This window comes from Thamnophis sirtalis, unplaced genomic scaffold (genome assembly GCF_051295495.1).
Source record: "Thamnophis sirtalis isolate CommonGarterSnake01/CBP01778 unplaced genomic scaffold, rThaSir2_p1.2 scaffold_4, whole genome shotgun sequence".
NCBI lineage: Eukaryota > Metazoa > Chordata > Lepidosauria > Squamata > Natricidae > Thamnophis > Thamnophis sirtalis.
Genome location: NW_028261384.1, coordinates 50,458,309 through 50,523,669, shown reverse-complemented (window position 1 = coordinate 50,523,669; position 65,361 = coordinate 50,458,309). Strand labels below are relative to the sequence as shown.

Genomic DNA, 65,361 nt, shown 5'->3' with positions numbered 1-65,361 from the left:
GTGTGTGCATTCTGTTACTCACTTTCTTCTTAGTGGCTTTCCTACTTAAAAACTGTTTTCTTTTATTCATTGCTCAAGCAATTTCCAGACCTATACTTAGTGGAGAAAACTTCAGGCCACCATGCTGGTGGTGGGGCCCAGAAAATATTACTGAATCAGGTATATCTATAGTTTATAATCTATTATAGGAATGTGAGTTTTGATACTCTGGTAGCTACTTTGGTTTCCTCCTTCCAAAGTCTAGACAGGAAATTCTGCCAAGTTCATTGCTAGTGTGAAGTTACTTCAACAACAGGTATACCTATGGCCTAGAAAGTAAGGGTTATAGCATAGAAGTGACCTTTCTCTGTACCATTCCCCTATGCTGTTGATTCTTTTGTGATTTAGTTGTTTCAGTTGGATATCTTTATCATGAGAATATTTATACTATAAAAAGTTCCAACAAGATACTTGAAATATTTTCCAAGGTATAATTTTACCAAATCCAGCACCTTTCAATTATCATAACTGAAGTATAGGATTGCATCAATGGTTGTGGCTTTAGGTAAAAATAAACTCATATTTGGGCATCAATAATATTACTGGTAATATCTATAAACCTGATATTACTAAAGAGAATATTCATCAAACATAATATGAACAAGTATAAAATGCATAACTCTTGTTATTGCTAATATGTAGATGCTTTAAGTTGCCTAATATGTATTCCTTATGTTTGATAGAATGATTCCAAAATTTTGGCAGGGATATTGAATTTTATACCACTGACTAGGTACTCAATAAAAAGTTATGTTTAGTACATTGACTCAAACAACTTGAGTAAGATTGTTTGAGATGATTTTTTTAAAGAGAGTCAAAATATTATTGATGCTGGTGGGACTGGGGTGTACAGCCATAATTGGAAACCATTGGGATCTCTAAGGGAGAGACTGAAGTAAATATTATCGCATTTCAAATTATTGCTTAAAAGAAAAGTGTGAAAAGAGAGAGGGAGGGAAGAAGGGAGGGAGAGCACCTTTGGGAGAATCATGATACGAGTGACTGAAAATCTGCATACAGATTTTCTATGTGTGTGTGTCTGAGAGAGGGGAAGGATGGTGATGGAGATCAAATAAGAATAAATAACTAGAGAAGACAAAGTTTTTTTTTAGTGACAGCATATTATTATTCAAACAAAAATAACATAAAATAAATGAGAACCTCAAGGTTTTTTTCATAAGAAGAAAAACATCATTTGTTTTGTAACATTAATTTTAACTAAACCAATAATATTATAAGCCCAATATTTCAGGAGATTTTATATGTCAACAATTTTTTCCACTTTCATCCTTCCCTATCTCTAAATTATTAACTACAGTCCAGGTGAAAATTTAAGAAGTTCTAGTTTTATAGGGAACATTATATTAACCAGTCTTTAAAAACTTTCACAATAAGTGTGCATAATGTAATGACCCCAGATTTTGCTTTAACTGGTTATATTGACAAAGAATGGAAAGCAGTATAAATACTTGAAGAAATAAACATTAATCTGTGTGTTATGTTCAGAAGTTGAAAAAGTGGAAAAAACCCTTGCAGTTCTGGATAATACATATATATAATTTAAGTGTGTATCAGTGAAAATATTTTTGTCATCTTTCATAACTTCAAAGATGTGATATTTGTTATGTCTTTAATGGCAACTCCAACTAAGATGGAGTCTAACACATATAAAGAACATTTGCAAGAATTGGGTATGGTCTGTCTAGAGAAAAGAAGAGCTGGAGGTGACATGATAGCAATATTCCAGTATTTGAGGGACTGTCACAAAGAAGAGGGGGTCAACTTATTTTCCAAAACACCAGAAGGCAAGACAAGAAACAATGGTTGGAAACTTATCAAAGAGAAAAGCAACCTGAAATTAAGGAAAAATTTAGTACAGTGTTTTCCCGAAAATATGACATGTCCTGATAATAAGGCCATGCCACATTATTCTGGTGGGCAAAAATCTAAGCCCTCCCTCACAAATAAGCCCCCTAGACAACCTTCACCTCCGACCAGGCAGAGCACTGTTCACCAACCTAGATGTATCCCAAAGGTGCCAAGCTGCGGAAACCGTGTGTCTGTGTGCAAAGGTGATCGCATTGTTTTGCGCCTTCGGGATACCCTAGGTTGGTGAGCGGCGCTGTTCCCAGCTGAGGAGAGGGGTTGCCGGGTGGCTGCTCTCTTGCAAGCAGGCTCCCAAAGAGCCGGGCATAGCCTAAGGGGCAAACGGCTGTGTTGTGCTATTGCAGCAGCCCTGCACAGAAGCCATGAAGCGACCATGCTCATGAGCAGCCACCCAGCAAACCCCCTTTCCAGCTGGGTGCAGCACCATTCACTGACCTAGGCATGTGTGAGCCAAGCTGTGTGAGCACCTGTTCACCGCTGCCTGTCTCTCGCAGCTTGGCGCCTTCGAAATGCTAGTGAATGGTGCTCTGGACAGCTGGAGAGGGAGGGTTGCATGAGCGGCTGTTCCATCAGCAATGCCCTGGCCCAGCTCTCCCTGCAGAGCCGAGAATCTCCATTCCCACCGCTGCCAGCATCCCAGCATAGCTTTTTTGGCGGCATCCAAACCATCCAGAGCACCATTCACTGGTATTTCGATGGCACTGTGAGAGCTGGGTGGCGGCAAACAGGCGCTCCCAAGGCTTGGAGATATCCCTGGGCCAGTGAATGGCACTGTGCCTGGCTGGAAATGAGGTTTCCTGGGTGCCTGCTCGTGAGTGTGGTCGCTTCATGGCTTCTGTGTTGCACTGCTGCGACAGTGCAACACAGCCATTCACCCCTGAGGCCTTACCTGGCTCTTTGGAAGCCCGGTCTCAAGAGAGCAGCTGCCCGGGAGCAGGAGGAGCCATGTCGCGATGTTACAACGTGCTGTCTCTATATTCTGAGACCGCCATTGACACTTTTGCCGTTGGGGGGGGTCCATTGAGACCTAAACCATCCCATAGAGACGGTGTCAGGAAGACAAAGCCTTGCTGGTCTCAGGGATATCGCAAAATCCCTGATAGACCCAAGGAAAGTGCTTCAAGCCCATGGTAAACAGGCAGCCCCTACGCTGATGAAATCAGGATGCTCCGGAAGGAAGTGAAAAGAGAAAGTGAGTCCATCTGGTGAGGTATTTTTTCTATTTTCCTAAAGACTGCCTAAAGAAATGTTTCTTTAAAGCCAAATTAGATCCTTAGACAAAAGAACTGAGCGGCGAAAATAATCCTAATGGGATCGCTGCGGAGAGTTTTTTTCCTTTGTCATTGTAACTGTTTTTTGTGGATTGAAATGCTCATAATGTTCTTCATGTCTCCTCTTAAAGTGAACGAATTTATTTTTTTCCTCTGCTTCTTGTTGCTTCATTTTTGACTTCTGGATTAAAACCTTCCTTTTTATTTTAACAATTCTTCCTACTACTTGTTATTAAATCACACTAAAAGAAATCTAAAGAACTTTGTTTTCTACAGAAGGTGAAAATTAATTGCCACTCGGAGTTTTTTGAAAAAGGATCTCTTTTTTTATTTGACTCCACTAACTTTGCAGCTGAAGGGTTTGCAATTTGTTTACAGAAACTGATAAAGAACCAAGGGCACGAACTGTTTTCACAGGTGCCTCTGAGAATTATTTTGGCAGGGAAAGAAAGAAAGAAAGAAAGAAAGAAAGAAAGAAAGAAAGAAAGAAAGAAAGAAAGAAAAAGAAAGAACCCTTCCCCTTTGAAGAGCATAAAAGAACTTGTGTTCAAGTCAACCTAAAATAAAAAATGAAAGAGTCCTGGAAGGCTAGAGTGGCAGTGGCTATTAGTTTTTTTCTTTCCTCCTTCTTTTTTGGAAACATGGATCAATATTCAGATGAGGAAACTTTAAAATTCCAAAATATCTTGGCTGGAATTCAAAATCTATTGGAAGGATATGGGAGAATTGAGAAGAAGTTGGAAAGACTAATCTTCCTCACAGCAAAAGATGATGGGGTTGGAGCCCCCAAAATTAAAGGGGAGAATGAAGATAGAGGATAAAGATAAGACAATAGATGAATTTATTAATGGAGCAAATGTGGGTGAAAATGAAAAGAATGGAATATGAATAAGGGAATTCAATGAATTGGAGCTCTACCCCAGATTCCAGGACACAGAAGAGAAAAAAATACTAATGATGATAGACATAAGAATTTTTTTCAGAAGCAAGATTTACAAACAAAGACAACTTAACTTTAGTACCAATTGGTGGGCAAGGAGATTATCTGAGAGACCCTTCAAGCAACAAAGTGTGGAGAGGACCCTATAAAAACCTTATAAAGAAGATAAAAAGAAGATTGACTCCACAATTGGCAAGAGAGATAAGACTGTTTTGTTACTGGAAAGATACAGGTTGACAATGAAAGTTGGTAATAATAAATTAGTTTTTTTATTATTGGTGATTAATAAGTAGGAATTTTGTAACTTCTAGATTGTTTTAGATTGTTATTAAATGTTTACTCGCTAACAATTAATTAACCATAAATAATAATAATGAAATGATAATGGATACAGCGTAATGATATATACATATATTGACAATTTAGTAAAAGAAATTTGGATATAAATTGTAAATTGTGATTTGGGAAAAAGACCTATAAATTTTATTAAGAAATTTTCATTTAGATCTTGTTATAAAGGTGTAAGGGTTTCTTTTAGTGGGGGCCCTGATGAGAGAAGATGGGGCATAAATAGTAAATAATTTTTAGCAAATTAAAATAACAACAAGGAAATGTTAATGGACATTGTGTAACAATATATACATGCTATGGTATTGGCTAAAGTAACTTGGATATAAATTTTAGTCAGTGAGTTGGAAAAAAAGGGGGAAGGCTTAGAAACTTTATTAATTGACTTTTACTTAAAGGATGCTATAAAGGTGTAATGTTATTGGAGGATTTTTTGAAATAGCTAATGAATGCCATTATGTGGTTGTGTCTTTAAGTATGAATGATTTGAGGTAAAAGCATGTTCAAATTGGTATCCTGGAGCACCGGGGAACTACCAGAGGACTGGAAAAGAGCGGATGTGGTTCCCATCTTCAAAAAAGGAAAAAAAAACAGATCCAGGAAACTATTGACCTATCAGCCTGACCTCAATACCAGGAAAGATTCTGGAAAAGATAATCAAGCAATGAATTAGCGAACACCTAGAAGCAAACAAAGTAATAGCCAAAAGCCAACATGGGTTTGTCAAAAACAGATCATGCCAGACTAATCTTATTACATTCTTTGATAATGTGACAAAATTAGTGGACTAGAGGAATGCCATCAATATACTTTACTTGGACTTCAGTAAGGCATTTGATAAGGTACACCATAACCTACTACTAGATAAAGTAGAAGAATGTGGGTTAGACAGCATCACCAGCAGATGGATTTGTAACTGGCTGACCGACCGCACTCAACGTGTAGTCCTCAATGGAACTGCATCTTCATGGAGGGAAGTATGCAATGGAGTACCCCAAGGCTCTGTTTTAGGCCCAGTACTCTTCAACATCTTCATCAATGATTTGAATGTGGGAATAAATGGGGAACTCATTAAATTTGCAGGTGACACCAAGCTGGCAGGAATAGCCAACACTCCAGAAGATAGGCTTAAGATACAGAAGGATCTTGACAAACTTGAACATTGGGCACTATCTAATAAAATGAAATTCAATGGTGAAAAGAGTAAGGTTCTACATTTAGGCAAGAAAAATGAAATGCACAGGTACAGTATAGTTGGTACCTTGCTCAACAATAGTAACTGTGAAAGGGATTTTCGAGTCCTAGTGAACAACCATTTAAATATGAGCCAGCAGTGTGCAGCAGCTGCCCAAAAAGCCAACACAGTTCTAGGCTACATAAACAGAGGGATAGAATCAAGATCACGTGAAGTGTTAATACCACTTTATAATGCCTTGGTAAGGCCACACTTGGAATATTGGATTCAGTTTTGGTCACCATGATGTAGAAAATATGTGGAGACTCTAGAAAGAGTGCAGAGAAGAGCAACAAAGATGATTAGGGGTCTAGAGACTAAAACATATGAAGAACGGTTGCAGGAACTGGGTATGCCTAGTTTAATAGAAAGAAGGACATGATAGCAGTGTTCCAATATCTCAGGGGTTGCCACAAAGAAGAGGGAGTCAAACTATTTCCCAAGGCACCTGAGGGTAGAACTAGAAGCAATGGGTAGAAACTAATCAAGGAGAGAAGCAACTTAGAACTGAGGAGAAATTTGCTGACAGTTAGAACAATTAATCAGTGGAACAGCTTGCCTCCAGAAGTTGTGAATTCCCCAACACTGGAAGTCTTTAAGAAGATGTTGGATAGCCATTTGTCTGAAATGGTATAGGATTTCCTGCCTGTGATCCCTCTCACAGTTACTACTATTGAGCAAGGTACCACCTATACTCTACCTGTGCATTTCATTTTTCTTGCCTAAATGTAGAACCTTACTCTTTTCACCATTGAATATTAGATAGTGCCCAATGTTCAAGTTTGTCAAGATCCTTCTGTATCTTAAGCCTATCTTCTGGAGTGTTGGCTATTCTTGCCAGCTTGGTGTCACCTGCAAATTTGATGAGTTCCCCATTTATTGCCTCATCCAAATCATTGATGAAGATGTTGAAGAGTACTAAAACAGAGCCTTGGGGTACTCCACTGCATACTTCCCTCCATGTAGATGCAGTTTCATTGAGGACTACATGTTGAGTGTGGTTGGTTAGCCAGTTACAAATCCATCTGGTGGTGATGCTGTCTAACCCACATTATCTAGTAGTAGGTTATGGTCTACCTTGTCAAATGCCTTACTGAAGTCCAAGTAAACTATATCAACAGAATTCCTCTGGTCCACTAATTTTGTCACTTTGTCAAAGAATACAATAAGATTAGTATGGCATGATCTGTTTTTGACCATGTTGGCTTTTAGCTATTACTTTGTTTACTTCTAGTCCTAGTCCTAATTCGTTGCTTGATTATCTTTTCCATAATCTTTCCTGGTATTGAGGTCAGGCTGATAAGTCTATAGTTTCCTGGATCTATTTTTTCCCTTTTTTGAAGATGGGAACCACATCAGCTCTTTTCCAGTCCTCTGGCAGTTCCCTGATGCTCCAGGATCTCTGAAAGATATAATTCAGTGGTCCTTCAGAGCCCTGGGGTGTAATCCATCCGGTCCTGGTGATTTGAACTCATCTAGGGTAGACAGGTGCTCACTTACCATTTTCTTCCCTAGTTCAATTTGTGTTCCTAATCTGATTTTGTGGTGATGTTTTTGATAGGTTGGACTGTTTTATTACTTTGTGTAAAGACAGATGCAAAAAATGAGTTAAATAGTTCTGCTTTCTCCCTGTTGCTTGTCACCTTCTTGCCACTTTCTCCCAGCAATGGACTAATGGTTTCCTTAACTTTTTTCTCGTTTTAACATGTTGGAAGAAGCTTTTTTGTTATTTTTTACTTTTGTGGCAAGCCTTTCTTCATTGTGAGCCTTAACTTTCCTCACTTCATCTTTACAGGCTCGGATTATTTGTTGATATTCTGCCTTAGTTATGTCCCCCTCTTTCCACTTTTTATACTTACCTTTTTTGTCTTTCAATTTGTCAGAGAGTTCTTTATGCAGCCATGCTGGTTTCTTTTGGGAGCTGTTATTTTGCTTCTTCATTGGTATTATGCCAGACTGGGCTTTTGTAATCTCATTTTTCAAAATTTCCCAAGCTTCTTGAGTTGTTTTCCCCTTGAGGATTCTCATCCATGGAATTCTTCCCCAGCTCTCTCTAAGTTTATTGAAATTAGCTCTCTTAAAGTCCAAGACTCTAGTTTGACTTTGTTCTATTACTTGTGTTTGCATAATGTTGAATTCCAATATTGCATGGTCACTTGCCCATAGGGTTCCTGTGGCTTCAACACCTTCTATCATTTCCTCTCTATGAATGAGAATTAAATCCAATATGGCCGATCCTCTTGTTCCCTTCTCTACTTTTTGGGAAACAAAGTTGTCTGCTAGGTTTTTTAGAAACCTGTTGGATCTTCTATTTGATGCAGAGTTTGTTTCCCAGTTGATGTCAGGGTAGTTAAAATCCCCCATTATTATTGAGGTGTGCTCCCTACATACCTTAATTAGCTGACTCATGTGTTCATGTGATTCATCCTGCTTCTTTCACTGTGGAAGTTGATTTGTTTTTGACTCTGTGATAAAAGAAAAGTAATTTATTAAAGGTCCATAAGGACTGCATCTTATCATTATGTCTCTGAAGACAGATGTTATAAACTTATCTTCTTTATTATATCCCAATCATTAAAATATCCCTATACACATGTAATAAATGCTCATATGTGCACTATGCTAGTCTGATTATATTCATTTCTTATATAAACACAGCTGATGCAATCAGAATAAAACATACATTTGCCTGTTTTCTGTATCAGGGCAATTGCTGAAGACTCCTTGAAATCACATGTTGGTAGGCTTTATGCTATTTGGTGGGTAAGGCCACAACAAATGATGGTTGAATCAAAGCTAAAATATGAATGGCCATCTCTCTCTCTCCCTCCCTCCCTCCCTCCCTCCCTCCCTCTCTCTTTTCCCCATTCTCCTTCCATACTACTATTGTAGAATTCTGAATTAATCATTTTCAGGATTAGACCAAGATCTCATTTAGATTTTTATCTTGCCTTTATTATTTTATAAGTAACTCAAGGTGATGAATATACTTAATACTTTCTCTTTTTTCCCCACAACAACCACCTTTTGGTAGTTGGGTAGAGACAGAGCGACTGACCCAAAGTCACCCAGATGGCTTTAAGGCTATAACTTGCTCACTTCTGCTCTTTTGATACTAATTAGTCATTAGATACTAATTTATATTGATCAAAACTATATATAGTTACCATAATAATTCCTCAAGCAAGAATAGGCAGAAAAAGACAAAGGCATGACTAACATTCTTTTCCATACTATAGACTTAATCAGAAGTAAATGCTAGAAAGTAGAACTATAGAACCTTAGGTACAAGTAACTCATAAAGCTTGAAGGAAATACAATAATACCGAATGATCTAGATAAGCTGCTTATATCAATCATGTGTTATGTTGGATGAAATAAAAACTCTATTTGCTTTAGAGAAAAAAATGACATTTAAAATTCATCCTCAAACTCATCTTACACTGTATTTAATTGGGACATGAAGATGTGATTCTCCTTCTAATGGAACAACATTCACAGAATTGTGCACTCTTTGAAATATTCACCTTTTGGGCTTCCTTTAGAGGACTTTGTTGATTATAACTAATGGAGGAGCTTCAAAATAACTTGGCCTGGATACATACTGTAATTGGATGTGACTTTGGGAAACTCCAAATCAAGTAAATATATTGAAGATTTAGTACATTCTGTCCTGTGGCTTTAAATTCAATCCACTTTATAGGGTGTTCCATTTTCTTAAAATATGCTCTCAGAAAGTATCTTAAACAGAGGCAAAACACTCAAAACCCAAATGCATAGTATGTTCACACACACACACACACACACACACACACACACACACACACGAACTACCACTGAATTTAATGGAGCTTACTCTACAGCAGGGATGACAAACTCAAGACCCAGGGGGCAGATCTGGCCCACAGGATGCTTGGATCTTGCCCATGGGGCTGCCTTGGAAACAGCAAAGGACCTGGGCCTCTTCAAGGGAAAACGAAGAGGGTTGCAGGAGGCCATCACAGGCAAAAACAGAGCTTAGGTGCCCATTTTTGCTGGCAGAGCTCTCGGGCCACCACAGGTGCCCCCAACACAAATGACGTTGAGCTTGCCACGCCCACCTTGCTCATGTCCATCCCAGCCCCATAAGGTCAAACACAACCCTGATGCAACCCTAAATGAAATTGAGTCTGACACCCCGTTCTACACTAAGAATACACACACGATTGCATTCTATATGGCAAAGTAAAAACAAAATCTATACCAAAAGCTCTACATATTATCCTGATTGCATGCAAAATATATGTGCACTTAGCAGCAATTTAAATTTGCATTTTCTGATATCCCTGCTGAGACCATCAAAGATGAAACAGTAGGTTTGAGCATAATTCTCTGCAGAATCTACTCAAAATGCTTTAGCTACATATACAGTTCTTGCAATTATTTTTATGAACGCTCCTTTACCAATTGCCAACTTAAGCATTTTTAAGTGGAAGAGGGAGGTAATCTCTTTAACTATTTTGAACTTTATTCTTAATCAGCACATAAAAATCTAATGTGCCTTCTCCCACACCCCAAATATATATCTGCCATTTTGTATAAAGCATGTCAAATGACCAGAATACTATAAAGATAAAATCATGGAAAATACAGTGATTAGCATGCTTTTCATAGGACAATGCATTGTCAAATAATTGAACAAATTCCCATGAGATGAGACTCATGGCCAATTAGAAAAGGCATATTTTGCAATTAAAATGGGACATCTCAATTTATAACTTGAAATAGTTTGGAACTGTAACACAGGAGGCACAGAGCAGCTGTCAAGTAAGAATCGTGCTTCCTTATGAAGGTACCTCTCAGAATACCAGTTATACTTCCAGTATTTCTATACTTTTGCCTAGTAGGAGATTTTAAAATGATTCTTCATTGGCAATATAAATCAGAAAAATTCATAACAGTATAGACAACCCAGGGTTAGTTTAACATGTAAAAACAGATTTTATTTGCTCAAAAGTTTTTCCAATGCATTTGCATAAGGATTTTTATGAGTTTGTGCTATATAACAATAATGGATTTTGTGAAGTGCTAGCTCTTCTCATTCTGAAATGGACTTGCCATAGTGCCTTTTCATAGGACAATAGGCTGGATCTAGATGGATGAGCTTGTAGTTGGTCTGTCAGATTTAGGGTTATCTGCCTCGTCATCTCCATAAGGAGCCCTTCCGCCATCAACAAACAAAGGATTCAATCAGCACTCTATTTCAAGTATCATACTAAATGGGATACTTCATGAACCAACAGTTACTATTGTATTTCTACTCTTACTATTACATCCATTTCGGCCTAAAGACTGGTGGCAATGACATTGGGGGAAAACATAGTATCTGTCTGCAACTCTTTAAAGCAACTAGATCAATTTTTGAAATTCCATATTACAGATAAAAGGGGACAGTAAGATAGGGGCGGTAGGCATCCTGGTACATTTATGCACATCCCCTTTATGGATCTCTTAGGAATGAGGTCAGGTCAACAATTTGAGATTGAAGCTGTGGGTTTGAGGCTGTAACAATGGAGTCGGGTAGAGCATTCCAGGTGTTGATCACTATTGCTGAAGACGTAATTTCTGCAATCGAGTTTGGAGCAGTTTACCTTGAGTTTCTATCGATTGTTTGCACATTTTTTTAGCAGTAGCAGTAGACTTATATACCGCTTCATAGGGCTTTCAGCCCTCTCTAAGCGGTTTACAGAGAGTCAGCATATTGCCCCCAACAATCTGGGTCCTCATTTTACCCACCTCGGAAGGATGGAAGGCTGAGTCAACCCTGAGCCGGTGGGATTTGAACCGCTGAACTGCTGATCTAGCAGTAGCTTGCAGTGCTGCATTTAACCACTGCGCCACCTTGGCTCATGTATTATTGTGGTTGAAGTTGAAGAAATAATTAATAAGTAAGACGTTGTAGCAGACAATTTTGTGTAGTATGTTTAGATCGGACCGCGGCACAGTTCCAGATTGACCAAGCCCAGAATTTGAAGTCTGGTGGCACAAGGGATTCTATTGTGAGTAAAGGAGTGGAGTACTCTTCTTGTGAAATACCTCAATCGTGTTAATGTCCAATATACAGTGTAAATTCCAGACGGATGAGCTGTATTCGAGAATTGGTCTGGCAAAGATTTTGTATGCCCCAGTTAGCAATACAATGCTACCGGAGAAAAAGCTTTGCAAGATTAGGTTAACAACTCTTAATGCTTTTTTGGCAATGCTTTACAGTGAGCTCAGGGGCTTAGATCATTTGAGATGAGTACTCCTAGGTCCTTGACAAAGTGAGAGTCATCTATGAGAGTGTTTCCACCGAACTTGTATTTGATGTTCTTATATTATTTGACAATGTGTATGATAGATTATTTATTAGTTGATCTTTGGAGTTGCCAATTGCACGACCATTCTGACACATAGTCAAGGTTACCTTGTAGGGTAGCAACATTGTCAGTGGTGTTAAATAATTTTATGTCATCAGTGAGAAGGACACAGTTGCTTTTAGTATGTCAATGATATAAAGCAGAAAGAGTGTGGATCCTAAAACCCTGCCTTGGAGGACACCGCTGTTAACAGGTGCCAGATTAGATTGGGCCCTTCCTATTTTGACTATTTGTTGTCTGTTTGACAGGAATACGGCTATGCACTTGTGCAGGGATCTGGAGATACTGTAAGAACTTAGTTTCAACAGTAGTTTGTCGTGCACCACCGAATCAAAGGCTTTACAAAAGTCTATATAAATTGCATCCATTGCTTTACCCTGGTCAAGGTGTGTGGTCCAAATGTTTCCACAGTGTAGGAATTGCAGATTACAGGACAAATTTTTCCTAAAACTTATTAGATAACAGGTTGTTTGTCTCTAAGTGGAGGGTGATGGATTGGTTTATAATTGATTCCATAACTTTACAGATGACGCACAGTGAGATTGGTCTGTAATTTTCTACTAAACTAGTATCTCCCTTTTTAAAGATAGATATAAATGTAGCTAATGACAGTAGGTCAGGCAAGGAGCCAGTTCTGAAGGATACCTCTTAGATTGTGCACTTCTGTTCAGCTAGGGCAATGGCAAGCTTTTTTAAAAAGCAGGCACATAATCCATCAGGGCCAATAGATAGAGATGGCTTTAGTTATGTAGTCCTGTTTCAACATTATCTACTGTAAAATCAATATGTAGTAAATGGTTACAATTAGTTATGGTACGACTAGGAAATGAGAAGACAACAGCCATTGCTGTTGACAATGACTGAGTTGAAGAACATATTGAAGAGGTTGGCTTTAGCAGTTTCATTGTTACAGTCTTCTCCATTAGGTCCTTTTAGGTATGGGATAGTTTTTGAGCCTTTATGTTTGACATTTATGAAATTATAGACGGCTCAGGAGGAGTTCAAGTTTAGCAGCTCTTCCTCCTGTTTGCACTGGTGATTAGTACATTCAGACTTTAAATGGGGGCATAAGGCTTTGTAGCAGTTTTTAAAGTTGGCTACATAGCCAATTTTGTTTTCTTGCCACAGAGGTTTTTTTTTTAAAATTGTAACTTTCTTATTGTTATGGGTAATTTGTGGGGGGGTGGCTTTAGGGGTTATTTTAGGTACATATAGATTAATGACTTGATTGACTTTGAGCAAAAAAGTGTTTTGATGTTGTACAATCTGTGAACAGAAGGTGCCAATCAAGAGATGCGAGATCGGCAGCTATGAGATCATAATTGGATTTTTGAAAGTTCTAATTTGGAGTCCCCTCATTATGACCCTCTTTGCAAGGACACAAGTTGAGACAAAAATCAATCATGCTGTGATCACTGTTGGGAAAAGGGTCTTTAACTTGTAGGTCATAAATTGAATTTAAGCTATTACAGAAGATTAAATCTAAGCAATTGTTGAGCCTAGTGTTGCTCGTTACCAACTGCTCCAGGCCTAGAATTGTAACAGCATTTAACAGCATTTAGCATGTATAGGTTCAGTTGTACATTTGTTTAGGATCCAATTAATAAGTGGCAAATTGAGGTCACCAAAAAAATAAGGAGGTGCGGGCAGGAATCTGCCCATTTAATGGTGCAGTTAGCTTGTTCTTATGACCAAAGTTGTAATTGGGGGCTCTATAACATAGTAAGAAATGAACTGTGGTATTTAGGGACAGTTCACAGACAATGGTCTCAGGAAGAGCAAGCTCTTGTGTAACATTTATCTGTGGCTGGACTATTGCCTTCAGAAATACTGAATATGATCCTTGGGCACAAAAAGTATTTGTCTCACACTTGAAAAGTATGAATAGATTTCACATGACCTGATTTTTATCTACAGTACAAATATTTACTGTATTTTTTGGAGTATAAGAAGCATCTCCCCCCCACTCTAAAAGAGGGTGAAAATTTGGAGGCGTCTTATATACTGAATGTAGCCCCACCCACATACCGGCCCCAACACTTTGGCCTCTGCCTCCCAGCAATTTACCTCTTTGCAGCAAACGTGGGCTTGCGGAGGCTTCAATAGACTATAGCAGTGATCCCCAACCCCCGGTCCGCGGACCGGTGCCGGGCCGTGGAGTACCTGGCACTGGGCCGCGCAGCGGCCGGGGGCCATGATCGCTCTTTTAAATCCGCTCCTCTTAAATGCATTTCTCTCCCCCCCTTTGGTCCCACCCTCGGCTCTCTCTCCCTCCCTCCCTCGCCGTCTCCTCCCTTCTCTCTCCCCCCCTCCCGCACCGATCCATCGCCAGGGAAAGAGAGAGTGAGAGAGGAGAGAGGGAGAGAGGGAGGGAGTCAAGAAAACTGTTCCGGCCGCTGCTGAAATCACTCAGTAACTTTTGCGCTTGGATCTGCTTTTTCAAACCTCCCCCAATCATCATCGCCTTCCTTCCCGCCCTGCCGCGCTTGGTCTGGCTCTTTTCTTTTTTTGCTCTCTCCTCGGCTTTTCCTGCTTTCTCCCTGCAATTTTGTCACCCAGATGCATGCTGTGGTTCGCGAGTGCGGCTCGGTTTTATGTGTCCGCTTCTCTCCCTTTCTCTCCACACACCCCCCACCTCCATTTAATTATTTTTTTTTAAAAGAAAGAAAACCGTAGTTCTGCCAATTGCAAAAAAAAAAAAAAGTGTGTGTGTGCGTGCATATCTGTCGGCGGGTGTGTGTTTGTGTGGTGTGTGTGTGTGTGTGTGTGTATGCGCGCGCGGAGAGAGACTGGTTGGAAAGGAAGGACAGGACTGGCGGTGTGTGTTTCTGCAGCCCCTCCGGTGGAGGCTGCACTAGCCGTCAGATCTGGTGTTTTTTTTTCCCCTCTCCTTTTTCCGGCAGGTCGTTTTAATCCTTGCTAATTACTTTCTGTTCTTCGCTTGCCAGCTTCCTTCCCACCCTCCTTCCTCCTCCTCCCCCCCCCCGCCGGGTGCGCCTCCCCGCTTTTACTCCCAAACAGTTATATATTTATATATATATATATATTCTCTCTCTCCACGGCATTCGCGCGCGCACGCTCTGTTCTTTGCCCGCCGAATGTGGTGAGGAGGGGGAGGGCGGGCAGAAAGGTTGGTCCGGGTTGAGGGTTCAGGATGGTCTTTGAGGAACATAAGTCTGTCCGGGTGGGGGGGGGGCATATTAAAGCACTTTATATTTATGTAATTGTATTTTATTTTGTAAGGCATGTTTAAATACAATAAAATAAAAGTTGTTTAATCAAAACAATCTGATATATAAACAATCAATGTATCGTCGCGAACAACGCCCTCCCACCCCTGCGCGCACTCAGCGGGCCACGGTAAAATTATCAAAGGCTGACTGGTCCGCGGCGATAAAAAGGTTGGGGACCACTGGACTATAGCAATCCCTGAAGCCTGAAGCAGTTGATTATTGGGAGAAATTGAAAGTGAAACTTGCTGTTTGCTCCACGAGGCAAATTGCTGAGAGGCAGAGGCAGATTATTTTTCTTGTGCTAATCATTTTCTTGTTTGCTGCAAGGAGGTAAGTCAACAACTTGTTTGCTGCAAGGAGGTAAATCAACAACTATAAATGCATATAGAATGTTCAAATTATTAGACTTATTTTTTCCACCTCCTTTTTCCTGTAACTGCACGTGCATGTGCATGAGTGACCTCAAGGTGGCTATGCCCAGTCAGACACATGTCCCCCCACCTAGCCACACCCACAGAACCGATAGTAAAAAAAATTGAAATCCACCCCTGCAGCACAAATATCTTTTTCTTCTGTTTTTCAGATACAAAACATTGAATATTCATCAGAATATGTGATTGCTAGGTGTTCCTACCAGAGCAAATGTCCTAGTTTTTCCACCTGGGATATACCATATTTTTCAGACTATAAGACTCTCTGGACTATAAGACACACATTAGCTTTAGAGGAGGAAAACAAGGAAAAAAAACTGCCTCTGCATCCCAGCATCCATCTGGTATTCATCTGGCTAGCGTCCTTGTAGCAAAAAAAACCCAAACAGCCTTGTCAGCTTCATCATGTTATTGCCGCCCTAACACATGGCTTGTCAGGGCTTCGCTCCATTGTTCCGACCAGCGGTCAACTGAACTGAGCTGCCACTGCTGCCAGGAAACACTGGTGACCGCTGCCAAGCACCTGATTGGCGATTTGATTTACCTCCCAGAATACCATACCACCTATCAGCTATTCTAGGTGGCAGAAATCACAGCCACCCATTCTTTGCCGCCACCACAGCCTGTTTTCCCCAGCCCATTTGCTGCAATCTGTTTGCTGCTAATTGCCAGTCCCTGCTGCCTAGAACAGCTGATTGGCACTGTATCAATCCCCCTCCCCCCATCGTAATATTTGCTCTATAAGACGCACAGACATTTCCACTCACTTTTTTGGGGGGGGGTGCATCTTATAGTCTGAAAAATACGGTACCTCTGGTTTGTATGAAGTAAATGGTAATCTGGCACTCAAAGGTTGCAATCAATTTGTCCCTCAAAAAGAGCCAGCCTTTTAAAAATGTTTACTTAATATGTGCCAATTTTCTTTCATCTCTTCCCCACCTGTTCCTGCTGAAAGTGTTTGCTAAAGCAGGTCTCTTTGTTTCATAAATCAAGGGGTAAAAAGGTGGTATAGAAGCATTTGCTGCTAAATAACCATTGGGCAACTTTTTCCCCCTAAGGTGGACAACTCCCAATGAAAATGTTGCCCTACTGAAAGTCAGCAAATGTAGAATATTAAATCTTAGCCTCTTAGGCATCTAATGCTGTATTAATTCTCAACCTATAAAAGAGCAATATAATCCTTCTCCTCCTCTTCCTTGGCTAGGTTCACATGTCACACTAAACTAGATTAAAAAGGAAGACAATTTGTTGTACCATAGCATATTACGGGATTAATAAAGCTTTTGTTTGGATTCATTAGGAATGAACTCAGTTGTTGAAATGATGATGATCAACTGTTGATTCCCAAAGGACTGGTTGTGATTTGGGCTGCTGAGATCTGACAATGTATTGAATGTTAGCAAAGCAAGTATTGGATTGTGTGTATCAATTGTTATTTCTGTATTCACTATTTTACCACAGATAAATGCCTGTTTGTATTTACTTTCCAAGGAATGTCATCCTCTTTCTGGAGCAGGCCTATCTAGAATAAAGACTTGTGCTTGGCTTTGATTTTAAATTTTGTATTAATGCTTATCATTTGCCTAATATTCCTGGTTCTCTAATGTTTTTGTAGATACATGGCCTCCCTCCAGAGCTTTTGCTCTCTGACCCTTACAATCAAGACATGGCTATTTTTAAACAAGTGCTAGACATAGAATAGGAAAGTTCTATGTTTGTTATTCACAGTATTAGGAGTGTAAGTCTGAAGTGTACTCTATATATATCACATAACATTTCAAAGGCTTCTTCCAGGCCCAATTTGGCAGTCTTACATGCATTCTGCTGAGGTAGATTTCATAAGATCCTATAAGAAGCACATTTGTTCTAATAATTCTGAGTCTTATCAAAATATCTGAAGATGTCACGGCACATTCTGAAAATTATAAAGAATGAGATAGTAATATCTCATTCTGGTCCTATATTTGGCCCTATTTACCTTCTTTCTTGATGATAGGCAACTTACTATAAGGTAGCAACATTGTGTGCTAGTATGGCAATAAATAATGAAAAGTTGCTAGCAGAAGAGATGATCTAAAATAAATAATTCATTTGTTTCCAGCAGCACATCAATCTTTTTCTACAGAGTACAACATAGTACTAGGTTTCTATTTCCAGTCCCCATAATATTCAGATCAAAATTATTCTGTCCACACTCAACAAACTGGCCAATTTGTTGTTTATCAGTTCTTGCAAAGTGGCAGTAGTTTGTCAATAGACAGGATATCAGAAACTAAATCTCTTTCATTAAGACAATCTGCATAGTCTTACTGTCTTCTTCCATTTACTTCTCTTCCATGGACAAGAAGAACATTTGCTTGGTCTTCCAGGGTCTTGAACATTCTTTCTGGATCTTTAAAAATCATAGTGATAGAGTAATCCCTATTATACACAATATTTTTCTCTATCACATGGAAAGGATAATTTTCAGAACATTTAATAAGCCTTGAAAGATGTCTGTCATATCCCTTGTCCCTGTTCCTAGCAGACAGTACCCTTCACAAGATGATCAGTCCAGCTGGCACAAGGAGTTACCAACTATCACAAATATTTTTAGTTTTTTTACAGATAGAAGTACGTCTCCTTATTGTCCTATCTCTTGTTCCTCTGTATCTTCTTCAAGACCCTGAAAAGTTAAGGTAGTAGACACCAGTGGTAGGTTCCTATCAGTTCGGACCAGTCTGGCGGAACCGGAAGTAGCTTGGTGGCTTAGGTCGCTGGCACCAGCAGTGATCCAGGCCTGCCACACCCCTGAACTGCTTCTCCCAGTGGCCCCATAGGCACCACCATCTTGTTTTTGGCTTCTGTGTATGCACAGAGCAATTTTCATTGTACTGCACATGCATGGCGCGTCCCTGAGCAAACCAGAAGTAACAGCTTCCGGAACCCACCACTGGTAGAGACTATCGCCTATATCTTTATATCTAGTTGTCCTTGCATGCTCTATATAGCAGTAACTATTTCTACAACTTCTATAACTTATAAAATTTAGAAAAGATCACATTCCTCTAACAGACCTGATCTGTTGTTTATTTCTCATCCTTATTGAGAGTTGAATCTTCATCAAATATCAATTGAAATACATATGTTCACTGTTGCAAATTTATACTTATTGCATTTACCTCCACTAGACCAATAAGATCGTATAGATTAGGCCTCCTCCGAATTCCATCAGCCAGCCAATGTCGACTGGCAACTACCCGGAGGAGAGCCTTCTCGGTGGCTGCTCCAACACTCTGAAACGAACTCCCCATGGAGATCCGGACCCTTACCACCCTCCAGACCTTCCGCGCTGCCCTTAAAATCTGGCTGTCCCAGCAGGCCTGGGGCTAATGACTTTAACCCCACCCGAATGGTATGACTGTTGTGCTTTTTTTAACAATGTACTGTCTTCATGTTTGTAACTTGTTTGTCTTCCCCTCCCCTTGAATTGTTAGCCGCCCTGAGTCCCCTCAGGGAAAAGGGCGGCATACAAATAAAGTATACGAATACGAATTTATTAAGTAAAAACAAGAACATGTCCTAGGCATTGCAATTCACAACAGTAAACTTTTATCATTCACCTTCACTTTCAATAATTTGCTTACAGGGGAAAATGTTCAGGAATGTAACAAAAACTTCGTGTTAAATTCCTAAGCTCATCTCATGTAACCTGTCTGTCTTTTATTTCACCTTTGTTTATTTACTTTTGAACATGCACAAAATGGCTATAGCTTTGGTTGCAGAAAATTATTGTTTTCTTAAAATAATTTAAGGTCATAGGTTGCCTCATGGTCAAACTATTAAATTGGATAAGGAAAATCAGGGTCTGAAAGAGATATTGAATTACTGTGATTTTTGTCATAAAAAGAGGAACAGGAACATAATCCAGACCATCTCATCCACTTTTAAAAGTAAGCTGGATTTTTTTAAGGAAAAACAATTTCTAGATGTGAAGTATTACAGGTAGTACTTGACTTATAACCACAACTGACCCCAAAATGACTGTGGGTAAGCAAGACAATTGTTAAGTAATTTTGCCCCAATTTACCATCTTTCTTGTCACAGTGGTTAAGTGAGTCACTGCAGTTGTTAAGTTAATAACATGATTGTTAAGCTTCCCCATTTATTTTGCTTGTATGTAGGTGGTCATATGATCCTGGGACACTGCAACATTCATAAATACATGCCAGTTGCTAAGCATCCTATTTTAATAATCTGACACAGGGATGCTGCAATTGTTGTGTGAAAAATGTTCATAAATTTTCAGTGCTGTTGTAACTTGGAACAGTCACTAAATGAATGAATGATTGTAACTCAACAACTATCTCTACTACCATGTTTTTCTGAAAATATGACCCTAAAAATAAGCCCTAGACTGGGTTTTTTAAAACACATTTTTACACATGCATCTAATATAAACCCTACTCCAAAATTAAGCCCTAGTGAAGGGGAGTGGGCATGGCCAACATAGGAGATGGCAAGCATGCACAGGCCGATGGTATCTGGCAGCAGCTGCAGCCCAGGCAACACAAGTGAGTTGAGTACCTGTGCAAGCAGCAGGAAGAAGCAAAGGAAGGGGAGAGGCAGGCGATCTGGACATACTGCATGGACTGTGGGAAAAAACTGAATGGCAGGGGGCCAGAGCAGTGCTGGCCACAGGAGGCTCATCTTCGCACAGCAACACTGGCAGCAGGCAGAGACAGAGGCATGGAAAGGAAGCAGGCATCCAGATGTACCATGCGGGCCATGGGAAAGCCAAGCAACAGTAGGCCACAGTAAAAGGCAGCCACAGGAGGCTGATCTTCATGTCTCTTGGCTTGACTGCAGCCCACGCAGCACATCAAGATTGCTTGCCTTCTGTTCTACATGTTGGGATTGCTTGCCTTTTGCTCCATGCCTTCCACTCTGTGCAGCCCCAGAGTGCATCAACCAATACCATTGGTTCCAATGCACTTGTTGGCTCTTGTGTTTGTGCCGGGGGAGAATGGGATGCCCAGTCAGTCTGATCACCTTGATCATATTTCCCAAAAAATAAGCTCTAGTACATATTTTGGAACCCATAATAAAATAAGACTGGCTCTTATTTTTGGGGAAACACAGTAGTATTCACCGTGCTGTGGATGCAAATGGAATAGATTCAATCTGATCCCAATGTAACCATTCTGTCCCTGATCTTATGAAATGCGTTTCCTCAAGTATGTCTTTCCTTAGATCAATGTTCCATAACTGATTTTAGAGTTGTTCTGTATTCTACGCAAGGGCTGTCTTATAAACAATATGAGACTAACTGGATTTCAAAACAAATAGTCATACATTTTGGGTTTATTTCATTGAGGCTGCAAATTCAGTTTGGATGTAAACATGTTTCTTCTGCATATATATTTGTGCTTGAGAGAGAGAGGGAGGGAGAGGGAGAGAGAGAGGGAGAATGTAAAAACTGAATAAGCAAAATAGTTATATGAAAGTGTGGTTAAGGGTGGAGGCCGATGGAGTCTACTCCCTGAGTGGAAAATAATTTTTTTGAAATGTGAATACAATAGCAATATTGTTGCATTCAAAATACCAGTTGAGGCATCAGTGATACACAAATTTTAACAATGTATTCATGTAGTTGGAAAATAGAGGCTTTGTATAGTTGGAAAATACATTTTAAAAATAATTAAATGAAAGTACTTTTCATTTCCTTTTTCCATGCATTCCTAAAGGATTAGCAAAATGGTGAAAAGCTACATACTGGATCAAACATCAGCATTTCTTGCATATGAAACACTATAGAAATGAAACTATAGCTTTGCTTCATGAGGAAATTCCTCTGCCCACAGAGATATAAAGCTATACTCCAGAGCAAGAACGATGGATTGCATTGTCAAATAATTGAACAAATTCCTATGAGATGAGACTCATGGCCAATTAGAAAAGGCATATTTTGCAATTAAAATGGGGCATCTCAATTTATAACTTGAAATAGTTTGGAACTGTAACACAGGAGGCACAGAGCAGCTGTCAAGTAAGAATCGTGCTTCCTTATGAAGGTACCTCTCAGAATACTAGTTATACTTCCAGTATTTCTATACTTTTGCCTAGTAGGAGATTTTAAAATGATTCTTAATTGGCAATATAAATCATAAAAATTCATAACAGCACAGACAACCCAGGATTAATTTAACATGTAAAAACAGCTTTTATTTGCTCAAACGTTTTTCCAATGCATTTGCATAAGGATTTTTATGAGTTTGTGCTATATAACAATAATGGATTTTGTGAAGTGCTAGCTCTTCTCATTCTGAAATGGATTTGCCATAGTGCCTTCTGTGGAACTTAAAACCCCCTCCACATATATATAGTTCTGAGCATTATTTTCTATGACTGCTTTGGGTAGTAAGTTGTATTTGTTCAAACTACACTCTCCACTGTACGAAAGAGATTTCTTTTTCCACTTCTGCCAACCCTAAGGTGACCAGGCATCCTGATTTTGGCGGGACAGTCACAATTTTGCACAATTTGTCCCATGTCCCGCTGTGTTCTTAAAAAGTCCCGATTTTTGTGACCAGACCCGGACGTAAGCCTGCCCCGCCCCCAGCCCTGTATACCCGTCCCGGCCGGATGGTATTTTGTCACTTCTCTCTCCCCTTTGCTCAGAAAAGCAACTTTGGGAAGGTCCTTTGCTATCAGGCAGGTTCTAGGACACCTGCCGCCACCAAAGGACCTTCCTGGAGTTGCTTTTCTGAGCAACGGGGAGACAGAAGGGACACGGGGGCAGTAGGAAGACTAGGACAGGTATCTCCTCTCGGCTCCAGCCTGGGAGAGAAGCAGCAGAGAAAGGTAAACCAGCATTTTATATTTTATTTGTTTATTTGCTTTCGGCCCGAGCGGGGCGGGGAAGACACCTTGCCAGAGGCTGCTCTTTCCGAAGAGAGGGTTTGGGAACTGGGTGGGCGAGATTGGAACGGGCAGGCGGGGAGCGCACTTGTTCCCCTTTCCCGTGGCCCGCTTTTCCCCACGGAGCCTGTGGACACAGCTGCTGGCTGTGCAGGTGTCCTGGAGGGAAGCCCCGAACCTCCTGGCGTGGACCTGGCATTGGAGATCCGCATTTCCAAAGTGTAGCCATCAGTGGGAAGCTTTGCTGGCCTGACGCCAGCCGCAGCTCTGAAGTTGCTTTCCTTTCTACTGAAGCCCCCACTCAGCAAAGAAAGTCCGGGGAAGTCCTTTGCGCTGACTAGAAAAGGTCTGCTGCGAACTGGGAAGCTGACACACATCCCCTTCTCTCTGCCCCCCTTCGGCAACCCCGGATGCCCTCTGCCGCCGCGCCTGAAACATGGGAGCACTCACCAGCCGGCAGTATAATTGAAAACTATCTTTTTTATCTCCTATTGCAGATGTCCCCATCTTGAAGGCTGTGATATATGTTACAAGGGCTGATCAGACTAATGGTTATGTTGAATGTTGATTTTATTTATATGCCGCCCTTTTCCCCCGAAGGGGATATATGGTTACAGGGTTTTTGGGGATATATGGTTACAGGTTTTTTGTTTAGAACAGTACAGGTAGTCCTTGACTTACAACAGTTCATTTAATGACTAATCAATTTACAATAGCACTAAAAAAGTGACTTAGGACCAGTGGTGAATCTTACAGGTTCACAAATGTGAGCATGCACACGTGAACAATTTGACTCGTGTCCCGATTTTTAATTTTTTTAAAATCAAGAACACCCCCCCTCCCATCAATGGTGTCCTTCTTTACCAATGTTAAAATCTGGTCACCTTAGCCAACCCTGAAAATCTGCAAGGAGATTGTCAGACTTCTGGGGAGTCAGAGGAATTGTAAGAAAAAAGATGAACTGAATAACTATTATTAAAAATATTAATTCCTTCAACTCACTTTTCCTGCTAGAATGTGGGGGCAAGAGAATTCAGGGAAGGAGAAGATGCCTTATCAATGATGTTTGCAATTGCACTGAACATATCCATGTAATCAGAGATATAGCAGTGAAAGAATCAGGTAACAGATAGTGTGGTTTGGGTCCATGGCCTTCCATCACTATTTTCCAAGACACCAATAGAAAATGTGAAGAAACATATTTTTAAATGGAATTTGCACTCTTCTTGAAGTAGACTGAACTCATTTTGTTAAGCAAACCTGATGGGAACTTCCAAGTAAAGCAGGAGGAATTTATGATTATGTAGAGCATTTCATCTTGGTGGTAGATGGTGCTGCCCAACATAGGCAATGAGGATTGCCTACTGACTCATGGTGATGAGTGGATTCTGCCCTTTTTTCTGTATGATTCAGTTTCTTTAGACCACTTTTGAGAGGTGACTATACCCCCAGCTCTATCAACTATCTAAATCTAATTTGACTTTCCCTTAGGGACAGTGATTGATAGCAATTGCTATCCTCCACAGGGAGGATAGCCAAATTATTTATTTATTAGTTTGTCAAACATGTACAGGATAGCAAATATAAGTATAAACATGGACATGAACAAAGGAAATGAATACAAGTAAATGGGGACAGTAGGACAGGGATGGTAGGATGCTGGTGCGCTTATGGATGACCCCTTTATGGACCTCTTAGGAATGGAATGAGGTCCATGGTACACAGTTTAAGGTTGAAGCTGTGAGGGTTTGAGGCTGTAACAATGGAGTTGGGTATAGGATTCCAGGTATTGACCACTCTGTTGCTGAAGTCCTATTTTCTGTAATTGAGTTTGGAGCGGTTTACCTTGAGTTTGTATCGATTGTTTGCCCTTGTAGTATTCTGGTTGAAGCTGAAGTAGTTATTTACAGTTAGGATGTTGTAGCAGACAATTTTATGTACTATGCTTAGGTCCAACCACAGGTAGTACAGTTCCAGATTGACCAAGCTTAAAATTTTGACCCTGGTGACATAAGGGATTCTATTGTGAGCAGAGCAATGGAGCACTCTTCTTGTGAAATACCTCTGGACCCGCTCAATTATATTAATGTCTGATATACAGTGTGGATTCCAGGCAGACAACCTGTATTCGAGAATTGGTCTGGCAAAGGTTTTGTAAGCCCTAGATAGCAGTACAATGTTGCCAGAGAAGAAGTTTCACAAAATTAGGTTAACAACTTTTAATGCCTTTTTGGCAATGCTGTTACTGTGAGGTCTGGGGCTTAGATCTTTTGAGATGAGTACTCTTAGGTCCTTGATAGAGTGAGGGTTGTCTACGATGATGTTTCTGCCCAACTTGTATTTGATGTTCTGATTTTTTTTGCCAATGTGTAGGACAGAGCATTTGTTAGTTGAAATTTGGAGTTGCCATTCTGACATATAGATCAGCTCACTTTGTAGAGCAGCAGCATTGTCAGTGATGTTAAATAATTTTATGTCATCAGCAAAGAGGACGCAGATGCTTTTAATATGATCGTATAGGTCATTGATGTAAAGCAGAAAGAGTGTGAGTCCTAAAACGCTGCCTTGGGGGACACCGTTGCTGACTGGTGCCGGGTTTGATAGGGTGCTCCCTATTATGACTACTTGTGGTTATCCACTTGTGTGGGGATCCAGAAATGTCGTAAGGGCTTGATTTTAGCAGTAGTTTGTCATGCACCACTGAATCAAAGCCTTTGCAGAAGTCTACGTAAATTGCATCTATAGCTTTACCCTGATCAAGATGTGTAGGCCAAATGTTTCTGCAGTGTAGGAATCGCAGATTACAAGACAAGTTTTTCCTGAAACCAAACGTCTTGATAGATAGCAGGTTGTTTGTCTCTAATTGGAAGATGCTAGATGCTAGTATCACATATGGACTGCAAAAGATTAGATGACCAAAGTTAGAAATCATAACAAGAAAAACTAACTCCCTGGGATGCTAAATTAATCCATATTTTATTTTCTTATAAGGTTTGTTTTTCTTCAGACATTTTAGTTTCATTTCAGTCACTTCTTTCTTTTCATTCCCTATCCATTTCCATTACAAAACCATGCTCAACACATACCAAATAATTACCTTTCCAGATTTAGAACCTTTCCTCACTTTTATATCCTTTATGAATTCTTTCAATCTTTCATCAGAGTAAATCAATCATGTTTTCATATTTATATTTATTCCTTTGTACTACATGAAAAGTTAAATTTAAGTCTAATAAATGAATAATTCATTAAATGCATCTATAGTGGTCCATCTTGGAGCATCAGTTCTAGTTTTGGAAAAAGAAAACTATTCAAGTTCAGTTCATGAATACATTTTAAAATTAAATATTTTATGAACTGTTCATTTAAATATCACTTTCTTTTATCTCCTTGTTCTATGTTTTTTCTTCAAGTGAGCTTGCAATTTGATTCAATATTTGAATTAACTATCAATTGTATATCTGTGTAATTTAGAAGATGGCTCACCATTGCAAAATTGGACTCTCATTGTTTCTTATGTGAAGTCATTCAAAGCAGCAAGGACAAAGGCGATACAGTTATGGTATATAGCCCACTGTGGTTAACAGCAGAAAATTTTCATCCAGACATTCTTCCATTTGGGAAACAATGATCTCTTTTTCTTAGAAAAAAAAATCTGTTTTGGCAATCTAATAACTTAAAGATATCATTGTCCTTCCCACACAGTCACATATCCCCCCCCCCAAGCCCTGAAATGAATGTTATTCAGTGGGAAACAGCACAATTATACAAGGAATTAAGGAGTGAGTATAATTCCTTCTGTCTGCTAGATCTTGATAATGTTTGTGAATTTCTTTTCTTCTTTGTACAAGTTTTCCTGTTCCTGTAAATATAACAATTCTTACTGCATTTTGTTATTTTAGAAGCATCTCTACATTTTTCTTCAGAATTTTAATTGCAGCCTTATTCCTGTCAAAAGCAAGCAAGCCTTCAACAGGTTTGCTTGCTTTTTATTTATTTTTAAATAAATTAATGTATTTATTTTTTTAATGTTTTTCTAACTGGCTACTGAAGCCTAACTGCCATTTGCACTAAGACCTAAAAATAGACTGAATGAAAATATTAGGATAGTAGAAAAAAATAATTTAGAACTATTTACTCCTAAAATCTTGATTTAAAAAAAAATGTTTTACAATACCTTTTAAATGATAACAAAAGACGTTCCTACCATTCAACAGAGAGTAGAGACCAGAGACAGTTACCAAGAAGACTTGATTCTTATGATCCTTCTGTTCCATCACCCCATGGTCATGTGACAGCGATTTGGATGCTTGGCAATTAGTGTGCATTTACGATTGTTGCAAATCTTACAGTCATGTGATTATGACCTTCCCAAACAGCTCCAACAAGCAATATCAATTGGGGAAACTGGATTCAGTTAACAACCATGTGATTCACTTAATAATATATGGTTATAAAATGGTTGTAAAATCGGATCCAGGTACATGATGAGTTATTTAACAATTATGTCACTTAGAGATTGAAATTTCACTTTCATGTGTGGTCTATGTTGAGGACTATCTGTTTATATAAATGTCTCAGATAGAGAACTTTCTAGTTCACATGAGTATAAGAGGAGAAGCATAATCAGACTTGCAAGATTCTACTACTATAGCTCATCTTAATAAAAGTAACTGTAGATTTCTGTGGAATTATATTTTGGTTTAGTCTATATTGTGGGGCTGATTATCACACATGCTATGCAAAGAACTGTGTCATGTCCACCATCTTGATTTCCCATGGATTGTAGCCTTAATTTTATAATAATAGGAATCCATTGCTGTGAATAGAAAAAAAACCATGGGACTGTAATGAAGAGATGGACGTGGGAAAATTTAATTTTACCATACATCAATAGAATTATGTCTATTTGTTCTAGACTGCAAAAACCTAGATGACCACAAAAACTAAAAAAATCTATTTTTTTAGCCCTAGAAGCTGCTCATAACCAAAAAAGCTACTTTGTCAGAGAGATTTATTAACCACATTTAAGAAAGGATATAGGATTCCATAAGGCACAAATTCCTTGACCTTCAATTGATAAATACCTGTTTTATTCAGTGAGAAGATGATTATCAAAATTTACTTAGTATAAAAGGAATGTGCAGATGTTTTGGACCAGTGGTGGAATTTAATTTTTTTAAACTATTGGTTCTGTGGGTGTGGCTTGGTGGACATAGATGGCTTGGTGGGCGTGGCAGGGAAGGATACTGTAAAATCTCCATTCCCTCCCCCCTCCAGGGTAAGGTTACTGCAAAATTCTCATTTCCTCCCGATCAGCTGGGACTCGGGAGGCATTTCCTCCAAATCAGCTGGGGCTCAGAAGGCATTTCCTCCCAATCAGCTGGGACTCGGGAGACAGAGAAAGGATGAAGGCAGGGCCAGTAAGAAGTGGTATTTACCGGTTCTCCGAACTACTCAAAAATTTCACTACTGGTTCTCCAGACTGGTCAGAACCTACTGAATACCACCTCTGGTTTTGGACATGTAAAATTTTTACAAACCACCATTCTCTTTCTCAAAATCTGAAAAGGTCATTATATATTCTGTCTAGAGGTTCTCTGGGCTTTACCACATATAGTGGTGATATAGTAGGCTTGACACTTTCAAATTATACAGTAAAAGGTAGGGACAAACGTAAAGACAGACCACTGATATTGAATATATCATAATTTTTGTCCAAAGCTCTTTCAGAAAAACTAACCTGTTAAGATGTTCCTAGTATATGACAGCGCCCCCTAACTGTTGGGCACCAGGGACTGGTTCTGTGGAGAGAGGTTTTTCTGTGGATTGGAAAGGTTATGGTTTTATGTACTGACTGCACCCCACGGATAGGGCTTTGTTTGCCATTCCAGTTTCTGGAATGTTTGTTTGCCATTCCAGTTTTTGGAATGCTGTGGACCAGGGGTTGGGGACCCCTAATATAGGACATACCTCGAGTTTTTTTACAGCTCAGAACTAGAAGTACTTCTAACATTTGTGATTACCTATGATTAAACTATATAATTCATTTTGTTGTTGAACATCTTTCCCGCTTTTCTGTTTATTCCAGTATTAAAAGAAGCTTATAATTATATGTATTGTTTAAAAACTAAAAATTAATAAACTTATAATATAATTAAAAAATAAAATAAAATCATTAAAATGATTAAAAGTTAAAAGCTTGCAGAAAGTGATGTATTTTACTAATTTCTTAAGCCAAGCATACCTCTTTAGGCACTCCATAATCTGACAGTAACAAAAGACTGTTGAGTGACCATTTGACTAAATAGACATGAGCTTTCCTTTTTTTAAATTGATGTAGGTTATAGTTGTAGACCACAAACATTATAAAATGGGTAGAAATGCTATATCCCACCAAAGTCTTTGAATAAACTATTTTCATATTGCACATTTGATGGGAATTTGAATTTCAGGGCAGTAAGCTTAAAAAAATAATTCCTGCTGAAGCAAAGAATGTATTAAAGGAGCTCAATTCCTTCTTTTAAAGTGTCAAAACAATTCCCCACCTTAGAATAAAGAAACCAGATATACATAAGTCAGGAAAACAGCTATAGCTAAGTGGAATGAACTGTATGCAAATATCAGGCCAAACAAAGTACATGAAGGTTTTTTTCTCAGGGAATATGGCAATATTATGCATCTCACAGCATGAGGCCTATTTAAGTAAGTTTGTGCATTAATGAGTCCTACTTTGCAAAAGCTTAATGAATAGTGTGTCTGTATTAATTTTGTATAAAATCTATGAATGCAGAATTACCTTTAAAAAAGATTTCTCTGTTATGAGCTTCATATAGCTATAGTCCCTACAATTATTCTCTTATTGATAAGTGGGTGCTTTGAAGTTAATAATATACAGTATAATATATTATTGCAAACAAGTATGTTTTCTCTAAAGACATCAATACTGACTGGATTTTTTGCAGATTCCATAACCTCACTGTCTCTCTCAATCAGTCTACTGCTGGGCACCAAGGAATAAACCAGTAGTTTCTGTCTGGCAATGGCAATCAGAAACCAGCAATGTGGAACAATGATAGAAATGAATTTTCACCATTCTCAACAACTTTGCCTTAGATATCAGAAAATGCTTAGACAATATGTTTATCTTATAGAGAAGGATACTTGGTGTAAAACTGTGCTGTTATGAAAGACTGTCCACTTCAGAGGTGGGTTCTGCCTGGTACGTACCACTATGGGCGTACCGGTGGCAGAAATTTGCCGTACTTTTGTGTACTCATTCCACAGTGGCGTGACCTCGCCCCAGTACCAGTACGCTCTCATGCCCCACCCCCGTTTGCAAGGTGCTTCTCAAAGAGAAGGAAGTGAGGGCGGGACTTCTTCAGAGGACTTGAGACAAGAGCAGTGTTGAAGCCTTCTCTGAAGCAGCTGGAAAAGGTACATGTGGGTCAGAGGGGGGGGGAGGAATTCAAACTTTATTCTCCTGTTGTGGTGCGGGGCTTTGGGCAAAGGCTGGAAGGAAGGGCTGTGGCTCGCTCACGCTCTCTCCCTCGCTCCCTTCCTCATGTAGTTTGATGCAGCCTGAAGTGAGTGAAGCTGGGAGCACAAACACACAGAAGTTGGATTGGATATTTCTTTCAATGGCTTGAAAACAGCTCCTCTGCCATCCCCCCATTCCCCTGCTGCCTTCCCCAAACACGTCCCCCATTGCAAATACAGCATGCTGTCCAGGTGGGAAATGCCTAGAATGCAATAAAGCCCACCCACTCACTTCCTGCTGGCAGGCTGGGGTGAGAGGAGAGGCAGAGAAGATGAAGGGGAGCCGATTGAGACTTCCAAAAGAAGGAGGCTGGGGGAAAGTGTGTGTGCTACAGTATGGTCCTTTGCCTGGCTTCCTGCCTCCTCTTGTGGTCTCCTCAGTGCTCACTCATGCTCTCCCTCCCCAAGTGTAATTTGATTGCAGGCAGAACCACATTGCTTTTTCAAACCTGTAGTCAGTGAAGCTTGGCTGGATTTTTACATAGCTTTATCCAGGTGTGTGTGTGTGTGTGTGTGTGTGTGTGTGTGTGTGTGTGTGTGTGAGAGAGAGAGAGAGAGAGAGAGAGAGAGAGGAGGGGAGGGAGGGAGGGAGGGAGGGAGAGAGAGAGAGAGAGAGAGAGAGAGAGAGAGAGAGAGAGAGGGAGAGATATGTATGCAGGCCTGAGGAGGAAGTCATTACCCCTCCCCCAACAGCTGGATAAAGATATGCCAAAAGCCAGCCCAGCTTCACTGACTACACGTTTGAAAAGGCAACATGGCTCTGCCTGCAATTAAACTAGACTGGGGAGGAAGAGCCCCGTTCTTTCAGAAGGGTTCAATTGACTCCCCTCCGGCTTGCTGAGGTGGCGCAGTGGTTAAATGCAGCACTGCAGGCTACTGCTAGATCAGCAGTTCAGCGGTTCAAATCTCACCGGCTCAGGGTTGACTCAGCCTTCCATCCTTCCGAGGTGGGTAAAATGAGGACCCAGATTGTTGGGGGCAATATGCTGACTCTCTGTAAACCGCTTAGAGAGGGCTGAAAGCCCTATGAAGCGGTATATAAGTCTACTGCTATTGCTAAGTCTACTGCTATTGTCTGCCTCTCCTCTCACCCCAGCCTGCCAGCAGGAGGTGAGTGGGTGGGCTCTATTGCATTCCAGGCATTTCCCACTTGGACAGCATGCTGCATTTGCAATGGGGGAGGCAGCAGGGGAATGTGGGGGAAGGCAGAGGAGCTGCTTTCAAGCCATTGGGAGAGATATCCAATCCAACTTGTGTGTGTGTGTGTGTGTGTGTGTGTGTGTGTGTGTGTGTGTGTGTGTTTGGGAGAGGGGGGAGGGAGGGAGAGAGGGAAGAAGGAGGGGAAAGGAGAAGAAAAAGAAAAAGAAAGAAGGAAGCTTCTTTTGCAAAGGAGAAAAACAAATGCTGTCACTTTAAATCGGAACTGAGCGTGCCTGGCTGTGGAATTCTGGGAGTTGACATCCACAAGTCCTAATGCTTATACCTTTCAATGGAAAAGGTGCAGGGAACTACAAATTGGTTATATGGTTATATGTCATATGGTTTTAGGTTTTTGAAGTTTTGGGGTTTGTGTAATATGAGCTTTGTGTTTCCAAAAGGGTTTGGATGATTCCCTGCTTGTGAATGGAGCCAAACTTTCTCTAGGGTCATTATCGCATTATCTCTATCTAGCAGGAATGTGGAATGAGCCTCAGTCAGGTTTGTTTGTTAGTAGAAAGAAAGAAAAACAGCACAGCAATTTAGGGCTAGAAGGCTACTCAGAGGTCATCTAGTCCAACCCCCTGCTGCAGCAGGAAACCTTACATTGTCTGGATTATTTTGGTGCCTCTAACAGAGAGGAAAATTGCCAGAAAGGAGAAGGAGTTTACTACAACAAGGCTGCCATGCAAAGGAAGGCAGAGATGGTCCTTGACTTATTACTACAATTGAGTCCAAACTTTTGGTCACTAAGCATTGTTAAGTGAGCTTAACCACATTTTACCCAATCCATGACATCTCTTGGTGAGTGACATCAAGTTGGCCACTCTCACTCAGTCACATGATTGCCAAGCCACTCCCACCCAGTCATAGGACTGCTAAGCCATTCCCATAAAACAGGCCCCACATACAGAATAGATTCTAAAAAAAATGAAACTCACCACTAGTCCACTTCAAGTATACTTAAGAAATATTCATATGAATATAGACTGGATAGATAGAGTGAATTTGCTCAATAAAGATTTTGCTCTTTGAACGAGAGTTGTGAGTTTAGGATGTCTTCCAAGATACACACCATGTCTGTTTGGGGCAATGAAACCCACTACTAAAAATAGCATAAAGCCTGATCTGGAGGGGCTCCCAATCTAAACCCAGTCTGGGGTTCAGCTGCAGCCTTTTGCTCCCAATCCAGAACTCCAGAGCTTCCAGGCACTGGAATGGGACATCAACAGCATTGCTTTGGCAGGGGCAAAAAGAAATGATTGGGTATTAGCACTGTACTGATGATATCCTAATCCCATGGTGATATGTGTTATTTTCAGGGAAGGCTTATTTTCAGGGGAGGACTTATTTTAGTGCATGCACTCAAAAGCCCAATTGAACTTATTATCTGGGGAGGTCTTATTTTCAGGGAAATAGGGTAAGAGCAGCTAACAAGCAATTTCCAAATTAGAAAAGGATTAGATTAGAAAAGGAACTACTCAAATTTAGTGTTCCTTCAAAGGTGCCAATCACAGTTTGAGCAACAAGGTTATTCCATCATCACAATCCTAAACCTGCCAGAGACCTATGTCTTTTAGTCCTTTCACAAGTAGCAGTTATTTGGATATCTTTAGGTGATCTCAAGTCCTCTCTTATCTGGATACTAATTATTGAAATGCCAGTCTAGTCTCTGGCTCTTTATGCTCATATTTTCTAGAACCTCTTCTCGGATATTTCAGACGAGATCTTTGCACTTGTTCCCTTATTGTATAAGGTCCAGGAAATCTTAATTTAATCAATATTAGCATACTAAGTTCTAATAGAATAAGTTACATTTAACCTAATAGGGAAGCAATAGTTTCATATGAGATTTAATTGGGTATATGGTTAATACACAAGGCTAGAAACTAGAGATCATGACCACCATCATCTGAGTGACCTTGAGCCAGTTGATCTTTCTCAATCCTGGGGAAAAGGGAATAACAAACCACTTCCAAAAATCTTGCCAAGAAAACTATAAAGCCTGGTCCTTGCAGTCACCAGGAATCAACATTGATTTGAAAGCAAGGGCACTCACTCAAAAAGGTTCAATGTAATGTTTACCTTACTGTTCATCTTACTAGTATTTATCCCTTTGGCTGTTTTGTGGCTGTTCTATTTTTTTTAAAAAAATTTTGATCAATTTCTAAATAAAAGTTATTTTATTTGAAATTTTTACTACTGGTTCTAACTATACCTTTAGAGGTATAAGAGCCAAGGTGGCGCAGTGATTAAATGCAGCACTGCAGGCTACTTCAGCTGACTGCAGTTCTGCAGTTCGGCTGTTCAAATCTCACCGGCTCAGGGTTGACTCAGCCTTCCATTCTTCCGAGGTGGGTAAAATGAGGACCAGAATTGTTGTTGGGGGCAATATGCTGACTCTGTAAACCGCTTAGAGGGGGCTGAAAGCCCTATGAAGCAGTATATAAGTCTAACTGCTATTGCTATTGCTTTTGCTTTCTTAGCTACATTCAGCAAAAAGAGTGGCAAGTATGACTTTCTACCTTCCCATAATTACTAACCATAAATTGATCCAACCATAAATTGATCCTTTGTTTCACAGAGTAAGTCGGAAGATGGCTGCTCGAGCGAAACGCTCGAGCTTTGCGAAAAGAGAGGAGCAGAATTGAATGGGACAGAGCCCTTTGAAGTTCGAGGGGAGAGGTTCCCCCGCGGAGGTGATCGGGCAGGCAGTCCAGGGGTGCATTTTTAGCCAGAGGGGGGCTGCGTAAACGCTCCCAGACACTTGGAACGCGCCGAATCTTCCCACCTTATGCTGGTCTGCGGCAAGACGGCTCTGAAGATCAGCTGTGGAGCAGCGTTTAGATCAGCTGTAGATCGGCTTTTTTGAACTTGGTAGCGGCGGCAGTGGCAGCGTTAGGTCGATAAGCCTAACAATAAGACCCTAACTCCTGGTTAGACTTGGAGAGAAGAGTGGGGGAGTGGGGGGAGCGCTGCAAGGGGAACTGCTTTAGCGACCCTGGATATTTGAACGCTCTGGAGACCGGCCCTTCCCCCATGCTGGCTATGGAAAATGACAGCGGCGTTTTTGACTGCGTTTTGACTGCGGTGCATGAGCAAGGAAGATGTCTGCCGAGCTTACCACTCCAGCTTTTCTTAAGAAAAAACTGGCCTGGAATAGACAAACGGTGCCCGGGAACCAGCCTAATTGAAGGGCTGAGAGCGAATATTCCATCAGGGTGTTGCTGCCGGCAGTGAACTGGGGTGATACTTGCTCGCAAGAGCTGCTGTGGTTACTGAGGCCGATTGAGAACATTGTGGCCTGAGATTGCCTGGAGACTGCCCTGGCTCTGTTTTCAGACTCTCTTAGAAGATACTGTGGCTCAGCGGCTTTGGAGGGGCTCTGCTGCCTGTTGTCTAGGGTTTTTGTGTGAGCCCCAACCCCACTGTGACTGCCATTAAGCGCTGCAAATACCCAGAGAGGATACTGTGGAATTTCTTGGGTCATTACTCAAGTGGCTAGGCAAATTGCTTGCGAACATCTGTGGGCCGCCTGTGGCGAGAGGCGGGCGGTGACTCCCGACCACCGGGGCCGAAGATACCTGCTGGAACCTGGAAGAGCAGGCTGAGACTGTCTGGCTGCCATGGAAGCGGCTATCGGTGACTGTTTGGAGGGACCCAACCCCCCCCCAGGTTGTTTGACGCCTCCTCTGCTGTTGTGCCGCTGTAAGGGTCAGGCTAGGGACAGGGTAGGGCTAAATTAGAATCTTAGGGTGGGGTTAGTTTAAGTTAACTTAGGTTAAGGTTAGGGTTAGGATGAGGGTGAGGGTGGGGTTGCTAGTCTGATGGCCTACCGATGGGCTGCTTCCCCGGGTAGTGTCACGGTACAGCTGGGAGTGGGGCTTCCCCCCCTTTACCGTGGGGTTATCCCTGGCTCCCGGGTGTTCTTTGTCCCTGATGGGGAGGGATGTTGCTGGCCGCCGTTTCCTGTGGCTGGCCCTACAGCTTTTGCCATTACTTATTGCCTGCAGCCTTCTTGTCTCTCAGACTTTCCTGGCTTCACTCTGGATTACTGCTGGGTCATTATTATTATTCTATGCCTCCGCTATTATCCTTGGACTCCGGACACCCATGTGGGAGGCTTGGACACTACTCCCCTGTCTCCTCGGACTATACAATTAGCTGGATTGCGCAGACTCATAATTTTTATATATTTGTAATTTTTACCAAATTTTTATAATTTTAAATGTATGGGGAGTGTATGGTATGATTGTGACTGACTGAATGTTCCCACTTTTTATTATAATATTGCTGTTTTCTGTTTTTAACTTGTACTGTGGGGATTGATTGGTTGCATGTATGGGTATTTTTAGTGGGCCAGGAGTTTAGCCGGGGCCTCCTGCACTGAGTGCTTTAGCAGAAGTGCTAGGGGGACCCAGGCCTGGTTCTGGCCCTTGGATGTGTGTGTCGAAGGGCCTGCCGATGAACCCGGTGGTTGGGGGAGAGGGTGGAGAGACCACAGATGCGGGAGTGGGCTGGAACATTGGGGTCATAATGGGGAGGGGCAGATATGGCGGGAACTTCAGGGCAAGCCATTACCAGGGAAGGAGGGTTCCCTATATCAGAGGGATCCCTCCTTCCGGCCCTGTGAGTTCCACTCCAAGGCCAGATGGCGTGAGTAGTCAGGACCCTGGTCTCAGGTTACTGTTGCTAAATGCCAGGTCTGTGGTTCACAAGGCTCCCCTTGTCCAGGACCTAATTATAGACGAGGGGGCAGACCTGGCATGTATTACTGAAACCTGGCTGGGCCCAGAGGGAGGAGTCCCCCTCACTGAAATGTGCCCAGAGGGTTTTCAGGTGCTTCATCAACCACGACCCCAGAAAAGGGGCAGGGGAGTAGCCATTGTTATCCGACAATCCTTAGTTCCTCGTAGGATCCCTGCTCCGGAGCTTGTCGGGTGTGAGTCCTTGCTGGTGAAGATGGACCTTGCGGGTCAAGTGGGCTTGTTGTTAACGTACCTGCCTCCGAACAGCATGACAACAGCCCTCCCCTTGCTCCTCGAGTCAGTAGCCGAGCTGGCAGTTGAGTTCCCCAGACTTATGATACTGGGGGACTTCAATTTGCCTTCGCTCGGCGAACACTCTGATGGAGCACAGGAGTTCATGGCCTCCATGACAGCCATGGGCTTGACCCAAGTAATCCAGGGTCCAACTCACTCAGCGGGTCACACACTCGACCTCGTATTCCTCTCAGAGCAGTGGAGCTGTGATCTTGGTCTGAGGGGTAGTGAGATCTTGCCCCTGTCATGGTCGGACCACTTCCTACTGAGGCTCGACTTTCGGAGACCAATCCCCCGCTGTAGGGAGGAGGAACCAATTAGGTGGTTCCACCCCAGGCGTCTTATGGATCCCCAGGGTTTCCAGACAGCGCTTGGCGTTATGCCTGATACTCTCGCCCGCAGTCCGGTGGAGACCTTAGTTGCTACTTGGAACTCGGTAGCATCTGAGGCTCTCCACCGGATTGGGTCTTTATGGCCAATCCGCGGCAGTGGATCCAGGAGAGCTCCTTGGTTCACCGAGGAACTCCGGGAGATGAAGCGCCAAAAGAGACGCCTAGAGCGCCGCTGGAGGGCCAGTAAATCCGAGTCAGACCGAGCACTATTAAAAGCCTGCATCGGAGCATATCTATCGGCAATACGGACAGCCAAGAACAACTATATTGCCGCTCTGATAGCGTCCGCTGAGTCACGCCCTGCCGCCTTGTTTAGGGTGACCCTTTCCCTCCTAAATATGAGGGTTGTGGATAACCCTTTACAAGGTAGAGCAGAGGAATATGTCCAGTTCCTCACGGACAAATTGCTCGGATGGACCTGGACTCCAATTGCGCAGAGCCAGCCTGGGTACCGGGGGAAGGTCTTGAACGACATCTCTGGACTGACTTTCAACCTGTTGCTCCTGATGAAGTGGACAAGGCCATGGGAGCGGTGAGTGCTGCCACGTGTGTACTGGACCCGTGCCCCTCCTGGCTGGTTGCAAACAGCAAGGAGGTGACGCGGAGCTGGATCCAGGCGATGGTGAATGCTTCTCTTCAGGAGGGCTTCTTCCCACCGGTATTGAAGATAGCGGTGGTGAGACCCCTCCTGAAGAAACCATCGCTGGACCCAGCCAGTTTGAATAACTACCGTCCAGTCTCCAACCTCCCCTTCATCGGGAAGGTTGTTGAGAAAGTGGTAGCCTCTCAACTCCGATGGTCCTTGGATGAAGCCGATTATCTGGACTCCTTTCAGTCTGGATTCAGGCCTGGCTACAGCACGGAAACCGCTTTGGTCGCACTGACCGATGATCTCTCGAGAGCCAGGGATGGAGGCCACCCCTCCATCCTAGTGCTTCTCGACCTCTCAGCGGCCTTCGATACCATCGACCATGGTATCCTTCTGTGACGGTTACAAGAGGTGGGGGTGGGAGGCACCCTTTTTCGGTGGTTCTCCTCCTACCTCTCGGACAGGTCGCAGTAGGTGTTGGTTGGGGGGGGGAGGTCGACCCCTAGGCCCCTGAAATATGGGGTCCCTCAGGGCTCGGTCCTATCCCCCCTCCTGTTTAATATCTACATGAAGCCACTGGGTGAGATCATTCGACGGCACGGGATAAAATACCATCAATACGTGGACGATACTCAGCTGTATCTGTCCGCCCTGTGCCAACTCAGTGAAGTGGTTGACGTGATGTGCCAGTGCCTGGAGGCTGTCAGGGTCTGGATGGGGGTTAACAAGCTTGTGCTCAATCCAGACAAGACCGAGTGGCTGTTGCGTTTCCCTCCCAAGAATTTGGTTAGTATTCCATCACTCAGGCTGGGGGGTGAAAATTTACGCCCTCAGACAGGGCTCGCAACTTGGGAGTCCTCCTGGATCCACAGCTGACCTTAGAACATCATTTGTCGGCTGTGGCCAGGGGGGCATTTGCCCAGGTTCGCCTGGTGCACCAGTTGCGTCCCTACCTGAACCTGGAGGCACTCGCAACAGTCACTCATGCCCTCGTGACCTCAAGACTGGACTACTACATGGGGCAGCCTTTTGAAGAGTATTCGGAGACTTCAACTCGTCCAGAATGCAGCCGCGCGAGCGATTGTGGGTGCACCTCGGTACACCCACGTTACACCTATCCTCTGCAAGCTGCACTGGCTACCGATCGGTCTCCGGATACGCTTCAAAGTGCTAGTCATAACTTATAAAGCCCTTCATGGTATTGGACCTGGGTACTTGAGAGACCGCCTGCTGCCTATTACCTCCCAAAGACCCATTAGATCACACAGGGTCGGCCTCCTCTGGGTTCCGTCTACCAGCCAATACCATCTAGCTATCACCCGGGGGAGGGCCTTCTCTGTGGCAGCTCCGGCCCTTTGGAACGAACTCCCCGCAGAGATTCGGACCCTCACCTCTCTCCAGGCCTTCCGAAAAGCCATCAAAACCTGGCTGTGCTGGCAGGCCTGGGGATGATGAGTTCCCTTCCCCCCTCAACTTGTGTGGCTGTGTGATTCTTGGTTGTTTTAATTACTTGTATTGTACTTTGTGTCCCCTTTCCCCCTTTGAGTTGTTCGCCGCCCTGAGTCCCTCCCGGAATAGGGCGGCATATAAATAAAACAAACCTCAACCTCAACCTCAACCAATACCAAGATTGTGTGATCAATCCTTTCCCATATAATCTACTAGCTGAATACCCATGCTCCAGAGGTGGGTTGCTCCTGGTTCAGACTGGTTCAGGAGAACTGGTAGTGGTAATTGGGTGTGGATTGCTGAACTAGTAGTGATTTATGAATGGCCATGCTCCCGAACCAGCTCTCTCAGATGCTCGCCCTGCCTCTCTTTCGCCATGTGCATCCACATGACTGCCTCCTCCTGCCTACACACAGGTAAGCAGAATTCATGCTAGCCTAGCCCTGCCTCCCCACCGGCAAGCATCTCCCAAAGCTGCCGCCATTGCAACCCAGCAAGCTTTGCATGCTAGAACGGGTGGCAGCAGGAAAGAGAGCAATGGCAGGAGAAGAGGGCAGTGGCAGGAGAGGGGTCAGCTGCAGTCTAGACAAGCCGAGGAACTTCACGGAGCCTCTGTGTTGCACCCCCCTTGCTGGCTGCAACCCAGGTCCCACCTGGTCAGCTGGGCAGCTAGCTGGGAAAGCGGTGAGCAAGCGGGTGAGTGGGTGGCAAGTAGTAAGGGAAGTGAGGCTGCCTCCTTCCTCTGAGAACCATGGCAGCAGGGAAAGCGAGGTGAAATGGGAGGTACCCTGCCGGCAGAGGCTCTACGTGAAAGGTGAGGGTGTAGCAGCGGGAGAGGCTGGCTGTCCCCCAAGCTGGCTCTCAGAGGAAGAAGGCAAAAATGATGGCCTGGGGCTCGCTTCCCTTACTTCCCCATGCCCGCTGGCTACAGCCCAGGCCCCGCCTGTTTAGCTGGGCAGCAGGGCGGGAAAGTGGAGAGGGGCGAGCGGCAGTGAGCAGTAAGAGAAGCAAGCCCTGGGCCAGCAAACCTGCTTTTCCCAAAACAGCAGCGGGAAAGCGAGGCTTCTTTGCCAGTCTACCAGCTGGCAAAACAATTTTTTGCAGTTCTGTGGGCATGGCTAGGTGGGGGGGGGGCATGTGACTGAGTGTGCATGTGCATGAGTGACATCAAGTTGGCTACGTCCACTCAGTCACATGACCTCCCCTAGAGATGCCCACAGACCCAGTGATAAAAAAATTGAAACCCACCTCTGCCATGCTCCGCTCCAAAAGTATGTGATTGGGTTTTATAAATCTATACTTACAGCTTGAAAATTAATGAGTAGTTACCATCGACCTCTCCTCTCCCCTTTGCTCCCTCAGCCTTGCCCCACAGAAAGCTCTCCTATCCTATCCCCTTCTCCCCTCAGGCTTCCCGACAGAAATCTCCCCTATCTATCCCCTTCTATCCCTCAGACTTGCCCCACAGAATGCTCCTCTAACCTATCTCCTTCTCTCCCTCAGGTTTGTCCCACAGAAGCCCCACCTATCCTATCAACTTGTCTCCTTCTAACCCTAACCCTAACCCCATCTACCTTATCACCTTCTCTCCCTCAAGCTCCTTGCCAAACTCCCAGATTAGTCACAAGCTGGCCATGCCCACGTCCAAGTTTTCAGGTTGGGTTGGGTGAGGGGTAGAATGTCTCCTTAGCATCCAAAAATAATAATAATAATATATGAAATACTAATGCTCTAATAGTCATTTTGAAAAATCCTGTGCACCTAGAAGTCCAGAGGAACATATGTGCTAGTATAAGTATAAATCTTTATTACGGTCCAAGACCAGCAATACACATTACTTTTTACAATATGTTAAAAAGTACTGACATTAAAATATAATTAAAAAGTATTGATGTTAAAAGTGGATAATAACAAACATGTTCTCAAATTGTTCGGGTCACTCCCTGGTTTACCTGGGTGCAAAACTGATAAGTATGGGAGTAAATACAATGGTCCAGAAATTGTTAGAGATATGTCCAAATAATTGGTACAAAATGACAACTATACTTCTGCAACCAATTTTTTTCTTGTGGACATTGCAGCAACACAGAATTTTGCCACTGCCTATGTGGTAGCCGGGTTTGTGTCTTGGAGGAGAAAGCCTACATAAAAATTGTCTGCCCTCCCTGGCAATCTCTCTAATAAGGGGAGAATATGTACAGACCTACAAACTCTGTATAGCTCACGGTGTAATAGAACATGTGAGATATCTTCCACTTCTCCTTTACCACATTTACAAATCTGTTCTGCTATTGGTGTTTTCTTTTTTTTCTTTTTTTTAGTAATTTTTATTTTAAACACATAAGCACATCAACAGAAACAAACACATGACTTAAAAACAACATAGGAACAATAAGTTCCATCATATATCATACAGCAGTTCCGAGTCGGTTTCTTTGCAGTTAGTGTTTTCCCTTCTATACATTTCTATCTTGCATTCATAATCTCCTTATTCGTTATCCATTTTTATGTACAATTCTTTATTTATTTATACTTAGCTACTTATGACCAAATATTATTTACCTATATTGTGCTTTATATTTTTACTGTCATTTATTCTCCTACATACAGTTATAGGTATACATTCACATAGTTACTCTTTTTCTTTGCCATTCTTATATTATTATTATTCCATTTAAAAGGTTATAAGAATAACCCTCCTCCACCCTCCACTCCTTTCCATTCCTTCGTCCCTCCATTCTCTATTTCCTTCCTTCCTCCCCTCCTTTCCTTCCTTCTTCCCTTCCTTTCTTTTTCTATTGTTATAGGTGTCTCTTTCAAATCCTAGTTTATGTTTTCTTGGGGATGGTATTTCAACAAGCCTATTTTTGTTTCATATCATTTCCTTTTTTCTCTATCATTCTACAGTCTATATGCCAGCTATCATCCTGATTTGTTTTCACCAATCATGACCCCCTTGTTTTATTCATAACTATTATTTTTGAGTGTTCTATTCTTTCATTGCTTTTTATTTCTTTGCTCCATCCATCTATACCAATTATCCCATATCTAGTAGAATTCTGATTCTTCCTTTCCCTGTATTTCTTTCATTAATTTGTCCATTTCGGCACAGTCCATAATTTTTCTTATTATTTCATTTGGGATTAGTTTGTTTTTCCACTTCTGGGCAAAAGCGATCCTTGCTGCTGTAAGTATATGTAGTATTAGATATTGTATTTCTTTTTTGTATTTCACCGACATAATTCCTAATAGATAAACTTCAGGTTTCCAATCTAATTTAACCCTTGTTATTGCCTCCAGCCAATTTTTGTTCCTTTTCCAGAATTTTTTTGCCTCTTCACAGGTCCACCATAAATGATAATATGTCTCATGTACCAAATCACATTTCCAGCATTTTGGGGAGGCATTTGTTGAAATTTTAGCCAACGTTGATGGTGCCAGATTAAGGTGACCAGATTTTCAGATTGGTAAATAGGGACACCTTTGACCGGGGGGGGGGGGGGGGGCTTGATTTAAAATTCTATACGGAGCAACAAAATTTTTCATACAACGCAAAAATAGTATTGTAATTTTTTTTATTTCAACATAACTACAATTTACAAATATAAATTGTAACTGTTGCCAAACATCAAAATTTTGATCACGTGACCATGAGGATGCTGCAACGGTCGCTAAGTGTGAAAATGGTCGCTAAGTGTGAAAAATGGTCATCAGTCACTTTTTTCAACGCCATTGTAACTTTGGTCACTATACCACCTTTCTTGCCACAGTTCTTAAGTGAATAACTGCAGCTGATAGGTTAGTAGCATAAGTGAATCTGGTTTCCCCATTTGACTTTGTCAAAAGGTGATTACATGACCCCAGGACACTGAAACCATCATAAATACGAATCTGTTGCCAAACATCAAAATTTTGATCACGTGACCATGAGGATGCTGCTATGGTCGCTAAGTGTGAAAATGGTCGCTAAGTGTGAAAAATGGTCATCAGTCACTTTTTTCAATGCCATTGTAACTTTAGTCACTATACCACCTTTCTTGCCACAGTTCTTAAGTGAATAACTGCAGCTGGTATTTTGTATTTGGATAGAATCTTTTTTTAGTCTAAGACAATTTAAAAAAAGAATCCATACAGAATAAATTGAAGTAAAACATTTCAAAGTATTGTGCATAGAATTTTTAAAAATGGTTTCACTTCAATTTATTTTGGATAGAATCTTTTTTAAAATAGTCTAAGACAATTTAAAAAAGGAATCCATACAGAATAACACTATTTTAAAAAATCCCATTTTTCCAACACGAACCGACCTCCAACATCCGTGCCCCTCCCCTCTGGAAAATCCAGGGAACACTCGCAGCTTCTCTAGCCAAGTATTTCCTGGAGCTCTATGGTACTTGGTCATTTTTTCTTATAAAATGAGGTAAAAGGGGTGCGGGGGGTCCGTTTTCTTGCTTTAATGTTTTAATATCTTCAATGAAGGTACTGAGACAGAGAGAGGGATTAGACAGGGTGTCTTTTGTCTTGCCCCGGTTAGGATTTCTTAAGCAAATCCACTGGGCTTTCAACATGAAGCCAGAAAATCGCGACTTTTAAAAAACGCCCTGGGACACATTGTTATAAATCGTGACTGTCCCGCGAAAATCGGGACATCTGGTCACCTTAACCATAGCGGCCTTTAAGATCCACTGTGCCAATGGAAGCAAAGTAATGGAAACTTACAGCCAGCCTTAAAAACATGACATAGTTAAAAGGAAAGCCAAGGAAACTTGCTTCCAAGGAATTCATTTACGCATTAGTGGGCTTTTTGGATATTCTGTATTTATTACTTCGTTTGACCTTATGTTCATGGCATAGCAACCAAGGGGATCTTTTCACGGACAAATGGATTTTCTGAAATGTAGATATGGTTTTTTTAGTCTGCTTATGGAGTAGTTTACTGTCAACCTGATCACATGAAAAAAAGTTATTAATGACATGCTTGTTTTCCTTTATAAATCCTTTCAATGAATCTCAGTAGGATATATTAGGAAACAATAATGCAGAGTGTATTATATTAAGGTTGACAGCACCACTATTTTAGTAAGTTTTGTGTTTTAATAAAGCAAATGTTTAAAACTGATTTTACTAAGAGATCAACTGTAATTAAATGACATTCTCAAGTATTAGGGATATATCTTCCAAAGAAATGTGTTTAGTTAATAGTCCACTTTCTTAAAGAAAAATGTTAAATGTCTCTGATATTTTACCTAAAATTCTTGTAGAGTCCAATTTAACTGAAAGCAAATTATGCATATTACTTACCTGGCTACCAAATTAATTGATTAAAATCTGATTGAGTTTTACATAATGAACTATATTTAGATCCTATAGCTTTATGCTTTATTCTTCATCCATATTTACTTGTCTGTAAATTTTACTGAAAAACATAAAATCTAAATAAATGCTGATTTGGAAAGAATAGCAGAAAAATTTGCCACATGCTTCATGCATTCTTACACAGTAATTAATACCCCCAACTTTAAAAAATAAATTACACTTGTGTATGACAACAGTGAACCAAATTGCTTCAAGTTCCTCTCTCTTGTCTCTTCACATCAAAGAAAGAAAAAGTCATTCAAATGTTGATAAGGAACTCATATTAGAAATCAATTGTTGTATAACAAGGGCAGATTTTTCCACTAGCACATAGCAATTATTTTACTATTTCTATGCAGAAAAAATTAGATCTTCATGACTTAATAGATTCTTAAATAGTAGAGATTTGGTCAAGAATTACATGCAAACTTGGCAAGTGTAATCTGTGTAAATTCGTATTCAAAATCTTATTATTTTAACCTCAAACAAGCAATATGGCTCAATTATATAGATTAATTTTACATCTCTTAATTGGAATTTCCCTCAGCAAAGCAATTGTGATCAACTCCTATTAAAATTTACTGATATATCCAGTATATGTGATACAATTTTTTGTTTTTATCTCTTTTTTTAAATGAAAAAGCAATAGTTTCATATTTTAAAAGCAATAATCCATTAATTTAAAAGTAATCTTGCTGAATACAACATTCAGTTCTATTATTTCAAAGCCCATGCAAACCAATGCCTTCAACTTCTTACAGTGGTACACTATTAGCTTTTGATCCATAATTTGTTTATCTGAAAATGGAATGATGTGTTAAATAGACTACAAAAAAGTAAAGCAAAAGATAGAGATGATAGATAGATGATAGATAGATAATAAACAAACAAACATTACTGTAAGGTTATTAAATATATCATTACCACTGACAGTGTCCTGACAAATTGTTACCATGCTCTGATAGCCTGATTTAAAAGAAGTTGTATTTCAAGCATTAGACTAATTGCTATTTTAATTTTCTGTATCCATAACTGGATATCTTAATTAAATGTATCAAAATCAGTACAAAAGCAGCTGAGTTCTCTAGAACATATAATCAGGCAAGTTGATAGTTAACAAAAAAAAAAAAGACCAAAAAATGAGGTATTCACAGTTTAAGTCAGTGTTTTTGCTATTAACTTCCCTTTAAACTTTTAGCATAACATTTGTTATTTTTGTTTCAAGTTAATTGAAATTTTTACATTTGTAAACATGATAATACACAACCCATTCTGAAGATTAAATCTCTGGTCCTGATGACTGATTCAACTTTACAACCCACTCTGTTTAGTTCTGTTTGTGTGTCTGTGTGTGTGTAAATGTTTCATGATCATAGAGAAGGAAAAAAAAATAAAAGGAAAAGAAAGATATGTACATCTTTAGTATAACTTTAGGATATGTGTGTCATCCACTAACACACTAATATGTGTGTCGTCCATTGTATAAATTACTGTTGTGTGTAAGAATTATTTTTACATGTATCTCCATTTCTTTTAAATTGCAATGATAAACAAAGAAAAAAACAATGAAGCTAATATATCTTAGAAGTAAACACTGACCTCCTGACTCAAAGGTGCTTTTTCAGGAGGCAACTGGACTTTCTTGTTTTTTTCTTTGAAGATGTTTCTCTTCTTATCGAAGAAGCTTCTTCAGCTCTGACTGGATGGTGGGGAATGGAAGGATTTATATTCCTTGCAGATAGCTGGTCATTTGCATCCTTTTAGAGAGTCGTTGAGGCCACTTGGAGGTTTATCTGTGTCCTTAGGGTCATTGAGAAGCGAAAAACCCAAGAAAGTACAGTTGTCTCTTGAAAAAGCATCTTTGGGACAACAATGACCTGGATGACTAAAAATCTCTATAGACTGACCTCCTGAGAAATATGGGTAGAAAAGACAAAATGTACTTGTATATAAATGCATATAATATTTATAATATTTAAGGCCATAGGGCCATGGTAGTAGCATTGCAAGAGACTGTACAATGTTTACCAACACATGCCAATTGGTTAATAGTAACCTAGCTGCATGAAAATTCAACATATATGAACTTTGCTATTGTAGCCTGGAAAAATGTTGTTGACAAATGCACCATATTTTCCGAGTATAAGACGCACCGGAGTATAAGACGCAGCAAGGTTTTGAAGAGGAAAATAAAAAAAAAAAGGTTTGCACTCTGCAAACCTCCCAAAAAAGGCCCATTTTTCACAAAAACGGGCCTGTTTCCCCCCCAAAAGGCATGAATAGCCTTTAGGGAGCTTGCAGAGTGCTCCTGGGAGGGGTTGGCCTCCTAAAAACTAACAAAAACAGTCCGTTTTTTGCAAAAATGGGTCCGTTTTTCATTTAAAAAAGGGATATGGATAGCCTTTAAGAAGCTTATAGAGTGCTCCTGGAAGCTGGGGTGGGGTAAAATTGAGCAAAAAACGGACTGTTTTTTTGCTCATTTCTGCCCTCCCCATCCCCCAGGAACTCTCTAAAAGCTTCCTAGAAGCTCTGCACGGCCATTTTGGTGGTAGGAGTGGGGTTTTGGGAGGCAACAAATGCTGTATTCAGTGTATAAGATGCACTCAGATTTTTAGTCCCTTTTTTGAGGGAAAAAGGTGTGTCTTATACTCCGAAAAATACAATATATGTTTCGCGACTTCCTATTAGTTTGGTTCATATATCATTTTTGGAAGAAATATATTAATTTTTAAAAGGCTATATAATTAATTACAACCCAATAATTAGTAATGGGATCTTGGAATTCATACTATATCCGAAGTATTAAAGGTCTGGGCTGAGTAGGTCAAATACCTCAGTTACTATTATGCCACCCTGATCAATTATGTAAACCACAATATCTTCTAGTAAAGTGATCCTGTAGTAGATAAGAGCAAAAATATTTTCTTTGCATGTTAATGACAGCTTATTTAATTGTGTATTTTTAAATATGCATTTTTTAAAAATGCACCATAATTTTCTAATCAGAAATTAGTACAAAATTCTGTAATTATATAGAAAACTATATCTATTATTAAAAATAGTGCACAAATCCACTTTTAGCAAATAGATACACTACATAACATACAGATTTAAACATTAAGAAAAATGCATTAAATGCACATTAAAACTATATGTTTATATAAAAATAGAAGATTCATTTTAAAATTGAAAAAGAATAAGACTCTGAAGGACATTAACTTTGTATATTCACCATATCATTCTTGTATCACCTAGTCTAGATTAGCACATCATTGTCAAGCTTTGTTCAATCTCGTGGGGGAAGCAGTGTTAGACTGTTTTAGAGTGAATCATTCCTTCCAAAAATTATACTTCCAGCAAGAATCTCCAATCTATATTTAGTTTTGTAGAGAACATTTTGCAAAGACCAAATAGAACTGTGTGTTCTTTTTCCCCTGACAGTACTCTACTGTGAAAAGACTTGGAGAGAAGTGGAAAAAAATGATAGGGAAAGAGGAGGGATTCCAAAGGTTTTCTTCTAAAGATCTTCATTCTCTCCATTTTTCTTTAGTTGTTTTTATTATAAGAAAAAGCTGCAAGGATTTCCACCATTTCCCCCACAGAATGACTGAGGTAGGAGATATATGACTGAAAAGGAAAATTTCAGCAATCTTTTTTTCTATCTTCTCTATTTTTATTGTAATTGTGGCCTGTAACGGTATGCTTAATTAAAAACAATAACAAATATAAAACAAATGGGAAATAGGTGACACGTGACAGTGCTTCTTGTTTTGGTTTCTTCCTTGATATTCTTATCAACACAGGATGTGCTTTCCATGGGCAAATCCTCTTATGCTACATTTATCTCTCTCTGTCAAACATGTTTTTGATACAGATTATTGGAGAGGAAGGAAATGGCTGATATTTTTTTGGAATCACTTGTCATTATGCATAGTATTAATGTTTCTGTACATCAGGTAAACTCAGAAATTTAACAATGGATTGATTCAGTTCTCATCCAATCTATCAATTTTATCTCTGCCAATGTGACTGTTTTTCTTCTTTTGTAGTTTTTATGAGAAAGTTTAACATTGGTAATTTATCATTTCATGTGTTTTACTAGATTCCTCTCAAATGGCCTCTTTCTTGTCTAAGTTAACTTTTTTCTCCTGCAATAAAAAGTTAACTTCCTGTACTTTAGATTTAACACAATAGTAGCAATGAGGTATGTCTTTCTCACAAAACTTTTTTTGTTTTTGTAAAATATTACAGGAACAGTTCTGTAAATTCCCTTGCAAAGATCTGATTTTTCCAAATTGATATTTCATAATGTCTAGAAAGTGTGTACTTGAAGGGACAAATGATGAAGCATGCATTACAATACTGCAACACAAACTCCATTTTTGATGCCATGACACAGGTCCTTTAATGACATGCCTCTTAGAAAAGCAGGACTCTTGAAATGGTGGTAGCTCAAAAGGAAACTTTTACTGAGGAAAAGTGACTGAAGAGTAGTCGGGTGGAATCTAAAGTTCCCACACTAGCATTAAGCTATTTTTCCCTCTTCAAACCCCACCCCATTTCTTTAAACCCCACCCAGCCAATAATATGCCACAAAAGTAATTTGAGAACTCTGAGATGTTAGCTTGATAGTAGATCCTACTCATGGTGCTTGGATCTTGGAAAGATGAAACCAGCTGGGGGATGCAAAGCACATCTATCATCCGCTCCCTAAATCCCACATGTTACAGTGAAAGCGAAAGCATGTAAATAATTTGGCTCCAACAACCTGCCCCCTCTCCCCTCAAAATTGCAGCATCCCTAAGGGGACCTGACAAGTACTGAGTATGGGTCTTGATATCATAATACATACTTCCACATTTTGGCAACTTCATCATCCTCACCATCCACCATCTGCTTTTGGTGCCAACTCCTCAAGAAGTCGTTGTGGTCATCACCACTGTTTTGGGTATTTTCATCCAGACTCCCACCTTCCTTTTTTAGGGAAAGTAGCTGAGAAGATTATAGTATTGCAACTTCAGGGAATCCTAGAGTAAAAAGATTATATTTTCAGTCAGGTTTCAGGCCCAAATATGTTCATGTACACATGGATGATTTCTGTGGGAGCAGAATGGAAGTGGTACATTTATCCTTGCTCTTCTTGATCTCTCACTGCACTGGTGGGTTTCAAAATTATTTAGAATCTATTCTGTAGGTGTGCCTGTTTTGTGGGAGTTGCTTGGAGGTCATGTGACTAGGTGGGAGAGACTTGGCAGTCATATGACTGGATGGGCATGGCCAAGTTGGAAAATGTGGTGAAACTCACTTAACAATGTTCTTGCATAGCAGCCAAAATTTTGGGCTCAATTATGATCATAAATTCTCATTCATTCTCTCTCTCTCTCTCTCTCTCTCTCTCTCTCTCTCTCTCTCTCTCTCTCTCTCTCTCTCTCTCTCTCTCTCTCCCTCCCTCCCTCCCTCCCTCCCTCCCTCCCTCCCTCCCTTCTTTTTTCCTTGTGTCTCTCTCCCCCACTTATTTTCTTTCTTTCTCTTCCTTCCTTTTTTCTTGTCTCTCTCTCTCCAACTTTCTTTCTCTTTCCTTCTTTCTCTTTCTCATTCTCTCTCTCTCACACACTCTCTCTCTCTCTCTCACACACACACCATTTTCCTGTCTGCCACTGACAGCTCTCAAAGAGAAGGAAGTGTAAGGACTCCTGCTTTGGGAAGGGATTGGACTAGATTACCTCCATGTTCCCTTGTATCCCTTTATGTTCTCTGTCCCATTTAGTCACAAACAGCTCCATTCACTTTAAAGTTGGTTGCAAACTCCACTCACCCTGCACGCCCCCTGGTCCCACCCAAGGAGGCAAGCTGTAGGGTGGAGGAAAGGGGGGAGTCTGTGGCTCCATATATCTTGATCTTCTTCTTCAAACAGCGGAAAAAGGAACAAGAGGGAAGTTTGGCTGTTTGAAAAGCCCCATGTGGAACTCCCCTCCAGTTCTTTCTTCCTTCTTCTGCTGTTTGAAGAAGCCACATGGGGCATGCTCCCTTGTCTTTCACAGCCGCCTCATTTCCAATTGGGAGTGGGGAAAAGAAATCCATCTTTGTCCTCTCTCCATGAATCCCCCCCCCCAAAAAAAAATTGGAAACAAGGCAGCTGTGAAAGACAAGGGAGCTCACCCCGCATGGCTTCTTCAAACAGCAGAAGAAGGAACAGGAGGGGAGTTTGGCTGTTTGAAAAGCCCCGCATGGAACTCCCCTCCTGTTCCTTCTTCCTTCTTCTGCTGTTTGAAGAAGCCACATGGGGCATGCTCCCTTGTCTTTCACAGCCGCCTCATTTCCAATTGGGGGGGGGGAAGAAATCCATCTTTGTCCTCTCTCTCTATGAATCCCCCCCCCCAATTGGAAACAAGGCAGCTGAGAAAGACAAGGGAGCTCACCCCACGTGCCTTCTTCAAACAGCAGAAGAGGGGAGTTTGGCTGTTTTAAAACCCCCGCATGGAACTCCCCTCCTGTTCCTTCTTCCTTCTGCTGGGGGAATCCATGCAAAGGGAGGAAAAACATGGATTTCTCTCCCCCAATTGGAAACAAGGCGGCTGTCAAAGACAAGAGAGTGCACCCCTTGTTTAAACAGCAGACAAAGGAACAGGAGGTGAGGATTTGTTGGACAAGCCCACGGGTGCACGCTGCTCTCTCCTCTGACAGCTGCCTCATTTCCAATGAAGGGGGTGGGGAATCCATGCGATTTCCTCCCTCTGCATGAATTCCCCACCTCCTTCATTGGAAATGAGGTGGCTATCAAAGAGAAGAGGGTAGCACACGCCAGTGGGCTTGTCAGGGCTTCCGGATGAACAGGTACGCTAAGTCACGCTAAAGTTCACCAACCGGTACACCCATACCGGTCCATACCAGCTGAAATCCATCCCGTCTTACTGGTACCAATTAATGATACCATACTATACTATCAAGCAACAAACTTGATGTGGATTAAGGAGTGGATATCATAAAAAAACTCTAGATTATTGAATGTAGAAGGTCATGATTTATTGTTGGGATGGCATGCTTTCTTATGGTATAAGGGAACTAAAGCACATGGTTATTTTAGAAGACATTATATAAGGGAGGCGTTGCTATTAAACTGGGAAAAGGTAAAAAGATTACACTACTTAAAAATTCCAGTCTGGGTATCAACAATTGAAGCATTTTCATATCCAATAATATAAAAAGGAACAAACAGTTAGATATATTGAATTATTGAATGCAGAGGGTGAACTCAAATCTATTCAAGAGTTGAAACAAGAAGGGATAGAAATGAACTGGTATTCATATATACAGATACAATCTAGATATAATGAAGATAGAAAAACCAAAGTTTTTTACAATAAAATGACTGAGTTAGACAAAATTCTAACAGGTACTGATGAAAAAGTAATTAAAAAAACTATATGGATATCTATTGGAGGTTAAATTGCAAGAAGAACAAGTTAAAGAAACTATGATAGCTTGGGGAAATTTTTTTAGGTATGGGATTGACTTAGAGAATTGGCAGAAATTGTGGTCTCAAAATTATAAAATGACAATGTCTACTGCATATAGAGAAAACTTGTATAAGATGTTTTACAGGTGGCATCTACCCCCAACTAGAATTGCAAGAATGTTCAAGAATAAATCAGAAAAGTGTTGGAAATGTCACCAGATACCGGGTTCATACTACCACATGTGGTGGACTTGCACTGAAGCTAAAAGATACTGGACTAAAATCCACATGTGGTTGGAGAAAATGACACACAAACAAATAGACTTTAAACCAGAGGTCTTTTTATTGGGGATCATACCAGAAATCTACAACAAAGACTTAAAATATTTGATTGTAAATGTGTTAACAGCAGCCAGAATTGTATTTGCAAAAAACTGGAAAAATGAAACAATACCAAAACAGGAAGAAGTTATCCGAAAAATAATGGACTGTGCTGAAATGAGTAAATTGACACTTGAAATTAGAGAACAAGAGGATGAGCAATTTTATAAGATATGGGATTTGTTTTATCGGTGGCTAGGGGAAAAAAAAACTTGGAAATGAAAAATGAATGATACCATTGACCATGGTATCCTTTTCAGCTGACTTAGGGATTTGGAAGTTGGTGGCACAGTTCTGTGATGGTTTACTTCCTTCCTCTGAAGTTAGTCCCAAATTGTGTTGATAGGAAATGAGTTCATGACCCCTGCTTTGTGAGGTGCTGCATGACTCAGTGATTTCTCAGTTTCTACATTTACATGAAATCACTCGATGAGATCATCTATCACCATGGAATGAAGTATAATCAGTATGTTAGTTCCTAGTTATGACTTCCACCTATTCTTTGACAGATCTATATCTCTGTTCCAAGTGAAGAGAATAATACTGTTGATGTTCTTTTGTGATGCCTGGAAGCTGCAGGAGCCTGGATGGATAATAACTGATTTCAACTAAATTGATTTTGATTTGATTTTACTTTATTTGTATGCCGCCCTTTTCCCTGAGGGGACTCAGGGCAGCTCACAATTCAGGGGGAGGGAAGGACAAACAAGTTACAAACATGAAGACAATACATTGTTAAAAGAGCGCGACAGTCATACTATTCGAGTGGGGTTGAAGTCTTTAGCCCCAGGCCTGGCGGGACAGCCAGGTTTTAAGGGCTACGCAGAAGGTCTGGAGGGTGGTGAGGGTACGGATCTCCACGGGGAGTTCGTTCCAGAGGGTCGGAGCAGCCACCGAGAAGGCTCTCCTCCGGGTAGTTGCCAGTCGACATTGGCCGGCTGATGGAATTCGGAGGAGGCCTAATCTATGGGATCTTATTGGCCTAGTGGAGGTAATTGGCAGTAGGCGGTCTCTCAAGTACCCAGATCCAATACCATGAAGGGCTTTGTAGGTGACAACTAGCACCTTGAAGCGCACCTGGAGATCAACAGGCAGCCAGTGCAGCTCGCGGAGGATAGGTGTTATGTGGGTGAAACAAGGTGCACCCACGATCGCAAGCACGGCTACATTCTGGACCAGCTGAAGTCGCCGAATACTCTTCAAGGGCAGCCCCATGTAGAGCACATTGCAGTACTCCAGCCTAGAGGTCACAAGGGCACAATTGACTGTTGTGAGAGCCTCCCGGTTCAGGTAGGGACGCAACTGGTGCACCAGGCGAACCTGGGCAAATGCCCCCGTGGTCACAGCTGACAAATGATGTTCAAAAGTCAGCTGTGGGTCCAGGAGGACTCCCAAGTTGTGGACCCTATCTGAGGGGCGTAGTATTTGACCCCCCAGCCTGAGAGATGGAACACTTGGCCAATTAGTGGGAGGGAAGCACAACAGCCACTCGGTCTTATCTGGATTGAGTACAAGCTTGTTAACCCCCATCCAGTCTCTAACAGCTTCAAGGCCCTGGCTCATCACGTCCATCGCTTCATTGAGTTGGCACGGGGCGGACAGATACAACTGTGTATCGTCCGCATACTGATGGTATTTTATCCGGTGCCATCGAATGATCTCGCCCAGCGGTTTCATGTAGATATTAAAAAGAAGGGGGGACAGGACCGAACCCTGTGGCACCCCATATGTTAGGGGCCTAGGGGTCGACCTCTGCCCTCCCACTAACACCGACTGCGACCTGTCCGAGAGGTAAGAGGAGAACCACCGTAAGACAGTGCCTCCCACCCCCACCTCCCGCAGTCATCGCAGAAGGATACCATGGTCGATGGTATCGAAAGCCGCAGAGAGGTCAAGGAGTACCAGGGATGGAGGCATGGCCTCCATCCCTGGCTCTCCAGAGATCATCGGTCAATGCGACCAAAGCGGTTTCTGTGCTGTAGCCAGGCCTGAAGCCTGACTGGAATGGATCAAGATAACTGGCTTCCTCCAAGGACCGCTGGAGCTGAAAGGCCACCACCTTCTAAACCCTGAATGCAGTGGCTGTGGGTGGGATCCCCTCTCTATCCTGGAGATAGCATTACCCCAGACTAACCTAGTGCATAATATGGGGTCATCTAAAACTCATGGCTCTTGATCAGAGAACTGGTGAGTGCCATATCTTGGAGGACATTTGCTCAACTTTGTGTTATGCTCCAGTTACATTAATTCCTGAATAGGGTGATTCTGAACTTAGGCACTCATACTCCGGTCATCTTCCATTTAGACCAGGGGTCTGCAAACACTAAAAGAGATATTTTGATCCATTTTCCACAGAAAAGAAAACACCAGGAGCCAATAATTTAACAACCAGTGTGACTGGGTAGGCATGGCCAACTTGACACCACTAACTTCCACCCATTCATATGACACCTCCCCAGCCATGCCTACCCAAATGGTCATTAGAACAGAGAACCGGTTGTTAAATTTGCCCCACCTGCCCCCGCCTCACCACTTCCCTCTCAGCTACCTCTTGCCTCACCCGGCCTTGGGTGTGTTGTTCACCCCCTCTTTCTTTCTTTCTTTCTTTCTTTCTTTCTTTCTTTCTTTCTTTCTTTCTTTCTTTCTTTCTTTCTCTTTCTCTTTTTCTTTCTACCTCTGTCATTTTTTCTCTCACTGTCTGTCTGTCTCTCTGTGTGTCTCTCTCTCTGTGTGTCTCTTTCTCTCTTTTTCTTTCTTTCTCTCTTTCTCTCTATATCTGTCTCTGTGTGTGTGTGTCATTGTCTCTCTGTCTGTCTCTCTCTCTCTCTATGTCTCTCTGTGTCACTGTCTCTCTCTCTTTTTATTTTTCTTTCTCTTTCTTTCTCTCCCTCCCTCCCTTCCTTTCCCCCACTCCCCACCCCCATTTCCCAACCTACACACCCAGGGAATAACTGTCAAGAACTTTGGCCACTTCCTCTCTGTCTCTGGAAAGATACAAAAATAAACCTTACATTGCAAAAGGAGTGACTGTCAGACTGTTACATTACAGCACCACAAGGTTGCTGCCTTAGATCGCCGCACACACTTCAGAGAAACAGCAGCACACTCACACAGGGACACATATGCCTCCTGCAACTCAGTCCAAAGTGTCTGGAAAATATAGTCGCTGGGTACATCCAAAGATGCTTGGCAGGCAAAGTACAGGATAAACACCCCCCCCCAAATCATTAAGGCAGCGTCTGCTGAATGCTTGCAAAACACCTTGCAAAGGTGGAGAGAAGGGAGCAGACAGAGCTGAATTGAATCAAATCTGACTCTCTGTGTCTCTCTCTCTCTCTTGCTGCCTGACACTGCAGGAAACGCCTGGCTGCTACTTCCAGCCTTTGTTGGTGCTGGACACGCAATCTGCTCTCTGCCCTGAGACACTGGCCTGCCCTGTGGCCAATACTGCTGCTGTTGCCAGGGGCAAGTGGGGCATGGTCACATTGTAGCCTCACATTGTAATGGGCTCCAGGAGGAGGAGAGCACCCTGTCTCCTCCATTGTGAAGAGTGCTAAATTTCACTGTGCTGCGCAAGGTGCTGTGAGAGCAGTGGGCAAGCCATAGAGGCAGCAACAGTAGCGGTGTCAGCAGTTTCTCTCTGCAGCAGAAGGATGAAAGGAGGGAGCCACAGCAGAGGGTTAAAAGAGTCACATGTGGCTCCAAAACCATGAGTTGCCAACTACTGGTTTAGACCAGTGTTTTTCAACCTTGGCAACTTGAAGATGTCTGGACTTCAACTCCCAGAATTCCCCAGCCAGCATTCGCTGGCTGGGGAATTCTGGGAGTTGAAGTCCAGACATCTTCAAGTAGCCAAGGTTGAGAAACACTGGTTTAGACTATTGTAATGTGTTTTATAATGTGATACACTTGAATAGTATCAGAAAGCTTCAGTTGGTATCAAATGCAGCCGCATAAGTAATCTTGGGTGCCCAAAGAATGGCACATGTAACAAATCTGCTGCATGAGCTGCACTGTGTGCTGGTTTGATTCTGTGGCCATTGGATGTTGGTTTGATTCTGGGTCCAGTTCAAGGTGTTGATTATGATCTTTAAAGCCCTATCTGGCTTTGGGCAGGCTACCTCAAAATCATCTTCTCCCAGCTGGTCAGCTGGTCTACCCAGTCACACAGGAATGTTGCAGACCAAGTCAGTGAAAGAATTCTAATGGTGGGAGCTTTCTCTGTCATTTCCCCCCACACTTTGAATATTCTCTCCTCAGTGGCAAAGTGGCCCCCTAATCTCTTGGTCTTACCAAATTGTCTAAAAACCTGGCTCTGCCATCTCATTTTGATCTCACAGAGAAGCATGCATCCATAGAGTTAGTTGGCACCAGAAAGCCCTCTCCGTACCTTTTAATTAATTTTTAATGTTGACTTTTAACTTCTTTTATTTTAATTTTTTACATATAGTTTTTATGTTTTTATTATTTTATATTGTATATCACAGAGTGATCTGTGAGGGAGATGGGCAATTTCTAAATTTGACAAATAAATAAATCCAGGTTAGCAATGGATACCTAAGGAGTTAAATGACATTCATTCAAGTTATAGCAAATAATTCGAGTTTACTGAGTGATATTATGCATTATGAAAATATTCAGAACAGAAATGCATCTTATATATTATATTTTCCCAATTATTTGCTTTGCCAGATATGTTGGACTATAATCTTCATAATTAGGAAGCATATCATGAAGTTGTGGCAGAAAAGAGATGAATTGAGGTCTTCCACAGCACCAATTCTGTTGGTAATTCTATACTATAAATTATAATGGGCTTGTGTGTCCCTGAAATTCAAAGGATGAATTATAATTAATGACCAATCAAAAATGTATTAACTTACATTTGAGGTTAATGATATAAAGGCAATCTAATAGTAAGCACTTGACAGCGTTTGGGGAGTGTGTCAAATAAGAAGCAGTAATAATCTGTGAAAAGGTATCAAATGATTCAGTTCAGTGAGAGAAAGCCAATGAGGTCAGAGAGTATAAATTCAATTTAGTAGGAGAAAAGGATGGAATTCACAGAGTAGCACATTTAGTTCAATGGGGAAAAACACAGAGTTTGAAGAAAAACACACTGAACTGTGTGGAAAAACAGCCCCTACAATTAGCAATGCTTTTTGGAGTAGTAATTTGGGAGGCCTAACAGCTGGGGAAATTGTCCAGTGGAGAATGTTCATAGAAGCTTGCAGTCTAGACTGGATTTCTTGCCAGCTGCTGCCAAAACATTTTAGTGTGGTTAGTTTTTTCTTAAATTGGCATCAGCACAAGGAACAGCTTGAAGGGTTAGCTCTTAATAATTGTAAAGGAATTCACATTACCTTTCTCTGCCAAAAAAACAAAAACAAAACAACTCTCTAACTTTGCATCTATATTGATGGGTTTATAGCTGTCCAGAACAACTCAAAAAAAGATCTGAGGTCACAATGGATAGCTGAATGAAGATGCTAACTCAGGATACATCCAACATGGAAAAGCCAAATTACATGCTAGAAATACTTGTAAAATACATTGAAAATAAAATTGACAATAGCGTAATGCCATTACACAATACCGGGGTGTCAAAGTAAATTTCATCGAGGGCCACATCAGCATTATGGTTGGCCTGATTCAGGATGGAACAAGTCTCACCAGCCACATGGAGACAATTTGGTACTCCACAAGCTTCTTGCCTCACCAAACTGTGGCACCCAAGCATGTGCACACACACACATTCTAAGTTTGGGGACTTTTATCCACAGAGGAAGGAGATGCCTACTCCCTAAGCTCAGAGATGATTGACAGTTTGTAAGCTCAGATGTATATAAAACTCTCCAAGCTTGGAATGGTGTGTGTGTGTGTGTGTCTGTGTCTCTGTGTGTGTCTGTGTGTCTCTGTGTGTGTGTGTGCGTGTGCCCAGCACACCAAAAAGATGTTTCTCTCCCAAATGTGTTTCCCTGTCTGGTGCCCCTTCCCAGCAAAGCAGAAGGCAGAGACGATACTGCTGCATGTGGAACCACAGTGAAGAAAGTTTGCAGGAAGCAATTTCCTCTGAGTCCAATGTCTGCCTTGACAGAGCTCTGGAGAGCAAAAGGAAAAGGCAGGGGAACAGTGCTCCCCAGTTGTAGAAGGAAGGCTGGCCCTTCTCGAAAGGGAATCCCGTTTCCAATCATGTGGAGTAAGGATGGTGGCTTGTTGGGACACATAGCTTCCCTCACACAGCTTCCCCACCAGCCTCTCTTCCTCTCCAGAGATCTGACAAGGCAGAAGTTGGACTCAGAGGAAACGGCTTACTCAAACTTTCTCCTCCATGCTTCCACATGCAGCAGCGTCGTCCTCCACTTCCTATGGGGGGGGGGGAAGGCAAAGCTGGGAGGGGGTGATCTGAAGATCTCCAGTGGGGGAAGGTAAGACCAGGGCAACCACCAAAGCCTAGTCCACCAGAGGAGCCTGGCCATCCCTTTCAGGCCACTGTGTGGTGGCGCAGGCTGCCTGGAGTCCTAGACAGGAGAGGGCAAGTGTCCAACCAGACCCTTCTGGGACACTGGGATTCTGTAGCCCATCCCGTCCCAGTCTCATTTCCCCAAGGGGGTGTCCGGCTGTGTTTACCTACTGCTCAAGGCTGCTGCTTCTCTGCTCACTCGCCTTTGCTCATGGTGGGTGCAGGAGGGCAAAATTCATGGATCAGAGGGAGGCCCACTTCCTCTCTATGTGAGGAGACCCAGCTTTGTAACCAAAGCATCCTCAGCAATAGGGTGGAGGCTCACCAGGAGAGGCCAGGAAGAGGGTGGAAGGGAATTGCAAAAAGGCAGCGGGGCTACTAGTGACCAAGTGCTATGGCAGGACTTCCCTCAGACCCTCCCTCCTCTCATTTCCATATTATTCTTCCTTCCCTTCCTCCCTCCCTCTGCCCCTCCTCTGTCCCTCCCTTCCTTCTAGTTTCCCTTCTTCTCTTCTTTCTTGCCGCCCTCCTTCTCAGTGTCCATGAAGGGATAATGTGAGGGGAATGTTTGGCAGCTCTAAGGGTGGTTGTGCAGCTGGTGGTTGTGTCTTTTCCATGTTGGGGCACTACCAGTGAAAGGGAAGCCCTAGCGGGCTGCAAGCATACCATGGAGGTGCTGGTGGCAGGTGTGGCACTGATTTACATTTTCATGGCAGCCATCCAGACCAGAACATGTCTCAGTCTTAGATCTGGCCCATTGGGCCACCCTGGCAAGGATTGTCCCACCACCTTGTCCCCACCCCTGGGCATGCAGATAGGATGTATGCAAGGCCTCAGATCCCCAGTGACCGGCTTGTCCCACAGGTTGTCTGTGTTCTGAATGGTTCTTTTTCACCAGCCCCACCGTACTTTCCGCCTCATGTGTGTGCTCACAGAGGGAACACTGCTTGAACTGAGTCAGAGCTAAGATGATGGGGGACAGACCATTCTGTCTTGTGGGCAAGATCTAACCATATCGCAGTCCGGATCTGACCCACAAGCCTTGTGTTTGACATGTCTGCAAAATACAAATCCATATGTATGGTACAGATTGTACTGGTACAATCTGGCCATTGCATTTGAAGGATATAATATAACTGTAAAAATCACAAAAGAGGACCATCAAAACTATCAGGGAATTCAGACACCTGAGCAAAAGTTAAAACATTTGCGATCATTTGCATTACAAGTAGTTCCAAAGTTATGATTGAAATGAGATTGGATTTAGAAGCCTACTTCTATACCAAGAGGACAGTGGTGGGTTTTGGATCCCATTACAACTGATACAGTGCAATGGGGCCCGGCGGCCACCATATGAATGTCTGCATGTGTCCTTACCTCCTGCGACGCTCCGCAATGCCTTCACAATGTACCAGCTGCTCGGTGGAGCGTCACGCTGGCAGAGTACGCTGCGTGTGCAGATGGCCCATTTCCTTCAAATACAGATAAAGAAGAAGAGTGGATGGGCACTCCAGAACATCATACCGGAACGGTACCGGTGCCCCCGGCAGGCACTGGTATGCCTGCACTAGGGCGTACCACCTGCAACCCACCACTGCAAGAAGGGCTTTATAAATGATGACTAGCACTTTGAATTATATATGGAAGCCTACTGGGAGCTAGCGCAGCTTGCAGATCAGCAACTGTTACACAGGCTTAACCAGAAATACTAAAAGTTGTTGATGCTCCTGGATTTTGGATTAGCTACAGTCAGGGCTGGATTTAGATGAAAAGAGGCCCTACGCTATTCCACTTATGAGGCCCTTTCACCTCCCATTTTTAAGTTTATAAATTACATGAGAGACAATAAAATACATCATTACTGTGATATATATATATCAATATATATAGCTGGCCTCCCGATGGAGGGCGGCTCTGCTCTGTGGCAAAGGCAGCGAGGTCAGCCGCCTCCCCTGCTGCGCTCAGCTGCCTGACTCGGCCCCCTCGCCCTCACCTGCCTGGCTGCTGGTGGGCTCCGCGTCAACGGGATGGCTACTGGGAGCGGCCGCGCCTCTTGCCCGACTGCTGGTGCCAGGAACGTGGGCGGGCTCCCCAACTGCCGCGGTGCTGGAACTATCTTAACCAATACATTTTTATGTTTGTTTATTAGTCATATGCGTAGAATTTCTCCTTATTTTCGGTTCAGTGTTTACAGTGAATGTAGGCCCCTCTTGATCTTGAGGCCCTAGGCTGAAGCCTAGTTAGCCTATAGGAAAATCCTGCCCTGGCTACAGTTTACAAGTGTTCTTTAAGGGCATCCCCATGTAGAACACTTTACAATAATCCAAAAAAGTAGTTGAGTACAAGTTCATGAGTCATTATGAGCAAGGCGTCACTACAACATGGCCTTTCTCAAAACAATAAGTGCCTCCTAACCCACTTCTAAAGATGATAAATATGTGAATTGATAAATATGTGATTTTTTTTCAAGATTATCTTTCTTTTGAATAGGTCAAACAGATCTTAGGAATCTATGCCCTTTACTTCTTCATTGCTACCATATTTTCCGTTCATGTAATTGCCCATTTGAAAATCTTTTTTTTTTTAATTTGTCAATGAAAGCATCATTTATGGGGCCCATTAAGGGAAAATAATATGCATTTTCCCAAAGTACATATTATTTTGAATTAATTGTAAGCCTTTTTCTTCATTTCTGAGAGAGGTGCATCTATAAAGAAATGTTTTGCTTTTTTTTGTTAACTATTCTATTGGTAGTAAAGAGATTTGGCTCACATACTGATTTTAAAGGTTAAAAAAAATCTTGCAGCGATGATGCGACAATGTTGACACAAGAGGACAATTCTTGTAACTATAAATTTTCTCCCTGAAAGATATCAATGTATAATTAACTAAGATACAAAAAACAATTCCTGGAACAAGAAACACAAATTTTCTTCTTATTTAATTAGAAAGCTACTTTCTCATGAGCATGCATGCTGATTTATGAATACCTATTGTTCTTAATTTAAGTACACATTTAATCTTAAACAATGAAAGCTGTATACAATGTAATCCTAATACATTTAGTTATCAACACGACCTTGATATATTTATATTTATAAGACCTTGGGTTAATAGTTGTTTAACTTTCCTTGTTGAAGCTATAATCAATTCCAATAGTTCCTAACTAAAATCTTAGTTTTACTGAATACAAACACAAGCAAAAGGGAAAGTGATCTTCTTAGGTTGACAAAATCTGGAGAAATTTGACTTAAATTTCATTCTAATATATCTTGGATCATCCAAGATGATAACACCTGAAATAACAATAGACATGCAGTCAGTTTGTATGTTTATTTTGGATCGGGTATCAAGTCAGTTGGAATGGGACTGCTTGCCACACAGCCCACTTGCTGCAGACTACTCACTACTGCCAATTCTCCATGGCTAATTTACTGTGGCCAGCCCATTGCCACAGGGCAATTTGCTGAGGCCTATTTGCCATGTGAAAACTCCCTGCAGGCCAATTCAACAATTTATTTAATTATTTAAAATAATTTTTAAAATAATTTTAATTTTTGTCATTCACATTTCATTTTGTCTTTTCTTTTGCATTCCTTCTTTAATGATTCTATTTCACCATTTATTTGATATGATGCCATTTTAGCCCTGTGGCAAGTTGTCCCAGGCAAGTTGGCTATGGTGAATTGACCCATGACATACAAAAACCAGACAATTGCTGGCCATGGATTGATCAATATGACTATCTAGCAAGCTCCAAATCATAACTAGATCTCCAGGTTTGATGATGCATCCATGTCTTAAAAACCTTTCAAAACGTAATGAAGGGCAAATTTATGAGTTGGAAGGAATATTAGGGTCCATAAAGTCCAATATCCTGGATTCATCAGGTAAATGTCTGTATAATTGTTATTTGAAGACCTCCAATGAAGGAGGAGTTACCAGTTTATATGAAAACCAGTTCCACCACCAGTGACATTCGGTGAAGCTTATGGCTGGTGAGGCAAAAAGAAAGAAAGTGGCTTTTGCCCCCCCCTGCAGCAGCTATGTCTGAAATAGAGGCGTCCCACGCCTTGCAGCTATGTCTGACCCAGCTGCGGGGCGCGGGGCGCCTCTATGTCAGATAGAAGTGGTGGGGCGCTTTCTTTCAGCTTTTGCCCGCCCCGCAGGGCAAACACTTCCAACTTGCAGGCGCCGGAGCCACAGGCCACCAGGAGTACATCCCGCCCACAGCAGAAGAGTGCCAGTTCCTGCCCAGGCTGGAGCAAGAGCCGCAGAGGCAAAAGGCGAAGTGGGGTGGGGGGATGTTCCAAGAGGCCCCCTCCCCTTTTTGCACTCTGCAAGCCAGGCCTGCAGCAGCAAGAGGCTCAGCTCCACTTCTATCACCCACCCTCCACTCCAGAAAAGCTGGACGCGGGCAAGTCCTTGCAGCCCCGGTTCCATCTCCAAGCAGCCCTGGGAGGAAACGGGCCAGCCCCGCTTCCCTCCCTGGACTTTCCAGGAGCGGAGGACCCGCATTCCGCTCCCCCTTCCAAGCCCTAAGTGGTCAGCCTCGGCTCCCACCGCTTTCTCCCAGAGCTCCGGCAGGCCGCTGAGGAGGAGCCCGGACAAGGCTGGAGCGAGAGCCACAGAGGTGAAAGGCTGGCCACTTAGGGCTTGGAAGGGGGAGTGGAATGTGGGTCCTCCACTCCCAGAAAGTCTGGGGAGGGAAGCGGGGCTGACTCGTTTCCTCCCGGGGCTGCTTAGAGACAGAACCAAGGCTGTGGAGACTCGCCCGTGGCCAGCTTCTCTAGAGTGGGGTGTGTGTGATAGAAGCGGAGCTGAGCCTCTTGCCACTGTGGGCCTGGCTTGCGGAGTACAAAAAGGGGAGGGAGCCTCTTGGAACACCCCCCACCCCTCTTCGCCTTTCGCCTTCGCGGCTCTCGCTCCAGCCTCGTCTGGGCTCCTCATTTGAAGAAGTCAGCTTCTTTTTACCACTTTAAATATTATTCAGGGAACTATTTCTTTTTCAACTGGTGAACCAAATAATACATACATGTTGTAGTGAATTTTGGGAAGTGTTCAAGAATAACTATAATTTTCTATAGGAAACTGACCATTTCAAAATGATGTCCCATATTGCTACATTTATATACTCGGTCAAACATCAAATATCACTTTATAGCTGCATATTATAGGGGATGGATGATTGGAATTTTGAATTCCTCCCCCCTGCCCCCTTCCTCGTACCCACCTTTTCCAGCTGTGTCAGAGGATCATTTCAACTCTCCTCTTGTCCGCCATGATGAAAATGTAAAAAGAAAAAAGCAACTTAGGCAAGACCTGCTGCTCCCAGACCAGGAGGCAGAGAACCACATGCCTCCTTTGCATAAGGAATTTTTTGCCTTTTAACTCTTGCTTAATTGTGAGCAAGGGTTAAAAGGCGAAAAATTCCTTATGCAAAGGAGGCCCGTAATTCTCTCGCCTCCCCCTGCAGTTAGCACTAAGCAGAGTCATTCTGGCAGCAACTACCTTAGACTTTTTCTTTTCTTTTCCTCATAACACTGGTGAGGCCCCGCCTCCCCTGCCTCCCCTGACTGCATGTCCCTGTCCACCACTGATAGCAAACATGGCTCAGGAAGTGTCTTCTGATATCAATACTATGTTTGATGGGGTTGAAGACCATTCAGAGGTGAAGAAAAGCAAGTTGGACATACTATCTCCATCCAGCTCCCATCAGAATTATCCACATATATGATCAATACAGTTTCAATATCCTGACACTTCCTGATAACTCTTAGATAGCCATGAGGGGCATGGGTTCAATATAGAGAAAGCCAAGGATGCAGTTCCTAGAACTCTATCCACTTCCTAAGAACTAGCAGGTTCAAACTTCCAGATTTCCAAAGCAGAACAAGCCTCAGTCATTTCTAAGGGATCTGCTTCAAGTTAGGGTACTGCTTGGAGTTAATTCATGACTTAATCCAACAGATAATTATTTGTATTATCTAATAAGTCTTGATACAATTGAATCTCCATAAGTGTTTCTTACATTTTCAAGAACTGCTTCAACCTTCTGTTCCAGGAGGACTGTCAGCCTGTGCCACAGCTGTTCTGTCCCCCCCTTCTCTGCTCATTAACAGACGACTGGCAAACAAACTTAAAAGGAACTTTCTTTATCAGTTCTCGGCTCAGACTGGCTTCGAGCCCAAAAATAACATAAATACAGTCTCAGACTAGATAACAGAATATGAAACAAAACTCCTACAAGCAATGCACTTCTCCCAAAGTCTCTACGAATCAGGGTTACAGAAAACAAAGCACTTATCCAAGTGTATCTTACATAAACCATGACTGATCATCAATCAATGTTGAACGAACCAAGGAATGCACGAAGGAACGTTGACTCCTGCAACTAGGGCATGGCAGCATCCGTCCTTTTATCTCCAAAACCCCACTAACGAGCCCCAGCTGCATCATTAATCTTGCATTCCGAAAAGACTCACAGAAGACTGCTGCTGAGTCACAACACACAGCATATATAATTCTTGTCATCTTCAAATAAAAAACAAACATCAGCAAATTCATGATAGGAGTAGATACGAATCAATGACCAATTTTCAAAACTAGCATCAGCAATCTTTTGGCAATCTCTATTCATTCTTGGTTCTTCTACTCTCCTATCCATGGTTTCTCTTCCCATTTTTCCTTCTCCTTAGTTATGAATTTTATTAAATGTATTTTTTTCCTTTGGGGGAAAAATCTAAAGCAATTTAATTTAATTATAAATAAAAACTGCTAGGGGAAAAATACAGGAGGATTTTGGGCCAGCATTATT

General features: G+C 41.8%; 2 pseudogenes; both read right to left on the bottom strand.

Moving 5' to 3' along the window:
• Positions 1 to 12,936: 12,936 nt before the first annotated feature.
• Positions 12,937 to 17,802, bottom strand: LOC148045839 (uncharacterized; annotated as a pseudogene).
• A 6,562-nt stretch (positions 17,803 to 24,364) lies between these two features.
• LOC148045838 (uncharacterized) lies at positions 24,365 to 28,945 on the bottom strand (annotated as a pseudogene).
• Positions 28,946 to 65,361: the final 36,416 nt, after the last annotated feature.